Source organism: Muntiacus reevesi, chromosome 3 (genome assembly GCF_963930625.1).
Source record: "Muntiacus reevesi chromosome 3, mMunRee1.1, whole genome shotgun sequence".
Taxonomy (NCBI): domain Eukaryota; kingdom Metazoa; phylum Chordata; class Mammalia; order Artiodactyla; family Cervidae; genus Muntiacus; species Muntiacus reevesi.
This window is the reverse complement of record NC_089251.1, coordinates 94435295-94506992: the sequence shown is the minus strand read 5'-3', so window position 1 is coordinate 94506992 and position 71698 is coordinate 94435295. Positions and strand designations below refer to the sequence as shown.

The window sequence follows — 71698 nt, the reverse complement described above, 5'->3', positions numbered from 1 at the left end:
TTCAATTCCTGGGTTGGGAAGATCCACTGGACAAGGACATGGCAGCCCACTCCAGTATCCTTGCCTGGAGAATCCCATGGACAGAGGAGCCGGGTGGGCTATGGTCCATGAGGTTGCAGAGAGTCGGACATGACCGAGCAACTAAACAACAAGAAGCCTACACATCAGATTTTCTCTCACAGTGTCACTGTGTGAGAGAATAGAGCACTTGCGTGAGATTCTGAGAAGCAGCGGCTGCTCCAGGAGACAGCACATCAGGATAAGAGCATTTCAGAGCAAGGCAAAGCTGCCTGCTCAAAGTCACGCCGCCCCCGCAGAGACCCAGACCCAGCTCCTGGCCTCGGCCTCCCGAGCCCTCGGCTGTCCTTCTGTCCTGCTCTCCTGCTGTCTGTGCGCTGTGCTCCTGGTACCCACATGCGGTCAGCCCTCTGTCCACAGAGACCCACCCCACGAGTCCTCTGAGATGCCACTGGGAGCAGTATGCCAGGGGCAGGATGTCTGTGATAAAGCAGATTTGTTTACTTCTGATGCCCACTCAATGATCTGGTGACATATAGAATGAGCACGTAGAACAGAAGGAGCTTTATCTGGTTAGATGAGGGGAAGGAGAGCTTTTAAGAAGAGTAGAACTAGACCGATCTCTAAGGTAGGAAGTTGCTTCTGATAAAGGACCTCCAAAGAGATACAACAGAGCAACTTCCTGACAACACAGATTTCAGAAGGTCTCTTAAATAGGACTAGAAGTTGAAATTTTTGTTGTAAACTTTTTATTTTGTATTGGGGGATAACCTATTAAAAAATGTTGTGATAGTTTCAGTTGGATAGCAAAGGAACTCAGCCGTACAGATACAGGTATCAATTCTTCCCCAAACTCCCCTCCCCTCCAGGCAGCCACACAATACTGGGCAGAGTTCCCTGTGCTATACAGTAGGTCCTTGTTGATTATCCATCTCAGATACAGCAGGTGTCCCTGTCCATCCTAAACTAGCAATTCCCTCGCCCTCCTCTCCCCCCCAGCAACTGTAAGAATGTTCTCTAAGTCTGTGAGTCTTTTTCTGTTTCATAAATAAGTTCATTTGTATCATTTCTTTTCAGATTCCACATATTAGGGATGCCATATGATATTTCACCTTCTCTGTCTGACTTCACTCAGGAGAAATTGAAATTTTAAATGACAGTCATTTCATACTAGCAAGGACCCCTGACTTCTACCTCCTTGTTGATAGATTTACAAGGAAAATAGTGATTGACACGTTATTGTCCACTGTAAGTTACCTATTTCTGTGTACCAAATGACTCTAAAATTGGGTAGCCTAAACAATACATATTTCTTGTCTCACGTACCTTTTGTGGGTCAGGGATCCGAGAGCGGCTGAGCTGGGTGGTCCTACTTCACAGTCGTCCATAAAGTAGTGGTCAGCCTGTGGACCAGAAGATTTGCTGCAGCTGGAAGACCTCCCTCCAGGCTCACTCATGTGGGCCATTGGCATGAAGCTCTGGTTCCTCTCCATGTGGAACACGCATGGGGAGGCTGCACATGTGGTTTCTCTGAGACACAGTGAGTCCAGAGAGAAGCAAGATGGTAGCCACGTGCTCTTCATGACCTAATCTTGGAGATGCATGTGATGGCTTACCCCTGTTTTATTGGTCGCAGTGACAGCATGAGAGGACCCTGCAAGGGTGTGAACAATAGGAGGAAGGGGTCGTTGGGGACCCTCCTGGAGCCTGGCTGTTACACTGACTAAAGGGACTCTTTTATTGGGACCTCACAATTTATAGCTACTCAGCTGCTCATCCTTCAGTTTAAATGTCTCAAGTGTGGCAGGGGACACATGAACACTGAACCTTGTTAAAACGTGGAGGGAGACGAACATCTTTTATAAAAGCCATTGGGTAAACATTTTCAATCCTTTTGTTGTTGTTTGGTTTTTGGAGAAGAAGAATATATGAGTATATCTGTGTCTGTCTGTGCGTGGTGGGGAGGAGGGGAGAGAGACGTGGGGAGAGACAGAGAGAAGGAGAGGGAGAGAGAGAAAGAATGTAAAAAAATGTAATTTTTCAGATCAAATATTTCTCCCAGCTGGTGTATATGCATGTGTGCTGAGTCATTCAGTCATGAGGATGTCAGTAGTTGCAGCATGTAGGTTCAGTAGTTGTGGCTTCCCGGCTCCAGAGCACAGGCTTAATAGTCGTGGCACACAGGCTTCATTGCTCTGTGGCGTGTGGGGTCTTCCCAGACCAGGGATCGAACCTGTGTCTCCTGCAATGTCAGCCAGGTCATTTACCGCTGAGCCATCAGGGAAGCTCTGATTTTTGACATTTAAAAGCTCCTTTTGGTTTGGGTAAAGTGCTAAGATGTCATGTCCATGTGGACAAAATCCACATGCAAACATAAATAAACTCTTGCACATGTGTGTGTGCGCGCACACACACACACACAACAAACACTTTTCGGCTCTTCTGGCCGCACCAGTCTTTTCTCATTTCAAATGAAAACTTGGCCAATTTCCCTTCACGTCATTGAATGGTGAATCATCAAGATGCCTTGTGCCCCCTTAGAGAAGCACAACCTTCCATCAGTTCTGGGGCACTTTTGTTTAGGAGACTCACCTCCAGGGGATGCAGTCATTTTTAGAGGCTGTGGCCTGCAGTGCCAAGTCAGGTCTCCAGGTCTGGGGGGTGGGATCCTCAAGGGAGCGGTCTGTGGCCCCTCCCAGGCTCACCCAGTCTCTCCCTGCCAGTTGGGTACATGAGCAAGTGTCTCTGGATTCTACATTCTGCAGAGACCTTGCAGATAGAGAAAAAGAAACCTCCTGAAGCCACTCACAGCTGCTGAGGCCCCTCTATCTTCCATCAAATGTTTCCTTCCTTCTTACAAAACCTGATGGACCTTGATAGATGTTGGCCCCCCTGAACTTCACAAAATGTCTTGAGCTGGCAATGGAAACATTGAAGATGCCGTTAATCATCCTGATAGCAGTCAAGTACGTCAGCGCCAGTGCTGAGAAGTTCTTTGAAAGACATTCCACAGCAGAGTTGGCCACTGTTTCGAGACCCTGTTCTGCTATCTTAACATTCATATGATGATAAGGGATATAGAGAGATCCAGATTTCAGGTAAACCATAACTTCACTATGCCAGAAAGGTTTTTTGAAGCTCCGCTCTTGAACAAAGACCATGTCATAGTTTCTCAGTGTATTGCACTGTGCTTAGTCACTCAGTCGTGTCTGACTCCAGGGACTGTAGCTTGCCAGGCTCCTCTGTCTATGACCTGCTCTAATTTTTAAAAACATCCAAACTGTTGAAAATTTCTAATTTAAAATCAAATTTTTTCGGGTTTGTAAAATGCTGCCTTCCCCTCAGATGGTGCTAGAGGTAAAGAAACTGCCTGCCAAAGCAGGAAACATAAGAGACTCGGGTTCTACCCTTGGGTCAGGAAGATCCCCTGGAGGAGGGCATGGCAACCCACTCCAGTATTCTTGCCTGGAGAATCCCATGGACAGAGGAGCCCGGTGGGCTGCAGTCTATGGGGCTGCAAAGAGTCAGACACGACTGAAGCGACTTAGCATGCATGTATGCACCTTCCCCTCATCCTCCTGTTTGGGATAAAGGTTAACTTCCTTGAGATGAGGAATGAGTTTCATCCTGACCTCAAATCTCTCACAATGCCACACACAACGCTGGGCACATCAATAAATACTGCTTGGTTTCTTGCTTAAATGCCTTTTCCCTAAATCTCTAGCTGTGAAGAAGTGATAATTGACTCTGTGTAAAAGTAGATTTCTCTGTGCCATTTTTCTAAACCCCGTATATGTGTATATACATACATTAATACGCTATACTTGTTTTTGTCTTTCTGACTCCCTTCACTCTGTATGACGCAGTCATAGAGAACAAATGCATGGACACCTGGGAGGAAAGGAGGGTGGGATGAATTGGGAGGTTGGAATTGACAGAAATACACTGCTGATAGCATGTGTAAAATAGGCAACTCATGAGAATCTACTGTGCAGCAGAGGGAACTCTATTCAGGGCTCTGTAGTGACCTAAATGATTTGGAAGGAAATCCCAAAAAGAATGGATGTATGTGTATATGTATAGCTGATTCACTTTGTTATACAGTAGAAACTATGCAAGATTATAAAGCAGCTATACTCCAATAAAAAGTCTTTAAAAAGTGGGCTCCACGTAAAGACTGTGCAGTAAATAACTGGATTCTGTGATAGATTTTCATCTTTTATGTATGGTGATCATAGGGAAGAAGAAAAGAAGATGTGATTCCTTTGGTGAGACTGGGGTCTTGAAGGAAACTTGAAAAAAAACTGAAGTTTTTTTTAACAAAATTTTAGTGGGTTAATTATATGGAAGAAAGCCCCCAGTGTTCATTAATATGGCTGACCCCTTACATAGATTATTCATTTACTATTGGCACTAGTCAATCCTAAAGGTAATTAGCTTTGAATATTCATTGCAAGGACTGATGCTGAAGCTGAAGCTCCAATACTTTGTCACCTGATATGAAGAGCCAACTCATTAGAAAAGATCCTGATGTTGGAAAAGATTGAGGGCAGGAGAAGGGGGCTGCAGAGGATAAGATGGTTAGACAACATCACCGACTGAATAGACATGAATTTGAGCACACTCTGGGAAGTGAAGTGAAGGCCAGGAAAGCCTGGAGGGCTGCAGTCCATGGGACCACAGAGGCAGATACAACTTAGTGACTAGACAACAACTGATAACAACACCCACTTGCACCGAGACTTAGGATGGGAAATTTGCCCAAAGTGACGCAGGCAGTGAGAGAAAAACCCTCTGGATCTAAAGCTCCTGCTCTTTCTACTGTATTAGAGAGTCCTTGGCAGATGGAACATCCTGATCTTTTGCAAGTCACCAACAGTTTGAATGGAGAAGGGAAAGGCTACCCACTCCAGTATTCTGGCCTGGAGAATTCCACGGGCTGTAAGAAAAAGAATCACACTGGGGCTTCCCTGGTATCTAGAGGTTAGGGGCCCACGTTGCGATGACGGGACACTGGTATGATTCCTGGCCTGGGAAGATGCCACATTCTCCAGAGCAACTAAGCTCCTGGGCCACAAATGTCGAACCTGTGCTCTAGAGCCTGGGAGCTGAAACTACTGAAGCCCATGTGTCCTAGAGCCCGCGCTCCACAGCTAGAGAAGCCGCCGCGATGAGAAGCCTGAGCACCGCAACTAGGGAGGAGCCCCTGCTCACCACAACTAGAGAAATGCGCAAGTAGCAATAAAGACCCAGCACAGCCAAATATATAAAATAGTAATAATAATAAAATCACATAGATGATTAAGGTCAATTTATTCGGAATTCTCATGGAAAGAGTCCAGTTACAGAGGCTTTTGATTTTGGCTGTTGCCCTAAGTAGGGTAACTGATCAGCCCCTCTGAGCATCCACTAAGCCTCTGAGGAGTGCAGGGGTCAGTGTGTGCAGAGATGCCTGGGCACAGAGCCTGATTCATGCCTAGGCACCCAATCGTATCAGAGTTTTCAAAACATAGACATCGTGGCATCAACAGTAGAACCTCCTGCAGAGATGTACACTGTTGTTCTCAGCCATAGTTTCAGCTGCCAACTCACTGTAAGGGCACTGAGTGACCTGCCACCTAGATGATGTCAGGAGGCTTTGCTGAAAAAGTCAGCCACAAGGAAGGCAAAACAGAGCTAAGAGGAAACGTGACCAACTGCAGAGCTACCGTTAACAGTGGAAAGTGCAGCTTCATCAGAGATCTTTCAAATAGAGAACATGGTACAAACTGAAGTCAGTATTTGTTAACAGAGCAGCTCATCAGCAGCCTGGTTCCTGTCTCTTAGCTGATAAGGACAATGGAAGGCTTCAAAAGAAACGTGGCTGTCACATGAAGCACAGAGCTGTTAGAGGACTGGTCTTTCGAGTTAGCAAACTCTGCTGGTAGGAAGCTGAGGGAGAAAGAGCTCACCAACCGGAGGGTAAGTGTCTTTCCTTGGGGCGTTTTTCAAAAATGCTTTGATCTCAAAGGGAATGGAATTTGAACACAAAAATTTAGGTTGAAAATAATCATTGCCCTTGATTTTCTGTCTTTGAAAAAGGTAGTCTTACCAATGGGAAAACCAAGGTACAGAGTGATGAAGTCCCTTAAAGTCTTGTTTGTATTACATGGAACTTTGGCCTCAGGTGTGTGCTAAGTCGCTTCAGTCATGTCTGACTCTTCGTGAGGTTTTACGGACTGTAGCCCGCCAGGCTCCTCTGTCCATGGGATTCTCCAGGAAAGAATACAGGATTGAGTTGCTATGCCCTCCTCCAGAGGATCTTCCTGACCCAGGGATCGAGCCCATGTCTCTTACATTGCCTGCATTGGCAGGCGGGTTCTTTACTGCTAGTACCAAATGGGAAGCCCGTTGACCTGCTGTACTAGAAAAGAAATGGAGGGGGGTGGGCTTGGGAGGGGGTCTTGTGGTATATAGTACGTGCAGAGTGCTCATATTCCAGAATTGTTGTTGCTGGAATCTGCTGAAATTCAAAAATGGAATCTGCTCAGATGGTGGAGAAGGAAAAAAAAGCTTGGGAAGAAAGGAGCTCCTGGGTGGCGGGGGTTGGGGGGGTGGAGAGGAATGTGGTGTGTGGAAGGGGAGAAGGAAATAGGATGACAAAAGAGAGTGATGTGTTTCAGGAGGAGGGCTGCTGGGGGCCCATCTTTTGAGGGGAGTGGTGGGTAGGGAGGAATAACCGACTCAAATCCATGTCTGGCATGGGCACCTCTGGTTGACGGCTCCATTCCTCTCCTCTCTGAAGGCTCTCAACAAAGCGTTTAGGGTCAAATGTGGCAGAGCTGGCCCCTAAAGCTGTACCCACAGGAGTAGAGGGTGGTATGCATATTCATGTGCCATATTCAATGACATATTCATGTGTCATTGCCTTCAAAGTCTCAATGTGGACCTTGTCATGCCACTCCTGCTAGTCTTTGAGAGATAGCTCCAACACCCACAGAACCACATTTAATCCCTGCTCTTACTCTTACTGATGACTCTAACCTCTACTCTAACCTCTTACTGATTCATCTAACCTCTTTAATTCTTGTACTGTTGACGTATAAAGCCAGCATATTAGTACTAACGTTAGGCTCAGAGGGTGGTGTCTAAAGATGAAATGAGATCTGCCTGCAATGCAGGAGAGCCAGGTTTGACCCCTGGGTCAGGAGGATCCCCTGGAGAAGGAAATGATAACCCATTTCTGTATTCTTGCCTGGAAAATCCCAAGGACAGAGGAGCCTGGAGGTCTACAGTCCATAGTGTCGCAAGAGTTAGACATGACTTAGTGATTAAACCACCACCTAGCTAACATCAAATGCTTAATAATGTCAGCCCTCATCATCATCATTATTTTTTTACTTTTCCTACTTTGGGAACCTTCACCTCTGTGCCCTACTGGCTGCTGATTTGAATCACAGAATCCCCAACAGGAAGGAGAGTTCTCTCTGCTCTTGAACAGCATGTGTAGGTGAGGAGCTTGATCCTTCTATATTTGGATATGTGGGCCAGTAGCTCAAAAAGTTCGGGGAAGTCTTTGGTTTTCAGATTCCTGCTTTTCCAGTAGGAGAACTCTTCATCTACGTCCTTCAAAATATTTGTCCTATGATTATGAGGGTCTATATTTCTCTGCTTGCCCTTCCACACTTTCCAGTTTTTTATGAGTATGGAGAAAGATGGGGCTTCCCAAGTGGCTCAGTGGTAAAGAATCCACCTGCCAATGCAGGAAACTGGGTTCAATCCCAGTGTCAGGAAGATCCCCGGGAGAAGGAAATGGCAAACCGCTCCAGTATTCTTGCCTGGAGAAACTCACGGACAGAGGAGCCTGGCGGGCTACAGTCCATGGGGTCTCAAAGAGACAGACATGACTCAGTGACTAACAACAGAAGCAAAATTCTCAGTACTTCTGCAGTGATTAACACCCAGAGGTTCAAACTGATCTGTGAAGGAAAGATGAATACCTCTCTCCAGGGAAACTTTCCAGGGAAGGTGAGCAGCTTTTCTATTGTGTAGCTTCAAGGTCTATCCGCTTGCACTCTGGAAGATCTCCTCCAGTCTAGTGGGTTTAATTTCACCTATACACTCATGTATCCCAAATTTATATATATCTGGATGTAGGTCTCTAACCTACATGTGTCTCCTGAACTTCAGCAGCAAATAGCTCATTGATGCCTAGACATCTCCAGCTGTATGTCCAAGAGGTATACCTGGTTGTACACGTCCCATGCTGAGGGACTCTCACTCCAAACACTGTCCCATGTCCAGACTCCATCTTAGTAATAGGCAGAAAAAACATATGGCCAAATTTTGTGCAAAGTCGTTTCAGTCATGTCCGACTCTTTGTGACACTATGGACCATAGCCCGCCAGGCTCCTCTGTCCATGGGATTCTCCAGGCAAGAATACTAGCTTGGTTGCCAAACCCTCCTCTAGGGGATCTTCCTTGACCCAGGGATAGAACCCGAGACCCTTGCATTGGCAGGCAGGTTCTTTACCGCTAGCATCACCTGGGAAGCACCCTATGGCCAAATTAGATTAATTCTGGAAATCCTAAAGGAGATCAGTCCTGGATGTTCATTGGAAGGACTGAGGCTGAAGCTGAAACTCCAATACTTTGGCCACCTTATGCAAAGAGCTGACTCATTGGGAAAGACCCTGATGCTGGGAGGGATTGGGGGCAGGAGGAGAAGGGGACGACAGAGGATGAGATGGCTGGATGGCATCACCGACTCGATGGGCATGAGTTTGAGTAAACTCCGGGAGTTGGTGATGGATGGGGGGCCTGGCGTGCTGTGATTCATGGGGTCGCAAAAAGTCGGGCACGACTGAGTGACTGAACTGAACTGAACTGAATTCTGAAAATGAACAGTAATTCTGAGAATTCTTAAAAAGAGGATAATCTGCACTTGCAGTCAGCAGGCATTGGAAGATTTCTGCTTAACTTGGCAGAATTCATGGCTGCTCAATATCTTGGATTTAGTTATTTATTGGAAGCTCTTGCCTTTCATGTTTTGTCTTGCTGAGTTATTATAAACTACTATACTTTTACACTGGATGGTATCATAGTAGTTAGAGGCCAAAATGGCTTAGTTCTCTATAGAAAATGGGCTTAAAGGAAATTAGGGCTATTTATTTTATTTCATCTCCCTGTCTCAATCATAAGAAGGAAAGATTTACCACTGTAATCTCTCTTTTTAGTTGAGATTAGGTGCAAAAAAAGATGTGTCTTTGAGGTTCAGCAAGTCTGATTTCAACCCCAGCCGCAACTGTGTGAGCTTGGTCAAATTATTTAACCAGTCTCATCCTTGGGTTTTTATTTTAATCTGTAAAATTTGAATGCTGCTGATGATAAGTACTATGCAATATTGTACTTTCAATGCAAGGGCTTAATTGTTGAATAATTGAATTATTTTATAGTGATAGCTTTCATTTATCACAATAGCTAGACTTTATTAAATGCTTCTGCAAGATATCATGCATATGCTATTAAAACTCTAACTGAAGCCTTATTGAAAACTAGGAAACCAAGATAACAATGGCCTAGTCTGAAGGAATAAATGCCTAAACTTAATTTAAAAATTTTAAGATGTTTTAGAATACAAAATGTAAGTTTGTATTCAAATGTAAGCATGTTTAAGGTAGTATTATTTTGTTTGTCAAAATGATACCTAGAGGTTACAGTGTCCTGGGCGCTGTTCCAAGCTTGCCTGCTCCTGATTCTGTGGAGCAGATTCTCATGCCAAAACCCATATGATCTTAACAGCTAAGTCAAGAAGAGTGGCAAGCAAATCTAATTCCTTGAAGTGATGCCAGCATCTTGTGGTGAATCTCCCAGCAGTGACAAGACTTTTCATCTCTCCCTCTGAGACCACATGACTGATAATGGTGCAGAAGGAGACGCCTGCCTCAGAAACACTGCCAGCCACAGGGGAGCAGGGCGGGAAGTGGTGGTGTTGTCAACAGGCTCCAAAAATCCACTGAAACTTTTCTTGGGCAGCACCTCCTCTTTTAACCTTCATCATATCGTAGCAAAATAGTACAGAAACTAAAATAGTTAGGAGTCTAGCCTTTGGAGCCAACCCGCTTGGGTTCAAATTCTGGCTCCATCTCTTAGCATAACGCAACTGGTACCATTTGCTTACCCTCTTGGTGTCTCAAGGCTTCCCTGGTGGATCAGACAGTAAAGAATCTGCCTGTGATGTCGGAGACCCAGCTTTGGTCCCTGGGTTGGGAAGATCCCCTGGATAAGGGAATAGCAACCCACTCCAGTATGCTTGCCTGGATAATCCCATGGACAGAGAAGCCTGGTGGGCTACAGTCTATGAGGTTACAAAGAGTAGGACACGACTGAGCAACTAACACTTGCTGTCTCAGTGTCCTTGTCTGTAAAGCAGCTGTAACAATAATAGTGCCTGCTTCACGGGGTGGTTGTGAGAATGAAGGGGCTAACACATGGAAGTCATTGAGAACTGTATGTGACACGCAGTGAATTCTAGAGAAGCCTTAGCTTTGGTTATTATATTACAGTGCTGGTCTGGAATCAGTCCCAGAATCCTTCTGGGATATGGTGAGTTTTGAAAGTAAGTCAAATTTACTCATGACTGAGTCACACCAGCTCTGTGGAGCTAAAGGCAAATGTGCAGCTAACATTTGTTTGACATGGAACCCAAGAGTTGAGGTTTACAGTTTTCCATGTCATTCCCTGTAAAGCAGTCTTACAACGTCCCTCTGTTTCTATGAATTCCTTAGAAAAACCTGCCTTTCCCGTCTAAGAGCCTGTAGGGACTTGAATCTGAGAATCTGGAATCCGTGTTTGGATGAGACTATGTTAGTTCTGGACCTTAAATAGTACATTTGCAAAATTCCTTAGTCTGTTTACTTCTCATCTCTTGCCCCCATTTGCTTTTGAAACTCTCTCTGCACCAAAGCTATTATAACTGGCTGAGCCTTCCTCGATAGAGTCTGCCAAATGAAGTATCAAGAAGTGTTTGGATGGGCAGTTGTAGCATTCCCAGATTTCCAGATCATTTGGAATTCAAAGTGTAATAATATCGGAGCCACAAACACCAAGCATTACCTTGAGTAACTGATGCTAAAACAGATAAGATCTGATTACTTCTTCCAAGGATTATTCACTGTTGTCCTTAAATATTTGCATACCAGGGTCAAGAGTTCTTGGCATACAGTGAACCAGCACTTTTGAACGAGTCATGGATTTTGGCTCAAGGTGAAATTTTAGGGTGGGTGGAGTGGGTATGTGGAAGGATGTCTCTTATCTCCCCTTTAAAATAAAAGAGGGAATTTGTGTGTGTGAGGAGTCCGTAAGGAAGAAGCCGAAAGAACTGGCTCAGTCACTGACTTGAAGTTCTTTGCTTCTGCTCTTCACTTTGGGTAAGCATCCCTTACTTAACTAAATTTCATAGTAAAAACGTTTCCACACAAGTAATGAGAAAAGTACCAGCAATTAATGCTTAGAGGAAATGTGCTATCCTGAAATATATTAAGGGTTATTGTAGTCATCCTATATTTGTCAGTTTCTTTATTGGTTCCATCCTTCCTCTGACTTTTTAAGAAAAAAATATATAGCTGTTATCCTTTTGTTGAAAGAAAAAAAAGTAATTGTTTTTCGTAGACCTTCAACTCATCTTAGAGCCTTTGGTGGATCTTGGGGACAAACAGGGTGAGAGACATATTTTTCAGGGTTTGGTATAATGTCTAGGGCAATAATTTGATGGCCATTTTACCCATCTCTTTCTTATTATCCTTAGGAAATATGGGATGACAGCTTCCCTGTGTTCTTGGGGGAAGAAGGGGATCATGTGGCCGCACAACCAGTTACCAGCCTGTGTGGATGTTTGTGGTTTTATGTCAGCATTTATAATACTGTGTTATCTAGGGTCTCTTAATTTTATGATTTTCTTTTTTTTCTCCCCAAAGTAGAAACTTATTTTCTTTCCTCTTAATTTAGCTTCATTCATGACACAGTGAAACAACACGGCCATCATAAGGTCTGCATGGCCCCAGGTCCAGTATTCAATAATGTGTGTCTGAAGTCAGCTTGTATACTAAAGATCTGCTAAGGATGAATGCTCCTTGCAGGGGGCAGGGGTATTAAGCAAGTCAAAATCATGACTGTAAATATTTTGCTTGTGATTTTTAAAAATTATTTTTAATTGGAGAATAATTGGTTTTTAAATTAATTTATTTTTAATTGGAGGATAATTGCTTGCTTGTGATTTCACATGATTTATTTTTTTTGGTAGAGATACTGACAGTTCTTTGCAACTATCTGTCTTAGGGAATATCATCAATCTCCTAGGTGGGAGCTTTGTCATTGGATGTCACAAACTCAACCTGAATCAGCTTGAGAATCGGTTCTCAACACCTGCTCTCACTTGAGAAACTGAGAATGAGACTCTGGGTCTCAGTAATTCTAACAGCTCTGATATCTTCCACATCAGGTAAGTTTAGTAAGTATTGCTTTCAAACTGAGATTTAAAACAATTTTAATTAAGTAATTCCAAGAACATGTGCCTTGCTATCCAATTGCTCTAGCTGAATGGCAATGTGGAGAGTTCATTTATGTTCTACAGTTATTCTTTTTTAAAAATTCTTTTATTATTTATTTTTGCTTGCTCTGGGTCCTTGTTGCTTCTGTAGTTGCGGGGACCAGGGGCTGCTCTTCACTGTGGGGCATGGGCTCAGGTGCCCTGTGGCATGTGGGATATTACCAGACCAGGGATCGAACGTGCGTCCTCTGCATTAGCAGGGGGATCCTTATCCACTGCACCACCAGGGAAGTCCCTAGAGTTATTCTTCATCAGCAGTTCTTCATTTGTCCCCTTTATGGGGACAAGTTTTTTGTAACAAATACAACATCATTTTGATTTAATGCATTCAAATATATCAAAATGTAACATGGTGCCTGCACATGGAAGGTATGGTCAGCGTTTGTTGACTCGACAACTTGCTTTGTGTAGGTGAACTTGGCTGCTTTTCTTTGGAGCAATGTGGAGAATCAAGGTCCAAGTTAAACCACTAAATTATGTACCCATTGTTAGTCGCTCAGTTGTGTCCAACTCTGCAATCCCATGGACTGTAGCCTGTCAGGTTCCTCTGTCCATGGAATTTTCCAGGCAAGAATACTGGAATGGGTTGCCATTTCCTTCTCCAGTGTACCCATTAGAATATTTCATAAAAGAGCTTAGATGATTTACTTATTCTTTCTCAAAGTATCACAAAGTATGACAGCTTTCTCAATTTAATCTTGCTGTTGTTTAATCATTAAGTCATGTCCAACTCTGTGCAACCCCATAGATTGTAGCCTGCCAGGCTCCTCTGTCCAAGAGATTTCCCAGTCAAGAATATTGGAGCAAGTTGCCATTTCCTACTGCAGGGGATCTTCCTGATCCAGGGATTGAACCTAAGCCTCCTGCATTGGCAGGCAGGTTCTTTACCACCAAGCCACCGGGGAAGCTTAGAAAGGGGATATTTAGAATACCAAAATTGTAATCTTTTCATATGATCACTTCAAGAAATTTATGTGTGTGTTTGTTTTTTTAATGCAGGCAGATCATTTTTGGGCCTGGAAAATGAGGCTTTAATTGTGAAATGTCCCAGACAAGAAAAATCTCCATACTCTGTGGACTGGTATTACTCAAAAACCAACAAAAGTATTACTACCCAGAGAGGAAATCGGATAGTTGCCTCAGGGAAGTGTCTCAAGTTCCTCCCTGCCAAAGTCAACGACTCCGGATTTTACACCTGCATTGTCAGACGGTATTATCCAGGCCTGCTCCTTTGTCTTTAACAGCTAATATTCTGAGCCGCCTCACTTCTCTCCCCTTTCTAGACCTCTCTGGAACAGTCAAACTTATGAAGAAATCTGAATAAAAGAGCACTTCTAGGAATGTCCTCGTGGTGAAGTTCAGGTGGTGGTAAACTATTTGTTATTATTACTTGGAGGCACTTCAAAGTATGCAGTATTTTAGTTCCCCGAACAGAGATTGAGCTCTGTTTGGGATGTGCCCCCTGAAGCGGACTCATAGAGTCTTAACCACTGAACCAGCAGGGAAGCCCCTGGTGAGCTATTTGGATGTATAATTGCAGGGCTTAACTTGTAGCCCAGTTAGAAACAGACCAGGTTTTTCTAGTGACTGTGAAGCTGAGAGCACTCGCTCACTCTGAGTTCCAAATAAGAACAACCCAGTATACAAAGCAGTGACCAAGATGCATGACATCCAGGTTAGGCTTGTGATGAATGTAAAAGGGTGGGCTCCTGGGCCTTCCACCTGAGGGGCAAGCCTGAGTCCATTACTCTACAAGTAAATTGTCACAAATGTTGTGATTTTGTGCCCGTTTGGTAAATATAAGCGAGGAGACCAACTATGTCAAAAGGCAAGTTGCTCTAGCTCGGCACCTGGGCTCTGAGGTCAGATGGTGTTAGTTTTGAGTCCACGGTCCTCACCACTTATCTCTGTGTTGTTGTTCAGTCACTGCTCCTTCTCTGTTCCCTCATCTGTCAAATGCATGTGATAACAGAACCCACATCAGAGCCCGTTATGAGCATAAAACGAGGTAATGTTACCACCATAAATGGTACATAGGAAACTCTTAAGAGATGCTAATTATTTTCATTATTATAGCAGGTGGTGTGACGGCACATATAGTATATAGAGAAATGGTGAGGGAGTCATTTTTAAGGCTACAGTAGGGGTTATGTTTTAAGCTTCCCTGGTGGCTCAGTGGTAAAGAATCTGCCTGCCAATACAGGAGATGTGTGTTCATCCAGGAAGATCTGCTGGAGAAGGAAATGGCAACCTGCTCCAGTATTATTGCCTGGACGACCCCATGGATAGAGGAACCTGGTGGGCTATAGTCCCTGGGGTTGCAAACAGTTGGACACGACTGAGCAACTGAACCGCAACTGCAAGGGGTTATGTTTTATTTAAAATGTAACCAAAAAACCAATTAAAACTTCAGATTTTAATGATTATTTTAAAATAAGAACTACTCTATATCAATTGTTTTAGGAAGAAAAATTAGAGTTGCATTATTTCATAGTGTTAGTATTAAGTAAAAGTTAGAGTCAGATTAAGTCATTTCATAATGCTAATATTAAGTAAAAATTAGAGTCAGATTAGGCTTCCCTGGTGGGTCAGTGGTAAACAACCTGCCTGCCGATGCAAGAGACGCAGTTTTGATCCCTGGGTTGAGAAGATCCTCTAGAGAAGGAAATGGCAATCCACTGCAGTATTCTTGCCGAATTAAGAGTTGGATTAAGTCATTTCATAATGCTAAATAATATCAAGTAAAAGTTAGAGTTGGATTAAATTATTGCATAATGCTAAGTAACTTTTTAAAAATTGCTTTATTTTAATAGTCCTACCTCCAATAAGACTGGGTATGTGAACGTCACCATTTTTGAAAAGCAATCAGATTGCAACATTCCAGATTATCTGATATACTCAACGACGTTTGGATCAGAAAAAAAGTCCCTAATATTTTGTCCTACAATTGACCGCTACAATTGGACACAGCCTGTTGAGTGGTTTAAGGTAAAAAGAAGCTTGCAGGGAAATAGATGAAAATACACAACCAAAATAGATATGAAAGAATTAATAAAAGTGGACTGGAACCTTTCATTTCAGAACTGTGAAGTTCTCCAAGGACGAAGGTACCTGGCACACAAGACGTTTTTGCTGATTCGTGATGCAACCAACAAGGACACTGGTGATTATACATGTAAATTTATGCACAATGAATATGGAGTCAAATATATGGTAACAGCAACCAGATCATTCATAGTTACTGGTAAGCTACTAAATGTAACAAAGGGCAATACTGAAAAAAGATAAATAAATTGTGTCCTTCTTGTTGATTTGCCTGTATTTTATCCTCCTCCTTGAACTTCCTCCTGGCTCATCTTTGCTTACACATCCTCTAATATGATGCAAGGAGATTTTCTATATTATATACCATCAAGTTTTAAGACATTTGGGGGCAGGGGGCGAAATTACACTACTAATCCAAAGCCACATCTGCTCTCTCCTCTATATTTTAATTTTTCAAAGGTAATGCAATCACCTAACATTTTTTTGAACAGCAGCTCAACTATTTGAAGAGCAGGATTAGCTCTCTTTCTCCCAATGTCTTGTCAGACTTTCTGTAAATAGAGCAAGACCTATTTACTCTCTGATATAACTAACTGGATTAGAAGTATAATGGGAAGCTTTATAAAGAGATACATAGATATTATTGGGTGGTTTTCAATCTTGATTTGCAAGGCTTTCATCATCATCTACAACCTTAGGTGGGTCATTTAATTCTAATTTTTATTTCAAGTTCACTTTACATTCTATAAAAATCCATCAGGGGAAAGGCTTCACAGTCAAACCTGAAAGATCAACAAAGAGTTGGGGTCTCCTCAACATAGCTTGATTTGGGAGTATAGATGAAACCTATATGCCTGGCACATTTCCTCGGGCAGAACAATAGTGGACAAGAATTTTGTCTGGAGTTTTCCGGTGCTCCACCCCTGTAAAATTAACACCACTGGACCACATTTGTGTTAGTATCTCTCAGTGATCAGCATCAAATCCCACAGAGGTCCTTAATCACAGCATTCTGAAATAAGTGAGAATCAAGGGGTACAGAAATGCATCCGTGCTCCATTAGAACTAATTTCTAATTCAGTTAGTTATACTAGAGATTAAATAGGTTTCTCTCTATTTTCAAAACCTCTGAGAATACTTTTACCATGTCTAGGCGACAATGCTACAGGAATTTGAACTTTCTGATACGGTGAGCCACACAGGTGGAAGGCTGTGAGTACAAGTGTAGACTTATGTGTTTATCACTTTCATGGACCTTTGAAAATTTTCCCTGTAGTGTTCTGCCTATTCTATAGGATTGAGGTTTTCTGGCAATTGCTACATTATGCAACTCATTTAATGGTTTGCATAGTATTTGTTTTAACAATAAAAAAAGAGAAGAGAAAATATCAAAAAAAAACAACATAGCTAGTAGCAGAAAGGTGTTGTTTGACTGGTTTTTGTTTTATTTGTGTGTGCGGGTGTATGTGTATACATGTGTACTTGTTGCCATGGGTCACTTTCGAAAGATGTGAGAAACGACGCTATGAAATAGGACAGAAATATGAAAATACAAGCTTTGTATTGACGGCTACTCAATGCTCTCCAAATACTGAAATTCTTTGTCTTTAATTTCAGAGGAGCGGGGCTTTTCTTTGCCTCCTGAAATTAAAGCACCTGCACAAAATGAAATAAAGGAAGTGGAAATTGGTAAGAAAACGTTAAGAGTACTGTAAAATTTTTGCCTGGAAGATCCTTCCATGTGACCCCGGGGTCAGGCTGTCTCCATAGCAGGTCTTGAGGATTGAATGAGATACACTTGCAAACCCCCGTCTCGGGCACGTTCTGGTATCAGGGGTGTGTGCTCACAGCGCACACAGCGCTTACATCGTACCGGGCTCTGCTTTGCCTTTTGTGTTCTGGTGCTTTTGCCCATGCTGCCTCTCTTTCCTCTTGCCTCTGTCCACGAGGTAGATATTGTCCCACTTTATGCTTGTGGATGGTTAGGCTTAGACAGATCAATGTGTGCTGTGCTCAGTCACATCAGTCATGTCCCACTCTCTGGGACCCCATGGACTGCAGCCCGCCAGGCTCCTCTGTCCCTGGGATTCTCCAGGCAAGAATACTCCAGGGTGTCTTCCCAACCCAGGGATCCAACTCGCAACCCACATCTCTTACATCTCCTTGCACCGGCAGGCGGGTTCTTTGCCACTAGCGCCACCTGGGAAGCCCCATCTTTCTATAAGAACACTAGAGTACCTTGTGTTCCGATTATCACAGATTATACCGTTGTCACCTCCTGGGAGACTCTAAGCTCCTTTTCTCTCTTCAGATGCCTCTTGTTTGTTTTTTTAGTATTTTTAAAGTCTTTCCTGAATGTGTTACAGTATTGCTTCTCTTTTACGTTTTGGCTTTTTGGCCATGAGGCATACGGGATCTTTTAGCTCCCCAGCCAGGGATTGACCTCACACCCCCTGCGCTGGAAGGAGAATTCTTAACCACTGGACCACCAGGAAAGTCCCTGAATGCCTAATTCTTGACCCAGGAATGATGAACTCAGTAGGGGACAGCTGAATGCACTGTCCTAAGGCAGGAAACAGCCCTTAAGTCCTTCCTCTGAAGGAGAAAGTCTCAAATGAACAGGAGGGAGACTAGAGAGGCTCTTGTTAGAAGATAATAAATAGTGGAATAGTTAAAAATCATGGAATTGTAGCTGAGTCAGGTGAAATGGTTTTACCTACAAAGGTAATAACAGGGAAAGGAGGGGGATTTGGTAGGATGAGAAAGGAGTGGAAGATAGCCATTAAAAAGAAATTGCAAATGACCCAATTTCATTCCCATTTATGGTTGAGTAATATTCCCCACACAGTGAAAAAAGTCAGAAAGAGAAAAACAAATATTGTATATTAATGCATATATGTGGAATCTAGAGAAATGGGGCAGATGAACCTGTTTGCAGGGCAGGAACAGAGACGCAGATGTAGAGAATGGATGTGTGGAAACGGTGGGAGTGGTGGCATGAACCGGGAGATTGGGACTGCCGTACATACACTGCCGTGTGTGAATCAGAGGGCCAGTGGGAATCTGCTCTGTCGGGCAGGGAGCTGGGCTTGGCGCTCTGTGGCGATCTGGAAGGTTGGGATGGAGGAGGGGTAGGGTGGGGTGGGGAGGGTGTCCAAGAGGGAGGGGATATGTGTATACATACAGCTGATTCGTGATGCTGCACAGCAGGAACTAACAGAACATTGTAAAGCAAGTATGTGTGCTCAGGTGCTCACTCGTGTCCCACTCTTTTCAACCCCATTAACTGGAGCCCGCCAGGCTCCTGGGTTCGTGGGATCTCCTAGGCAAGAATGCTGGAGGGGGTTGCCCTTCCCTTCTCCAGGAGATCTTCCCAACCCAGAGATCGACCTGAGTCTCCTGCATTGACAGGAGGATTCTTTACCACTGAGCCACCTGGGAAACCCAAACAACTCTATCCCTTTTTTTTTTTTAAAGCAGCTATACCCCAATTAAAAAAGATAAATTTCAATGTATAGTAAAGGGAAATCTTAGATTACAATGGGGCATTGGTGAAGGCTCTTGAGTTTCTGCTGCAGAGCAGGGGAGAAAGGAGAAGGGAGAGGGGACTGAGCTTCACCCTGACCTGTGAGTGAAATGAAGATGCTGGGAGAGGAGAGGAGGAGGCAAAGGGGGGCAGAGAAGGAAGAAGGTGCTGACGATGAAGAAGGGAAATGGGGATCCATTTATGGCCACGTATCTGCCTGCAGTGCAGGAGATGAGGATTGGCTCCCTGGGTCAGGAAGATCCCTGAAGGAAGTGGCAGGCCACTCCAGTATTCTTGCCTGGAAAGTTCCATGGACAGAGGAGCCTGGCAGGCTGCAGTCCATGGGGTCAAAAAGAGATGTGAGTTAGTGACACTTTCACTTTTCTTTCATGGCACACAGAGGGTGTTCAGTGAATTTTTTTCACGTTAAATTAAATCCCATTTGAACAGAATTTTATTGGTGAGTTTCTTTCCTTCTCATCTAGGAAAACCAACAAACATAACATGCTTGGCTTGCTTTGGGAAAGGTCATCAGGTCATGGCTGAGGCCTTCTGGCGGGTGAACGGAAGTGAGGTTAAGAACTTCGGTGAAATGAGAATACAAGCGATGCAGGAGCACATGAAAAGGTATTCTTCAATGGCAGTTAAAGCAGCCCCCAGCTTCCCCCCTGGTTTGCAGCTGCACAGTAAGCACTGGAAGTAACAGCCTGCTGTTTAATCCTAGTGGTGAGCTGACTTGCCGAAAAGCTGTTTTAAAAATCGAGGATGTCAAAGAAGAGGATTTGACATGGAAGTATGACTGTCTGGCCATGAATTTCCATGGCTTCATCATGCACACTGTAACACTAAGGAGGAAAAATCCAAGTAAGGCATGTTTCTGAGACTGCACTCACTTGAGTTTGCTGTATCAACCATAAGCTGAAATCATATTCTCAGAGAACAGTGTGTTGGCCAGTGGTTGCCGGAAAATCCATCAAGACAACAGAATGCTCCATCTCACAAATTGAAGAAGGCAGGGGGAGAAAAGATTTGTCTTGGGTGTAGGCATTACACATATATACACTGTATAGAGAGATAGGTATATATTGTGTAGAGAGACAGAATTCAAGACAGAAAGGAAGCCCTTGAACTGTCACTGTGCTTTTTACGATCAGCACACTCAGACCCTGTTAAACCAGTCAGTAAGGACACACGCCTTCCCCCTGGGAGTGAGTGCATCTTTCTTCCACTCCCTCCATGTACAACTGTGCACAATGATGGCAGCAAAACATAGTTTCACAAACAAGCACTTCCTTCCTAAGCACCTGTCGATTTTCTCACTTGTTTGCACATGCAAGTAAAGGCACTCCGTTGGTTAGATGAAGCATTTATTCCAGTGTAACAAAGGGTGCAGGGAAATTTTTGATATCTTTTCTTGTCACTCCATGTGTGATGATGTAGAAATTATTTAATGTGTTTGTCATATAGTCACAGGGAGGGTTCAGCTCCCAGTTTATACCCATAAGTGGGGTATTGTGCTGTGCTTAGGTGCTCAGTCGTGTTGGACTCTTTGTGACCCCATGGACTGTAGCCCCGCCAGGCTCCTCTGTCCATGGGATCCTCCAGGCAAGAACACTGGAGTGGGTTGCCATGCCCTCCTCCAGAGGATCTTCCCAACCCAGGGATTGAACCCAGGTCCCCCGCATTGCAGGTGGATTCTTTACCAGCTGAGCCATCAGGGAAGCCCAAGTTGGGTACAGTCCAGATTAATTTGGATAAACCCACAGAGGCACCACTTGATTGGGAGAGATGGGAAAGTTTAACTAACTTGATAGGGTTATTTAGTCTTTGCCTGAGGTGGTCTTTTGCATTTTTCTTGTTTAAGTTCAACACAAACCACTGATTTGTAAGTTTTTATAAAACAACAGAACCATGACTACTGTAGATGATTTTAAATATTATAATCATGCTTCATGGGTTGTCAGGATTCTGCTAGTTATATATACATATATATATCCATGTCATCTCAGGATGTGTTGACCCTGATGCGATGTCATTTTATGGTGACATTTGTGGTGCTGGTGGGCACGGAAGACCCTGCAGGAAAGGGGAAGTCACCTGACCCAAGTCTGCCATGGTGTCCTTAATCCCACTGCTATCTGCGCTCACATTGTCATTTTATGAATGTTCCCTAGGTCCCTGTGCATTGGAATTGTCTTCTTTCTTTCTTTTTTTTTTTTTTTTATCGGAATCTAATTGCTTTTGTTGTGTTCGTTTCTGCTGTTCAACCAAGCGAATCAGCTATGCATATACATATATCTCCCACCTTGGATCTCTCTCCCATCCCTGCCCCCATCCCACCCCTCTAGGTCATCACAGAGCTCCCAGCTGGAATTGTTCTCATGTTATGCATACATGTGTAAATCATCTTTATATGCTAACTTTATATGCTAACTTTCACCTGCTCTTCTTCAAATCAACACAATTATACTCTATCTCAATAACTGTGTAAATTAAACAAAAATTGTTGCAACTGTTTTTAATGATCACAATAAGTTTCTTTGTTTCTAATAATATAGTAAAATAAATTATACACTGTCCTGAATTTTAAAAATGAAAACTTAAAAAGCCTATGTCCCCATATGATTAAATATTCAACATTTGATACTACTACTATTAATAATAGTAATGTGTGTGTTCAGTCCATGTTCAACTCTTTGTGACCCCAAGGACTGTAGCCCGCCAGGCTCCTTTGTCCATGGGATTCTCCAGGCAAGAACACTGCAGTGGGTTGCCACCCCCTTCTCCAGGGGATCCCCCAATTCAGGGATTGACCCAGGTTTCCTACATTGCAAGCAGATTTTTTACTGTCTGAGCCATCAGGGAATAATAATAATGATAGTAGTAATAAACATTTATTCATTGTTCTCTAAATATGAGGACCAGTGACTATTTTTCATATAATTTTTCATTTGTTTTATAAAAAATCCATAATGAAGTTACTATTATTATTGTCTACTTTTATAGATTAGGAAACTGAAAGAGAGGTTGACTAATTGTGCAGTTTTATGAGCCAGGACTCAGACGCAGCTTTTCCTGTTTATAAACACTTATGGAAAATATTCAGTGTTAGGCATCACATATAAGGGTTATTTATATCATGGCATCTGGTCCCATCACTTCATGGGAAATAGATGGGGAAACAGTGGAAACAGTGTCAGACTTTAATTTTTTGGGCTCCGAAATCACTGCAGATGGAGATTGCAGCCATGAAATTAAAAGATGCTTAATCCTTGGAAGGAAAGTTATGACTAACCTAGATAGCATATTAAAAAGCAGAGACATTACTTTGCCAACAAAGGTCTGTCTGGTCAAGGCTATGGTTTTTCCAGTAGTCATGTATAGATGTGAGAGTTGGACTGTGAAGAAAGCTGAGCACCGAAAAATTGGTGCTTTTGAACTGTGGTGTTGGAGAAGGCTCTTGAGAGTCCCTTGGACTGCAAGGAGATCCAACCAGTCCATCCTAAAGGAAATGGGTCCTGGGTGTTCATTGGAAGGACTGATGCTGAAGCTGAAACTCCAGTATTTTGACCACCTGATGCGAAGAGTTGACTCATTGGAAAAGACCCCGATGCTGGGAGGGACTGGGGACAGGAGGAGAAGGGGACGACAGAGGATGAGATGGTTGGATGGCATCACCGACTCGATGGACATGTGTTTGAGTAAACTCCGGGAGTTGGTGATGGACAGGGAGGCCTGGCGTGCTGTGATTCTTGGGGTCGCAAAGAGTTGGACACGACTGAGCGACTGAACTGAACTGACTGATGCATTTGTTAAGTAACATTTAGGAAGATACTGAACTTCAAATTCTCTTAATGTCTTGAATTAACTTCTTTCTGCTTGTAAACCAGTCACATGCATATTGTGCAAGAAATTGGGATTCCCAGCGCATGTCCAAATATTATTTTTAGAAAAAGTGACCTGGAGAGAAATCGAGTTGAAATAATTTACGTAGGGAATATTTATCATTTAAACTGATGACAAGACAGATACTAGGCTCACTGCAAATTTTCAGTTTTTAATCAGCTTACTTTAGTCATTCTTTGTACATTTTTTTTATTAAAAAGAATTTTTTTTTGGTCATGCCATTAGGCATGTGGGATCTTAATTCCCTGACCAGGAATCATACCTGTGCCCCCTGCAGATGAAGTGCAGAGTCCTAACCACTGGACTGTCAGGGAATTCCCCACCTTGGTAATTCTTGATTTCATAGTGCGAGATAGTCAGGGAGCTGATGAATTAATGAAGGAATTTGCAAATCTGGACCAGTGATTTTCTTTGGCAAAACTGGGAGCCTATGTTTTGAGATCAGATGGAAATGAAAAGGGTATTATACAGCCAAATCTCATTTGAGTCTCCTCACATTTATCATTAAGTAGGACTATTTGTAAGATAGGATGGTTAACAATTTTAAAGAGGGAAGTAAACTTACAACAGCCAAAATTACTATTGATGAGCACAGTCCTTACATTCAGTTTGTATATATCTGATACAGTCCGGATGGGGAGCATCTTGCATATATATGTTGTGAAGCTATGAGTAAAGGTAAAGGTGAAGCGGTGGCTAAAAAAATGTTCAACAGAAGGGAAATAATGGTGTATTTAGGACCAGAAACCCAGTAATTTGACTTCATCACACACTCATTGGAGACTTACAAAGTTCTTGTTTTTCCCTTTGCTTTCCTGTGCCACCAACCCCAGATGTGACAAGTCTCTAAAGACCTGTTGATTACTTCTCCCTGATGCCACCAATGCCAAGCTTGTCCATTCCTTTCTCCTTATTACACGAATCTGACCCCTCCCATACTGCAGGAACTTCTCATCTCATTCTACTCCGAGGATCTATTGACCACGGAAACAAAACTTCTATACCATCAGACTAATCTTGCTTGAAAACCACCTTGGTTGTTAAGGAACCACTCAACACTCTTCAGTGGCTCCCACAACCAGGACAGAGACAAAATGCTTTAGTTGGACCCTCCAGTCTGATCAGAACCTAGGCCTAGATCCAGCTTTCCAATCATGTATTCCAGCAATTCCCCAAATTAGAGTATCTGTCTTCCTCAGAAAACACACTCCCATCTCTGCCCATGGGATCACAGCATCCTTGTGTGCCAGAAGTGCATTTCTTCTTTTGAAACTCTCCAAATCTCACTCATCTTCCAGGGACCTCATTCCGCAGGAAGTCTCCAATTGCTAGTCCAGCACACAGTGGGTACACCTCCCTAAAACCTCTTTTAGCTAAAACTGATGCTTTCACTTCCTTTCTTAGCTAAGTTTTCATGTGTCTCTTTATCTTTTATATTGAAAAGACCCTGATGCTGGGAAAGACTGAAGGCAGGAGGAGAAGGGAACAACAGAGGATGCGATGGTTGGGTAGGATCACTGATTCAATGGACATGAGTTTGAGCAAACTCCAGGAGATGGTGAAGGACAGACAAGCCTGGCGTGCTGCAGTCCATGGGGGCGCAAAGAGTCAGACCTGACTGAGCGAGAACAATTGTATGTCTTATGCTTTGAAAATCCCCTACAATGCCTAACCCGGTGCCTTGCACAGAATAGAGGCTCAATAACCATTAATTTACTGATTCTTGAAACAGCCATGAGAATTCCACATAGGCAGTCCTTGTGCGAATCTCTTGTCCTCCCAATGGAGCCCAGCACCCATGTGTTTTTTAATTTTCTCCTGTTTCAGAAATAATAATGATCATGTTTCTCCTCCCCCATCTTTTGAATAGTGGATCAACAAAGTACCTACTACATGCTTGCAGGATTTAGCCTGTTATTATTACTAATCAATGGCTTGGTGATAATTCTAAAAGTGTTCTGGATTGAGATTATTCTGTTCTGGAGAGACATGGCTAGACATTCCAAAACTAGGAACGGTAAGTGGCAAGTTTCAAATTTTCTTTAATAGAAAAGGTTCTATAATGGCTGTTGTTTGCTTCTAATAATCTCTTAATAGTTATGCTACTAAACCTAGATTTTCTCTTGCTTATTATTAGTGTATTATCAATAAATCTTTTTGAGTGCTCAGAGGACACTCTTCATCCTGTCTGGTCATTCCTTGTGGTTCTGAAATTCACCTAAATGGCTCCAATTTTCTCCCCAGTAGAATTGCTGTTCTTACTAATTCCTCAATAACAGAATCTGCTCCCAGCCCAGAAAGGGCATTTGGGGAAATTTGTACTGGTAAAACTTTACAGAAGTCAAACATTTACAAAATTGTTCCTCTTTTCCAGAGGTGAACATGTTAGAAAGGTCCATCAGATTGTAGGTGTATTTTTACCAGAAACCCTGTTCCATAAAGAGTCTTACCTCCCTACGTATGTATACACATGAAAGGAAGCAGTTATACCTGCTAAATATGAACACGATTCAATTTATTATAAAATTTAGATTTTCCATATGAGTCACTCAACTAGAGCTAATTGTTTGTTTTTTGAGAAATTCAGACCCCTTAAACATTTCTCCTCCCTTGCCACCAAGAACTACCTTTTAGCATTTTTACTTCCCCATGGGGAAAACAAAAACTAAAATTTAGATTTGCCTGGCACAGCGAAAAAATCCCTTATATGTGACTTTTTAATATATTATTAATCAAACAGGACAATATGGTTTGAACTAAACTGGTCAGGGACTTGTCTGAGTTGAGTCTGAACAACTTGAACTCTGTTCAAGTCTGAGACAGTAAAAAGGAGAATGTTTGGACTAAGACTAGTTTGTACTGTACTGTGTGTGTGCTGTACTGTGTGTGTGCTCAGTCCTGTCTGACTTCTTTGTGACCTCATGGACTGTAGCCCGCCAGGCCCCACCGTCCATGGGATTTCCCAGGGAAAAATACCGCAGTGAATTGTCACTTCCTGCTCCAGGGGGGTCTTCCCAACCCAGGGACCAAACCCAAGTCTCTTGCATCTCCTCTATTGGCAGGTTGATCCTGTATCACTGTGCCACCTGGAAAGTCACTTCCTGATGACATTTTGGGGACAGTAGATTGTTATCATCCTCTCCAGATTCTAGAATATTTGAGGGGATGTGGCATATTCACCAATAACCCTAAAACTCCAAGAGAAACGTCTATCAAGAGTAAAATGAGAATTTTTTAAGGACCAGTTAATAACATTGCATTCCTTGCTCTCATGTTCAGATGGGAAGATCTATGATGCTTATGTGATCTATCCACGAAGCTGCAAAAACAGTCCAGAGGGGGCCAGCTCTGTGGAGTACTTTGTTCACCAGATTTTGCCTGATGTTCTTGAAAATAAATGTGGTTACAACTTATGCATCTATGGGAGAGACCTGCTCCCTGGACAAGGTAAACTTATCCAGAGCCATCAGGGCCAGAAACTCTCATTCTTCAGAAAGCTAAGTGATGAGCTCTTGGGTCAGGAGTTGCGATCGTTATTCCAGGTCTTAGGACCAGAACTTATAAATATTTCTCCAGAAGAAGGAAGTACTTCTTTTCTTCTCCTGTCCCCATCACCACTCTGAACCTGAGGTCTTCACAGGAGTGGCAGGGTAAGACATCCTTGCTTGTGAATCTGGCAGGGCCCAGTCCCTACTTCGGGCTTCCCTGGTGGTGCAGTGGTTAGAATGCACCTGCCAATGCAGGAGATTCAGGAGATACTAGTTCGATCTGAGTCGGGAAGATCCCCTGAAAAGGGGAATGGCAGCCCACTCCAGTATTCTTGCCTGGGAAATCCCATGGACAGAGGAGCCTGGCGGGCTACAGTTCTTGGGGTCACAAAGAATTGGACGTGGCTGAGCAAATGAGCACATCCACCAGCCCCTGCTTCACTTCCCGTGTCCACCACGAGGAGAACTGACATCTCTGAAGTTTGTCTAGATCTGAAAGACTTAACATCCAAAGAATTACATTCTCCTATCCAGAGGCACTGGCTAACATATTTGAAAGGACTCAAAGTTTTTATAACTCTCCTGACACTGAAGAAACATTTGAAAATTTATGTCCTCACAAGAACAGATAGAATTGTGTCTTCTGTTTCTTAATACTCCTAGTCAGTTTCACGTGCTTTTGACAGTTGGGTCACAATTCTAGCATTTCAGTAGTGTTTCTTCTTTCCCTAACTAACGTCTCAAAATAATCAACTTGTTGGGCTCTGGATGCCAGGTTCTTTTATAGAACAGAGACGGGTGGGGGAGGTGAGAAAGCCAAATAAAAAGCCCATTCATCTTTCAAATATCTCCTAGAATGGCCAGCCTCAGGGAGGGACTGTGTTAATTTCCTCCTTCCTGTAGCTACCCCCAGATGGACAGGGTCCTGAACAAAGGAACTTTGGAAACCCTCCTTCTAATGCTACTCGAATTCCTCAGGGACCAGGAAGCATTTGGAACAGGAATGAGGGAGGGTTCATTTCATAGACTGTGAGTTTAAACTGGCATTCCTACCACAAAGAGGGATTCAGATGCCTACATGCGAGACAGCAAAAGAGACACAGATATAAAGAAGACTTTTGGACTCTGTGGGAGAAGCCGAGGGTGGGACGACTTGAGAGAACAGCTTTGAAACATGTCTGTTACCATATGTGACATAGATCACCAGTCCAAGTTTGATGCATGAAACAGGGCACTCAAAGCCGGTGCACTGGGACAACGCTGAGGGATGGGATGGGGAGGGAGGGGGGAGGGGGCTTCAGGATGGGGACACATGTTCACCCATGGCTGATTCATGTCAATGTATAGCAAAACCCACTACAATATTGTAAAGTAATTAGCCTCCAATTAAAATAAATAAATTAATTTTTTAAAAAAGAAGTAAATGAACACATCACAGGTGAATCTGATTTATCCTGAAATATTTAGGTAATGTTAATGGCCTAGTACCAACTTGGGAGAACTGTAGAGCATACAATTCAGGAAGATGCAACCCACATCTCACCCGAGGCGCCCTTCTTCCTCCAGCTCTCCCCATTGGCTATTTGTGGACCCCATGGACTGTAGCCCTCCAGGCTCCTCTGTCCATGGAATTCTCCAGCCAAGAATACTGGAGTGGGTTGATATTTCCTTCTCCAGGGGATCTTCGTGACCAGGGATGGAACCGCATCACTAATGCGTCCTGCATTGGCAGGCGGATTCTTTACCACTAGCGCCACCTGGGAAGCCCCTGTCCTCTGATTTCACCTCAACCAAAATAAATAAAAACCAACACCAAAGTCACTTTTCCCTTAGAAAAAGTTCATAACTGGCCCCTGTGGTGCATTTCTTCTCATGACGGTTACCCGCCATCTGCCCTTAAAAGCCCACTCCACAACCCCCGCTCCGTCCAGTGGCCTGGTGACTGATCTTTATGGAAGGCATCATCTGCTTCACACTGGGCGTGGCCAGCGGGAGGCGCAGGCAGGCGCTCAGAGGGCAGGGTGTATCCCTGGTCCCCTCCGGGTGGGGGTAGCCCAGGTGGCCGTGCTTCTCCCTGGCTGGTCCTCTAGCTACACACCTCGGGCTCCATAACCGTTCCCACTTTCACACCTGGAGGGTGACTGTCACTCTCTGATGTCACCAGTTGTGGAGGTCTGAGCATCTCTCATTGATTTCCCTTGGCTCTGCCCACATCTTTTATAAGCTATCCTTTCATTAAACTCTCTCTACTCAGTGCTTTCAAGTATTCTGAGATTTCTGTTAGGATCTACTGACACAAGGTCTCTGGCTGGCACTATTGACATTTATTTCCTGTTTCCAACCCTGTGGACTGGCAGTCTTTGGCCCCTGCTCTCTAAGAATGTCTGGACTTGTTTTTTTTTTTTTCATGGTTGTTCCTCCATCACAGTTCCCTCCTTGCTCTGACAGCTGCGTGTTTTACATGTTTTCACTCTAGCCAGAAGTTAAGGGAAATCACCGTAGAGCTGATGGCCCACAAACAGTGGCTTGACAAAGGATCTCATCTTCCTCAAGATTTTCCTAGTTTGAATCAAAGTAGCTTCTACAACAGAGATTACTGGGGGCTGGGGGTGGGGAGCAATGTGGATCCAAGACTTCCTGAGACTTGAGTCAGTTCAGAGAAGCAAAGGTTCCTGAGTTTGCGCTCTTTAATAAGAGAGTTAAAATTCTAAGTCAGAGGGAGAGTAGCATGGAAGTATAAACATTACAATGGATATTGTAGCTATACTGCACAGGGAACTCAGTTGGGAGCCCTCTGATGACCTAGAGGGTGGGATGAAGCGGGGTTGGGAGGGAGGCTCAAGACGGATGGGATTGTGTATACTTATGGCTGATTCATGTTGTACAGCAGAAAGGAACACATTATTAAGCAATTATCCTCCAATTAAAAATCAAAACATTTTAATAATTCTAAGTCTCTTTGCAACACGTAAACTAATATTCTAGGAAGATAATGTGTAGAGAATTCCTCTGTCCATGGACTTCTCCAGGCAAGAATACTAGAGTGGGTAGTTGTTCCCTTCTCCAGGGGATCTTCCCGAACCAGGGATCGAACCCAGGTCTCCAGCATTGCAGAGGGGTTCTTCACCAGTTGGGCTACCAGGGAAGCCACAACGTGTAGACAATGAGCCTGAATTCCAAGTCTCCCGCTATGTAACTGTCGGTTCCCTCTGAACTGAAGAACTCTGGGCTGCTCTGCCTGGGAGAGAAGAGGGCTTGACTGGCGCGGTGACAGCGGTGTGCGGGTCCTTACCTCTCCCGCTGTGTCTTTTATCACTAGATGTAGCCAGCACAGTGGAAACCAGCATCCGGATGAGCAGGCGGCACCTCTTCATCCTCACTCCCGAGATCGTGCACAGCAAGGAGTTCACCTACGAGCGGGAGATCGCCCTGCACAGCGCCCTCATTCAGCAGGACTCCAAGGCCATCCTCATTGAAATGGAGCCTCTGTGCCCGCCTGGCGGCCTGCAGCTTGAGGAGCTTCAGGACTCCCTGAAGCATCTCATCAAAGTTCAGGGGACCATCAAGTGGAGGGAGGACGACGTGGCCAACAGGCGGTCCCTGAATTCCAAGTTCTGGAAACACGTGAGGTACCACATGCCCCCGGCGCCAAACCGACTCCCCAGGAAAGCTCCAAGCTTGGCATCCCTGAGTGCCCAGGGGTAACTGTGCTCGCCGTGACGGCGAATGCATCCTGTGTTGTGCACCCGAATTTCTCCTAACGGGGTCAAGCTGCTGTAGCAGACACTGAACTCCAGAAATAGGACTAGAGCGGAGGGATTTCAGACCTCAGGCGTCATACTCTAGCTTACTTGGGTTTCCCTGATTCCGGGGGCATGCAAAATGCCGAGGGATTTTCAGCCTCAAGCTCCCGGACTCCTGACCTCACGTTCCACCTCCCTTGGCTAGTCCTTGTCCACTGTGGTCCAGCATCTTCTAGCTACTCTTCCTCTCTCTCACTCTCTCATCCTCTCTCTCCTTATTCCTTGTCTATATTACACATTTTGAACATAGTTTGAAAGTTTTAGAATTAAATTTTCTTGTAATCTTAAAGGACACTCAGATCATCTCTACCGGAACACCGGTATTAAATCTTCCTCACTCTGCCAGAGCATGTTAGAGTTTGTTCAACCAGATGCTTAATTTTTATCATCTCAATATTGCCAATTTTGTTGGCGTACTTTATTCAATTACCCAATTGTCATTATATTTGTTATTTTTGATTCTAAAATTTATCTCGTATGAGAGAAATGAGAATAATCATACCAAACTCCTTTTATTTCTGTGCTAATCAAGTGAGAAATAAAAGTATTTAGACCAGAGTAAGAATTCATTAAATAGTGACAACTTGTTAAGACATTTCTTGTAATGTGGATTTCGTTCTATGTTCTGTTAAGCAGAGGTCCCCAACCTCTGGGATCTAATGCCTGATGCTCTGAGGTGGAGCTGATGTAATAATAATAGAAATAAAGTGCACAAGAAATGTAATGTGCTTGAATCATCCTAAATCATCCCCCCTCCCCCCTCTTCGCGCCCCCCCCCCCCCACCTCCCGGCCTTGGAAAAATTGTTTTTCGTGAAACCGGTTCTTGGTGCCAACAAAGTTGGGGACCACTGCTATAAAGAGTAAATTCTCTCCAGATTCACTACCACCTAGAATGACAGAGGCTTTTCTGATTTATGAACACAGGATATTTTGGAACTGATTTTATTTCCTTCTTTGCATTAACTACTTGAAAGCATAAAACCAAATATGAAATCTTTCTATAGCAAATACATGGGATATCATAACAGGGAATTGAAAATAATCTCTTCCCTAGCTCCATAATAAAAGAAACTGAAAAATTAGGATGGGGAACACATGTACACCCAAGGCGGAGTCATGTCAATGTATGGCAAAACCAATACAATATTGTAAATAAAATAAATAAATAAAACTGAAAAAAAAATTCAAATGTCTGCTGATAATTCTCACCTTACTAGTCTCTTTGGGAGGGGCAGTTCCTTTTCAGAAAGAAGTAAGGTAAGAATTTTTCCAGGTTTGTCTATTCAGTTTTTAAATCACCGATTGATTAGCAGACATTTAAAATTTTGATTATGCCCAACTTATCAATTTTTGTTACATGGATAGTGTTTTCTGTGTTCTAATATATATATATATATATTTTTTTTTTTTTTTTTTGCTTATCCCAAGGTCATGGAGAATTTGTCTTATGTACGTACTCTTATGAACTGTGCATGATTCCAGCTTTTTTGTTTAAGTCTATGGTCTATTGTAAATTAACATTTGTATATAGAAATATCCCCCTATCAGTTCAGTTCAGTCGCTCAGTTGTGTCCGACTCTTTGCGATCCCATGAATCGCAGCACGCCAGGCCTCCCTGTCCATCACCAACTCCCGGAGTTTACTCAAACACATGTCCATCGAGTCGGTGATGCTATCCAGCCATCTCATCCTCTGTCATCCCCTTCTCCTCCTGCCCCCAATCCCTCCCAGCATCAGGGTCTTTTCCAATGAGTCAACTCTTCACATAAGGTGGCCAAAGTATGGGATTTTCAGCTTCAACATCAGTCCTTCCAATGAACACTCAGGACCAATCTCCTTTAGGATGGACTGGTTGGATCTCCTTGCAGTCCAAGGGACTCTCAAGAGTCTTCTCCCAACACCACAGTTCAAAAGCATCAATTTTTCGGCACTCAGCTTTCTTCATAGTCCAACTCTCACATCCATACATGACCCCTGGAAAAACCATAGCCTTGACCAGATGGACTTTTGTTGGCGAAGTAATGTCTCTGCTTTTTAATATGCTATCCAGGTTGGTCATAACTTTCCTTCCAAGGAGTTAGTGTCTTTTAATTTCATGGCTGCAATCACCATCTGCAGTGATTTTGGACCCCCCCCCAAAATAAAGTCTGACACTGTTTCCACTGTTTCCCCATCTATTTCCCATGAAGTGATGGGACCAGATGCCATGATCTTAGTTTTCTTAATGTTGAGCTTTAAGCCAATTTTTTCACTCTCCTCTTTCACCTTCATCAAGAGACTTTTTAGTTCCTCTTCACTTTCTGCCATAAGAGTGGTGTCATCTGCATATCTGAGATTATATTTCTTCCGGTAATCTTGATTCCAGCTTGTGCCTCATCTAGCCCAGCGTTTCTCATGATGTACTCCGCATATAAGTTAGATAAGCAGAGTGACAATATACAGCCTTGACGTACTCCTTTTCCTATTTGGAATCAGTATGTTGTTCCATGTCCAGTTCTAACGGTTGCTTCCTGACTTGCATATACGTTTCTCAAGAGGGAGGCCAGATGGTCTGGTATGCTCATCTCTTTCAGAATTTTCCACAGTTTATTGTGATCCACACAGTCAAAGGCTTTGGCATAGTCAACAAAGCAGAAATAGATGCTTTTCTGGAACTTTCTTGCTTTTTCAATGATCCAGAGAATGTTGGCAATTTGATCTCTGGTTCCTCTGCCTTTTCTAAAACCAGCTTGAACATCTGGAAGTTCACGGTTCACATATTGCTGAAGCTTGTCTTGGAGAATTTTGAACATTACTTTACTAGCATGTGAGATGAGTGCCATTGTGTAGTAGTTTGAGCATTCTTTGGGATTGCCTTTCTTTGGGGTTGGAATGAAAACTGACCTTTTCCAGTCCTGTGGCCACTGCTGAGGTTTCCAAATTTGCTGGCACATTGCATGCAGCACTTTCACAGCATCATCCTTTAGGATTTGAAATAGCTCAACTGGAATTTCATCACCTCCACTAGCTTTGTTCATAGTGATGCTTTCTAAGGCCCACTTGACTTCACATTCCAGGATGTCTGGCTCTAGGTGAGTGCTCACACCATCGTGATTATCTGGATCATGAAGATCTTTTTTGTACAGTTCTGTGTATTCTTGCCATAGGGATACCCAATTACTTCAGCAACATTTGTAAAATACTTTTCATTCCCTATTGAACTGACATGGTATTTTGGTTAAATAGCTGTAGACTATATATGTGAAAGTGAAAATTGCTCAGTCATGTCTGGCTGTTTGTGACCCCATGGACTATACAAATCCATCAAACTCTCCAGGCCAGAATACTGGAGCCTTTCCCTTCTCCAGGGGATCTTCCCAACCCAGGGATCAAACCCAGATCTCCCACATTGCAGGCAGATTCTTTACCAGCTGAACCACAAGGGAAGCCCAGACTACATAAATATGGATCTGTTCTTTTATTTTACGCGTATATGCTTATGCTAATATCACACTACCAAGATTACCATTGCCTTGTTGTAAACCTTCAAGTTGGTTTGATTCCTCTTTGTTCTTTCAGATTGTTCTGACTATTCTAGATGGTTTGCATTTTCATATGATTTTTAGAAAGTGTTTCAGCTTTTTTGAAAACTCCTCCTGTGACTGAATATACAGACTCTATAAATTCTGTAGTTTGTGGAGAGTAGATACCTTAACAATGAGTCTCCCATTCATAGACATGGTCTAGCCCCCCCATTCACTGAGGTCTTTCCTGTCTCCTAGTGGTATTTTGTAGATATCATAGTAGATATCTTGCATATCTTTGAAAAAAAATTATCCTTTAGTATTTGATTTTTTTATGTTTTTGTAAGTGGTATCTTTCTAAAAAGTTCATTTTCCAAATTTCTATTATTAGTGTATAGAATTGCAATCTGTTGCACTAATGGTCTGGTAGCGAGCGAGGAGAATGAAGACAACATGAAATCTGGTGCAATGGGTCAGCGGATCTGCAGCCTCTATGGACTCAGGTGCAGAGTCCATTCTGAGTTCAGCTTTTATTCCTAATTGCAGACTACAAGACTTTCTCAGGTCTTATCTTTCTCAAGACACATACTCCTAAATGTCATGGACTACACTGACAAAGTCCAGATCTCCTTGTGTTTACCCCAGGCCTTTCCCTGCTGGGCTAGTCTTGGGAATGATTAGCAAATGCGCCAGCAGTGTTAGTGCCTGACACTGACCAGCATTGCAAGGCCCATGCTTTTATGATCCCAGCCATACTCCCTTCTGGGTTTGGACTTGGGGTTTGTAACAGGGAGATTATTCGTAAGGAAAACATGAAAGATAATCATTAACATAGTTTCTTAATATATGCTATTTTTCCAGGTGCTATTTCTGTGAAATTTCTCAAAGCTGTGAAAGTACATTATTAGGAATTCCCACTACACAATAGATTTCTATATATTCACCTTGTATTTTGTCATTTTGATAAATTCATTAATTTTTTCCAACAGGCTTTTTTTGTAGATTTCAAAGGGAGGTCAACATAAAATTATACCCTCTGCCAACACCAGTAGTTTTATTTCTTCCTTTCCAATCTTTATGCCTTTTATTTTTATTTCTTTACTAATTACAAAATGATTGTCCTAGGTGAGAGCTGACATCTTTATATGATTCCCCATCTTAGAAAAATCCCAAGGGTTTCACTATTAATTATGTAGTTACATGTAGCTTTCTTATAGGTGTTCTTCATCAGAGTAAGAATGGTCCCTTCTGTTCCTAATTTCCCTAGTGTTATTAATCAAGAAACAGTATTAAATATTGCCAGTTGCTTTTTAATTGCATTTATTGAGAAATCCTATGGTTTTTCTCTTTTATTAGATGAACGACTTTGATTGGATAAAAAGAATGAAAATCACTCTCTTTAAACCCTTTACCTGTCTGCCATGGGTTTCATTTCTCGTTTTTGTTTGAAAGATACAATCACAGCCCAGTCTAAAAATACATCCTGAGTTCCATCTGCTGATTTTTTTTAAAAAATGCACAATGTGGGAGTTGAGAGTTAAAGTTGTATTTGGGGCAAAATAAGGTCTGCACCCCTGAGATAGTGTTTCTGATAGTTCTGAGAAACTGCTGTGAGGAAGTGAGGTGGGGAGCTAGGATATTTAGGAGTTTTGCGACCAAGGGCAGGCAGTTGGGAAGATCAAATGATTACTGTTGATGAAAGAAACCAGATGCTTCAGGTTAAGGAATTTAGCTCTTCTTTGTGTGTGGGAAGATGGAAGAGTCTGGGCTCATTGAAATTATTCCTTTGATGTGCATCTCAGCTGTCTGGGGGTCATATCCTATGTTTGCACGTCCTGAAGTGCCTCAACGTTCACCTTAGGGAACGGCTACATTCTGATGACAGCTTGGCAGGTATTCTTTCCTTCCAGAGTGTCCTTAGGGCTCATATTGGAGGGCTGAAATCGTGGATGTCTGTGACATCCTTATTTACTGATATGGCAGGAAATGTTCCATTTCTCACAGCACACCATAAAAACTTACAAACACACCTTCTCCTCTGGCCTCCTTTTCTTCTAACCCTATTAAAATTTCAATTTAACACTTCTGTGCTTCTTTTACTTCCCAAGAAGGAACGCCCATCCATCAGGCTTAGCAGAAAGCCTTAGGACCCAGCCAGGACCCCAGGGCTTAAAACACCGAGTCCTCCGCACCTTTGGTTAGCCTCGGGGAAGCCGGGCCCCCAGGGTTAGGACTTCTCTTCTGCCTCCTTGGGGTCGCCTGCCGGTCCAGCCCCTTCCCCTAAAGCGCAAACGCTCTCAGTCCAAAGACTGACTCCGGGGCTCTGGTGCAAGCTGCCCGCTGCGCCCAGGATGCGTAGGAGCTGCCCAGGCGCGCCCTCTCCTGGCCCCGGGGGCCCCTCGCCAGCTTCGGGGACCTAGGCGTGCCGCCCCTCGCCGCAGCCTCCACGGCCCCCTCGGCCACCGGCTCCAGCGAGCCGCTCCCCGGAACCCAAGGGCGGGGCGCCCAGAGACAGGAGCCTGTACCCCGAGCGCGACGAGGAGCGCGCATTCCGCTCTCGGTGCGCCGCGGACCGGGACACCCAGGACCCAGAACGGGCCGAACCTGGCACATCCGGGACTCTAAGCGCCCCCATCCTAGGAGCATCCCCAAACTGGGAGAACCCTAGATCCGGAGCGCCCCCACGGAGGAGAAGCCAGACTCAGAAGAATCTTGACCGGAGCAACCCCGGACCGGGAGCATCCCAGACCCAGGACACGTCCCCCGGCCGCGGAACTGGAGCAGCGAGCACTCCACTCGCAGCTGAGTTCTGCCAGACTCTCTCTGTCTTCGCGTTCCTTTTCTTTTTTCTTTTCTTTTTCAGCCTTTCCTGTTTAATTACACTTGCGGCTCCTCCTTTCTTCTTTCACGGTGGGAGAAAGACAGCAGGTATTGTTTCTCGCCTGCCTCCGTTCGTCCGAACCGTGTGGAGGAAGCCCCGGCTCCAGCCTCGGGACCCCTTCTGAAGGTAAGAAAGACCTGACTTTTTCACCTTCACATTCATCCACTGCCCTCTGCTGCCAAGGAGGCGGCCAGCCTCTGGGGCAGCATTTCTGAAAGATCAGTTAAATATGTGTGCATATACATATGAGGATGTATGAAAGTGTTAGTCGCTCAGTGGTGTCTGACGCTTTGCAACCACATAGACTGTAGACGGCCAGGCTCCTCTGTCCATGGAATTCCCCAGGCAAGAATAGATTAACGGAGTCTCCTCTATGTGTCTCCTGCATTGCAGGTGGATTCTTTACCGCTGAGCCACCAGGGAACCCCATTATATATGTTACGCATATAATTTTAAATATTAAGTATATGTGCATACTTACATGAATAATTGGTGATTCAGCATCATAAACTTTCCCTGATGGTATAATTTTAGAGGCTAAAACCGTCCCAATTTTTTTTTTCTAGAAAGGTGAGAACAGGGAAAGGAAGTGAGAGTTTTCATTTACCAAGCAGTTACTTGTGTCTGACACTGACTTTTAGATGCTTCGTTTTCGATTTAGCCTCCTACAGGCCAAATGAAGTATACTTCCCATTCTCTTTTTTTGGCGGGGTGGGTGTAATTGCTTTAGGATGCTGTGTTGGCTCTGCTGTACAGTAAAGTGAATTGGCTACCTGTGTACATATATCCCCTCCCTCCTGAGCCTCTCTGCCTGGTCCCCCCAGGTCATCACAGAGCACCGAGCTGAGCTCCCTCCGCTGTCCGGCAGGTTTCCACTGGTTATCTATTTAATACATGATAATACATATGTCAGTCCTAATCTCAATTCGTCCCACCCCCCTTACCCTCCCTCTGTCCACACGCCAGTTCTCTATCTATGTCTATGTTCCTGCCTTGGAAACCGGTTCATCAGTACCATTTTTTCACATATATACGTTAACATATCATACTTGTTTTTCTCTTCCTGACTTACTTCACTCTATATGACACACTCTAGGTCCATCCACGTCTCTACAAATGACCCTATTTCGTTCCTTTTAGTGGCTGAGTACTATTCCATGCAACCCACTCCAGTACTCTTGCCTGGAAAATTCCATGGACAGAGGAGCCTGGTAGGCTACAGTCCATGGGGTCGAAAATAGTTGGACATGACTGAGTGACTTCACTTCACTTCGCTGTTCCATGTAGTACCACATCTTCTTTATCCATTCATCCATCACTGGATGGATTTAGGTTGTTTCCATGTCCTGGCTACTGTAAATAGTGGTGAAGTTTGCTTCTGAAAAGGAGGGGGACCTGAGCACAGGGAGGTTCAGTAGTTTACCCAAGGGGATCCAGCTACTAAGTAACAGATTCCCAGGTTCATTCCTAAATTTTCCTAATTTCAAAACCTTTGCCTTTCTCTGAGGTGCCTCCAAGGGTTTTAGAACCCCAGCGCCTGTACGCAGTTATCAAATAGATGTCTGGGCTGTGCCTTCAGATGCAGGTACCTGAGCTCAGTGTATTATTGACACACCACACCCATTTGGTGCTGTTGTCCTGGGATCTGGAACCCCAATTCCCAATGCAAGGGCCTTAGATGGGCTGGGAGGGAGCACAGGTTCGATCCCTGGCCAGGGAACTATTGATAAGATCCCATGTGCTGCATAGCTCAACCAAAAAAAAAAAAAAAAAAAAAAATTACAAAGCGAAAGAATGATAGATTTGAATGCATAAACATAACATTGTCCATATGTTAAGACATCAAAACAGGGATTAAAAAGGAAAACAATGCAACAAATTGAAATTTTGCAACAAATTTCTTAAAAATTTAAGAACTGGATAAAAAAAAGCATGAAGACATGAATATAAAATAGCTGAAAATACATGATTGGTATTTTGCCTCATTTATATCAATAGAAATGCAGGTTAATAAGCCATGAGATACTATTTTACCAATTTAAATGCCCAATCAGATTTAAAGAAGGGGAGAACTCAATGCTAATGTGGGTGTAGTAGAGGAATATTGTTTTGTGCTGGTGTGTTAGCCACTCAGTCATGTCAGACTCATTTGTGACCCCACAGACTGTAGCCCACCAGGCTCGTCTGTTTTTCCAGACAAGAATACTGGAGTGGGTTGCTATTCCCTTCTCCAGGGGCTCTTCCTGACCAAGGGCTCGAATCTAGGTCTCCTGCATTGCAGGCAGATTCTTTACCATCTGAGCCACGAGGGAGGGTGCAGGTCTTGCGTTGGTGAGGGGTATGAATTATTACATTTCTGAGTACAATTTGGTGGTATGCATTTATCATGTTTAGAAATATATTCTTTGACTCATAGCTATATTGCCATATAGTAGTGCCAAGGAAAAAATAAGAAATACAGAAAAATATTTGGTTGGCCAAAAAGTTTCTCCTAGTTTTCCACACAATGTTACAGGAAAACCTGAATGAACTTTTTGGCCAACCAGTAATAATAGCTCAGTGATATTTATCACTCACCAGGCACTTTGCAGCAGTAACTCATGCAACCTTCACATTTCCGGGAGGTAGTATTGTTATTCCCTTTTATGGATAAAGTGATTGAGGAACAGAGATGATAAGTGACCAGCCCAATGTTATTCAGCTGCTAAAGAGTAGAATGAGTTATCTATTTTATACATACTATCGATAGTGTATATGGGTCAGTTCCAACCTCCTGATTCATCCCACACGCCCCCTTTTCCCGTTGTTATCCATATGTTTGTTCTCCACGTCTGTCACTTTCTGCTCTGCAAATAAGATCGCCTGTACCAGTTTTTTTCAGATTCCACATATGTGGATTCGTATATGACATTTGTTTTTCTCTTTCTGACTTACCTCACTCTGTATGGCTGTCTGTATAAAAATAGATAACTAATGAGAACCTACTGTAGCCCACAGGGAACTCCACTCAGGGCTCTGTCATGACCTAAATGGGAAGGAAATTTAAAAAAACACCACGTAGGGGATATATGCGTGCGTACAGCCGATTCCCTTTGCGGTTCAGTGGGAACTGACACGCTGGAAACAACTATGTGTGTGTGCGGTTGCTTCAGGCACGTCCAGCTCTTTGTGACCCTGTGGACTGCAGCCCGCCAGGCTCTTTAGTCCGTGGAGTTTTCCAGGCTAGGATACTGAAGTGGGTTGCCGTTTCTTACTCCAGGGGAAGCAACTATACTCCAATAAAAATTATTTGTTTAAAAAGGGTAGAATGAGGGTTCAAATCCATCCAGTCTTGTACCAGAGGCTGTACCCCAAAAACTGATCTATGCTGCCTTACACAGGAAGATGGCCACAGAGTCATTTTATAATAAAATATATCTTGTAAATTATAAAATACCCATAAGAAGGAATATCATGTGGTAGTTAAATTCATAACAAAGAGTATTTTTTTACACAGGAAAAGGATATTTCATTAAGTAGTAACTGCAGGATATGAGATGATTTTAAATCTTAATTATTTGAAAATATACAGAAAGAAGTATGAACCAATGCTAAAGTATGATGCACATTGAAATTATTTTCTTCTTTTCAATCTTTATTTTATAAATGTTCCATAATAGGAATACATTACTTTAGAAATCAGAAAAATTTTTTCAAAGAAAGAAATAAAAAGAAAAAATTTTAAATTATGAAAAGGCAAAAAAAAAATTAGTATCAACATCAAACATAACACTAAAAATACCCACCAAACTTCCTGCATGTAAGAAATGTAATACTTCTATCCTACTAAAGGATATATAAGGATTGATAAGTACCAGGGTGTCTATGACATTTATCAAAATAGCTTTTATTTTGGAAATGACTTTCGTAATTTAATATCTTAATGTTTTAAATCCATAATAAGTACATTAAAAATTTTATATATACACATACAGAAAGCAGTGCAAATACCAGCTAATCTGTATACTAGGATCTTCACATGTTGCATATTGAAACTCAGAGTTAAATCATCAGAATGCTGAATAATCTTGTAATAACTTCATCTCTTAGCAGACCTTGAAAATTTTAAAAATAAAACAAACAAACAAACAAAAAAAACCCAGCAGTGTCCTTTACAAGGCTGTATTGACCTCAACCAGAGGAAATGAATCTTTTCATTCTACCTGAGATAAGAGGATACCGTTAATAATAAAATTGTGTGTGTGTGTGTGGTCAAGGGATTGATTTCAAACCATAGATGTATTCTAATTTGGTTATGATCAGTTGGTACTTTCCACTCATACTATATTCCTTTGTCTTTACATTATTGAGTATTCTCTCTCAGAAATTACATCAAAGCCTTGGTGATGTTATTCCTAAGGCTTAATATGAATGGTTTGGCAGGTTAGCCATTAATCTTCATTGAGGATTCAGGCATTAACAATATTCTAAGAGCCTCTTGATGAAAGTGAAAGAGGAGACTGAAAAAGTTGGCTTAAAACTCAACATTCAGAAAACTAAAATCATGGCATCTGGTCCCATCACTTCATGGCAAATAGATGGGAAAACAGTGACAGATTTTATTTTGGGGGGCTCCAAAATCACTGCAGATGGTGACTGTAGCCATGAAATTAAAAGATGCTTACTTCTTAGAAGAAAAGTTATGACCAGCCTAGACAGCATATTAAAAAGCAAAGACATTACTTTGCCAACAAAGGTCCATCTAGTCAAGGCTATGGTTTTTCCAGTAGTCATGTATGAGAGTTGGACTGTGAAGAAAGTTGAGCACCAAAGAATTGATGCTTTTGAACTGTGGTGTTTGAGAAGACTCTTGAGAGTTGCTTGGACAGCTAGGAGATCCAACCAGTCCATCCTAAAGGAAATCAGTCCTGAATATTCATTGGAAGTATTGATGCTGAAGCTGAAACTGCAATACTTTGGCCACCTGATGTGAAGAACTGACTCATTTGAAAAGACCCTGATGCTGGGAAAGAGTGAAGGCGGGAGGAGAAGGGGATGACAGAGGATGAGATGGTTGGATGGCATCACCGACTCAATGGACATGAGTTTGAGTAAACTCAGGGAGTTGCTGATGGACAGGGAGGCCTGGTGTGCTGCAGTCCATGGGGTCACAAAGAGTGGGACACGACTGAGTGAGTGAACTGAGCTGAACTGAGTGGCAATTAGTGAAAGCATTATTTGGGGCAGAGAGACTCACATCTCTAGGAATCCTTCATAAAGATTTGCTCATTTAATCACTCAATACTTTTTGGAGATAGGCCTTGTTATCAACACTGTTTTGGTAATGAGCAAACAAGCCTTGTGACTTCTAAGTAACTTGCTAAAGGTTGCACAGCCTGTGAGGGCTCAGGCAGGAATGCCAGCCCAGTTTTGTATGTCTCAAACCCCAGGCTCTTTCCACTGTGTTTCACTTCCTTTACAGGTGTGTGTTACATAAGGAACACGGGTATCCTTTATGAGATATTCAGTCTTGATCTATGAACCCCAATGTACCCATTTTTGTATTCTCTCTCAATTTGTATTATAATTAGTCAAACAAAAGATGGGTTGGATTAGCATCAAAATTCAACACAGATTTGAGTTCACTGAGTCCATTTAGCTTAGGCATCTGGATTGTATAAAACTCTGAAATTTGGGAGTTTTTCTATGGTCATGTGAGTATAGACACACTTCTTCCTTTTTAACAAGTATTAATGAGTACTTACTATGTGGGAGGCATTGACTTTAGTGATATAGTGATGAGCAAGATTAACGTAACTCCTAACTTGTGAAAAACTTAGTTCTAAAAAGAGAAAGGTCAATATTTAAAAATTCAACCCATATGAAGACAGTAATGAATACTTTGGTGTAGTGGGAGGGAAAAAAAGAAGCTTCAATGCACATACACACACACTTCCACATGGGCAGACTGTTCATTTGCAGGATGGTGGATTTTCTAGAAATACTGTTGTCCTCAGCTTTGACCTTTGAGGTCAGATTTAGTGGACCAGACCTAAAATAGAGCAGGCTGTCTTAGAAATTTGCATTTTTAGGTATTCCCCCTGAATTGCCTTGAAATTTTATTAATTCTACATGGCTGAAAGTTCTAAGAAACACTGGTGACTGTACGAAGGGATATGAAAATTTGTTGAGCTAATTTTTTAGCCTGTATGCCAGAAGACTTTTAAAACCTCTTTCATGAAACAGGTATGCTTTTGTTTGAAAGTCTTGGCTGAATCTGTTTTATTCTGTTTTCCAGAGAAACCGTTTGAAGCAGAATCCTAACATGTATTGTAGAGAAATACCCCTGACAGTTTGGGTACTTATGTTTATAAGCGCCTCAGGTGAGTAGTTATAATCAATCACAAGCTTGCTTCATTGGTGTTCTAGAGAGAATATCAACGATTACTTATTCATGTGGAGCTGGTTACTAAAGATGTTGAACTTATTAAAATTTGTGATTTAAAATTTTACTTTAGAAAATTACCAACCCTTTGGTATCCCTGGCATAGAAAATGAGAGATTCATAGGAATGGAATCAAGTAAAAACTCATGTGAGGTTACTGATAAAGATTGAACCCTGAGTTTATGTAGAGAGCAGGAAGTGAAAACTTTTACTCTGAAATACATTTGTCTGAGATTGAAATTGGCTTCATGTTATTTGAAACCAAAGAGATCACAACCATCCTTGTCACTGATTTTTACAATTTTTCACATGTGATTTCCATCCCAGGGGGAGGTTTTGTCATGGCTCCCCAGGGTTTCCCTGGTGGCTCAACAGTAAAGAATCTGCCTTCCAAGCAGAAGCCCTGGGTTTGATCCCTGGGTGAGGAAGATCCCCTGGAGGAGGGAATGGCTGCCCACGCCAGTGTTCTTGCCTGGGAAATCCCATGCACACCGGAGTCTGACGGGCTACATTTCATAGGGTCACAGAGAGTCGGACATGGCTGAAGCTACTTAACGTGCACGCGTATGTAGGTTATATCTCTTAAACTGGAAGATATATCAAGCTTTTACTGACCTACCATCCTTTCAGGTGTCAGTTAAAACTAACACCCTCATTAACACATGTATCACACCTTCTAAGTTGAGGTCCTGAGCTGTAAGTGAAAGATTTTGTAACAACCACCAGAAACAAGGTTGATGTTCATTAAGTGCTGTGTTTTGAGGTCGTTTTGACAGCCAGGTTTTCAAAGAATGCTTCTGCCATTGGAGCCACTTCCTCTCTACCTTGTGGTTAACAACACTGAGTTAAAACCAGACAGTTGCTTTGAAAAATAAACCCTGATTATAGAGAAGGCACATACTTTGTATCCCTCCAGAGAACTGCTTTGTTCAACATAAGGGTTCTGATGTTCAAAATGCAGCCAGAGGAAACTTTCAGAAGACAGGATAGGGAAAAAGTCCATTCCTGCCTACTTTGAACCATTGGAAGTGAAGAAGGAGGGGAGAGGTGACTCAGGATGACCCAAAGGATCCGATAAATCCCTAAAGCCATGGTGTCTGGGTTAGTTGAGAAAGAGGGAAGGAGAGAGAAATCTCTGAAAGGAGAAGTGACCCAGATTTGAGTAAGTCAATATGAATTAATCATCAGTATGAATTATATGAGTCAATTATTGATTATCCACATGATAACCTAGAGAAGTAATGGATTTACACATACATAGGCATACTTTTAACCATCCTCACCCTTGCCCGGGGAATGGTTAGGTAGACTGGTTGAGAACAAGACCTGTGAGACTTCTGATGGTTTAGGTGGGAAACTGAGGTTTCTAGGTTTCTTTTTCTCCCCATGGTGATGCCTCAACTGGGGTGTTTCAGGGTAAGTGTGGCAACATTGTGACCTTGCTGACTGTCATGTGTAACCTTTTCTTTCAAGAGACTATGTGCATTTATTTGCCTTCCAGCTTCTGTAGGTTAAGTTCCAGTATCTTCCTGTTTGGGAGACGGTGTTGGAAATTTTGTCTTCATTTACCTTCTGCAAGTGCCTTATGGTTAGAGAGATTGACCTCCTGTTTCTTAATGTTGGAAAGGTTGACCCTAAAATAAGAACCCACAGAAATGAGGCATCGAGTTTTCTCAGGATGTTCTTCCCAACCCAGCTTCTTCATCTGAAGCAAACTTATGTTGTCATTCTGTTTTGCTTTTTTTTTTTCTTTTACTTTGCTAATCTATAGAAGAAACTTGTACCTCACGTCTTCATATTACTGCAGTCGAAGGGGAACCTTTCTATCTGAAATATTGCTTGTCTTCACCGGAGCATGAGAAAAAAACAACCACCATAAAATGGTACAAAAATGAATCACATGGACCTGTTGACCTGAACTTGAGCAGTTCACCCAGAATTCTTTTGCGTGGTTATGTTTTGGAGTTTTGGCCAGTGGAGTTGACTGACAGTGGATCTTACTCCTTCCAAATGGGGTGAGTACACCTTCTCTTTGTGGTAGTATATTTCACAGAACTCTTGGACTTGGTTTGACAAATCAAATAAACAATAATAGGAGAAGTCTGATTATCCATACGTTTTCTTCTTCCTGTTCTTCCTACAACATGAAGTAATATGTCATTGTTGAAAAATTGAATTAAATACTGCTCTATATTTATGTTCTTAGTAATGTTAATGAAAGGGGATTGCCTCAGTGTGACTTACTTTTAGGTGACCCTTGCCAAAGATAAATGAGGCTTCAGTGAAATTCATTTTTTAATTCAGCTGTTCCTGTTGCCCAAAGTCACCAGTCAAAAGAATTAAGTGGTACAGGCTTCATGCTGTTTCTAAGCATGAAGTGAAGCAGAACAGATTCCTGGGTGATGGCCTCAGACTGGGGAGATGGGCTGGCATTGGGTAGACACTCTAATCCTGGTGGCCATGATTCTTTGGTGGCTCGGTGGTAAAGGATCTCTTTGCCAGTGCAGGAGACACAAGAGACACGGATTTGATCCCTGGGTTGGGAAGATCCCCTGGAGAAGGGTATGGCAACCCACTCTAGTATTCTTGCCTGGGAAACACCATAGGCAGAAGAGCATGGTGGGCTACAGTCCCCAGGGTTGCCAAGAGTCAGACACGATTGAGCGATGAACGTACACACCCTAGTCCAGTTTCAGGGTTGATTGAGAGCCAGGTGGCAGTGCTGGTGGAAGATGTGTGGGTCAGACAGTCACAAACCTACCTCCCAGGGCAGTGAGAGGGGAGCATCCAATGGACTTTGCACAGCCTTCTCAGGACTAAGCCTAGGTAGAGTCTTCCAGGATACCTGTATTCAAGAATCCTGATTTCCATGAAGTGACGGCCACTCACTGAACGTGTCAGTGATTATGACTGAACTTAAATCTCTTTATACTTTATTTGGTGAGATGGGGAAGGAGTAACTGGGACAAGAAATATTCTATGTGATGAACCGTTAGTGAGAACATGGGTGATGGTAGTGTTAATCTGGTACGTTTGTGATGTTGTGTATGTACTTATGTATACATGATATATGTGTGGTTTTCTTTTAAATTAATTTATTTTTGTTTTTGGTTGAACTGGGTCTTCACTTCCTCTAGTTGCAGTTAGCAGGGGCTACTCTCTAGTTGCAGGGAGCAGGCCTCTCATTGCATTGGCTTCTCTTGTCACAGAGAACGGGTTCTAGGGTGTGCGGACTTCAGTAGTGGTGGCACGTGGGGCATAGGTGCCCCATGGCATGTGGAATCTTCCCAGACTAGGGATTGAACCCATGTCCCCTGCATTGCAATGCGAATTTGTAACCACTTGACCATCAGGGAAGTTCCATGTGTAGATTTTTATAGAGATTTGAGACTGACCTGTAGAAAATAGCTGAGGGCCAGGTACATGGTGATGCAGCACTGCTAGACATAGTAGATTTCTTTCATGAGCATCTCTGGAGTGAGTCCTGATTTATCATCAGAGCTCTTGAGAGCTGAGTGAGACACCGCAGTGAAACCTTAATTGCACTCCTGTGGTTTTGCACAGAGTGAGGTCATTTGGGTTTGTTTTTACATATAGGAACTCTCAGGAGTCAGAAAGAAATTCAGAATCTCTTATTAACCTGTGAATGTTATGTGACCTTTTAGCAGGGGTGATTACAGAAGTGGGTTACAGTTGGGTGTTTCCACACTAAGGTAGACTATATAACTCACAGTTGGTGCAGAAGAACAGGATTTGGGCATCCATGAGCAAGTCTCTTTTTACAAAAATAAGGGAACATTTTTTCACTGGATTGATTACTGAAAAGTGGTATTTGAAAAGTCTCTGTCCCAATGATAAAATATCTCTAAACCTTTATTTTCTAGAAATGATACTCATGACTGGAAATTAAATGTCATCCCAAGAAGTAAACACAGCTGTTTTACTGAGAAACTGGTAAAGAGTAAAGCTGTGGAAGTTAAGAAATCTTTGCAGATAGCCTGTGAGCACAATTACTATCAACAACTGGTCAATAGAACGGTATTGTATAAGGTAGTGCTTTTAAAATATTTTAACTGAAGACAATAGAAAAGACAAAATCCCAGGAGGGTCTGATGGCTCCGCAGCATTCTGGTCTCATAACATGTAACATACAAGCTGCGGGTCTGCACAGCTCAGCTGACTTGGCTGAGCTCCTACATCCATGTAGGACACTCCAGGTTAGGCATTCGGTACACACGTTGAATCTGCATTGGCAGTCAGATTCTTAACAACTGGGTCACCAGTGAAGCCCCTGTTTATGCCTTTCTAATCAGCCCACTGTCTTCTGGTGAGGGACTTCAGCGGGGCTGGGTGGTCTGCTAGGAACACGATTCTCTGAGTAATTCTGCTCCCCCCTCCACTACCCACCCCTAGGATGGGTAGTCCTGAGTGGAATTAGGCTAAAAGCATTAAGAAATAGTTGTGTGGAAAGTTTTGACCCAAACAGGGATATTTTTGTGGTAGTGTTTTTTTTTTCCCTCTCTCTCTCTCCCCTTCCTCCTCCTCCTCCGTCTCTTTGTATGTGTAAGAGAGAGATTAAAAGGAAATGATGAAAGCATTTACAATATCCCCATACACTATTTCCCAGAGAATATTAATAATGCTAATGATAATACCAGAAATAGGATTGTATTTCTTTTTTTTTCTTTTTTTATTGTTCACATATACCCTTTATTCATCTAATCCTTGTTAACAATATACATATATAACCATATAATACAACAGTCATAACCAGGAACTTAGCGCTGATACAATATGCTTTTGAACTGTGGTGTTGGAGAAGACTCTTGAGAGTCCCTTGGACTGCAAGGAGATCCAACCAGTCCATCCTAAAGGAGATCAGTCCTGGGTGTTCATTGGAAGGACTGATGTTGAAGCTGAAACTCCAATACTTTGGCCACCTGATGCGAAGAGTTGACTCATTGGAAAGGACCCTGATGCTGGGAGGGATTGGGGGCAGGAGGAGAAGGGGATGACAGAGGATGAGATGGCTGGATGGCATCACCAACTCGATGGACATGGGTTTGGGTGGACTCTGGGAGTTGGTGATGGACAGGGAGGCCTGGCGTGCTGTGGTTCATGGGGTTGCAAAGAATCAGACACGACTGAGCAACTGAACTGAACTAAACTTTATTAACTAAACTACAGACCTCATTCTAATTCTACTAGTTTATCTTTTTTGTTTCAGGGTCCAATTCACTGATGGGACTATATTTCATTGTTCCAGTAGAGGCAGTACCAAATCACTGAGACATTTGTTCAGAAATTGCTAGTTTTCATTCTCTTTCCCTCTTTTTCTAAAGATCTTAGCATTTTAAATTCTTGTCATAGGATACCATTTTTACTCAAGGTATTTTAACTTGGTTTTTCTAAAACAGAACTGCACAAAGATGGAGAACAATCAAAACCCATTTTTAAAGAATGCAGAGTTTAAAGATCAGGGATATTATACCTGTGTGTTTTTCCTACATCATAATGGAAAACTATTCAACGTCACCAAAACCTTCAATATTACAATAGTTGGAGGTAAGATAAATTTTAGAATCAGGAAGAAACAAATGTGTCTTCATAAAATCGACTGTTTTCTTTCTTCTAAAGTCATACAGGAAGGCGGAGGCAACTTAGTTGGACTTGTGACCACATCATTGGTTCACATATAAGGGTCAAAATCATTTTGGCATCATCTTCCACTCTGAATAATTTTGCACTGATGGAGTGAGGGTGGGTAATGAAAGTTGATATAAGGGAACCTCTGATGTTCCCTCATTTGGTATTTCAGTACATTGTGAAATCTTTTATTAAGCATCCGCTTTCACTCAATATTGCTTATTTAGCATCTATATTCAATAAACTGAGTATTCGGAGGTAAGAAAAGCAGGGAAATAGGAAATTAAGTGAATAATGCACTGTTTTCAGGAATTTGATTGTATATAGTCAGGAGAGGTTAAAAGCAAATCTGAACTCTGGACCCTGACACTGAATTAAATCTTGGAGACAGATTTTTAGGTGAAGTAGAAAGAAACAGCTTTATTACTTTGCCAGACAAAGGGAGTCATGGTGGGCTAATACTCTCCAGATTGTGTGTCTCCACCTGGAGTGGGTAGTGAGGAGTCAGAGTCATGGTTCAAAGAGGGCATTCTTCTGATTGGTTGGTGGTGAGTGAGCATCAGCATGATCAACCCAGTTGTAACCAGTCTGAGGTCTACATTCTTGTGGGCAGCATACCATTGTCAACTTAAAAATTATTCTCAACCTAAAAGTTGAGAGTGTTGAAGCTCAGAAGGCAGCATCTCAAGTAACCCTGAGAGAACTGCCCCAAGGAGGTGAATGGGGAGCCAGGTTAGAAGTTTTGCAACAAAGGGCAGGTAATCTGAACCTCAAGAGTATTGTTAATTAAAGAAAACTAGATATCACAAGTTAAGGAATATAGCACTTTTCTGTGTATGGGAAGATACAAGAATCTGGGCTCCCTGAAGTCATTACTTTGCTATGCACCTTTGCTTCCATGATGGCTCAGCTGGTAAGGAATCTGCAGTGTGGGAGACCTGGGTTTGATCCCTGGGTTGTGAAGATCCCCTGGAGAAGGGAAAGGCTACCCACTCCAGTGTTCTGGCCTGGAGAATTCCATGGATTGTATAGTCCATGGGATTGTAAAGAGTGGGACACAACTACAACTTTCACTTCGCTTCACTTCAGCTATCTGGGGCCAGTATCCTGTGTTTGCACATCTGGAGGTTCCTAAGGGCTCACCCTAGGGAGTGGCTGTAGCCTGATGACTGAGATGGCAGGTATGCTACTTCCTGAATTCCCTCAGGGCTCACAAGCTTACATTAGTGCTCTGCTCATTTGCCTAGTTGTGTCTGACTCTGTGCAACCGCATGGACTGTAGCCTGTCAGGCTATTCAGTCCATGGGATCTCCCAGGCAAGAATACAGGAGTGGGTTGCTGTTTCTTAATTCAGGGATTAGGAATCCCTAATTCTCAACCCAGGGATTGAATCTGGAGTGGGTTGCCATTTACTCCTCCAGGAGATCTTCTTGACCCAGGGACTGAATCTGTGTCTTTTGTGACTCCTGCATCAGCAGGTGGATTCTTTACCGCTAACACCATCTGGGAAGCCCTAGCTCACATTGGAGGGCTGCAATCTCTGATGAGGATAAGATGGTTGGATAGTATGACAGACTCAATGGTCATGAGTTTGAGCAAACTCCAGGAGATAGTGAAGGGCGGGGAAGCCTGACGTGCTGCAACCCATGGGGTTGCAAAGAGTTGAACATGGCTGAGCAATGGAACAACAGCAGCAGCAATCTCTGATGACTGTGACATCCTTTGTTAACTGATGTGGCAGAAGTATTCCATTTATCACTGCTAACTTCTCCCACCTGGTGGGGGTTTCAGTATTTGCGAAACAGCTCAAAGATACTGTTCTGTGTATCACTTGAGGGGGAACCAGGACTCTGCCCCAAGGCTGCACTATTGTTTCTGGACTGTTCCTCCCTTGTTGCTGCATCCTGGAAACTCAGGGAAGGTCCTGGAGACTGAGTGAAGTCAATTTCCAGTATTCAATAAATGGAGGACACAGAAAGGCTTTTGTGCCCAGGAGCCCCACTGGATCCTGCTCTGTATCAAGATGATAAGCCACATAGAAGCACCATGGAATATGAAATTGGAGTCATCTGTGAGTTTCTAAGGGTTCAGAAAGAGTCCAGAGGTAGAAGAGATGCTGGAGGCTATTTGAGCTGGTTTTTAGAGACAGAGCATCCTGAAGGACAGATAGGAGGACATGCTAGGGACAGTCCACCCAGGTGAGAACATGTAAGGAGCACAGGTGTGGCTGCGGAAGAAGCTTTACATCCTGGGATGATGACTTTTATTCTGGTTTACCATGAACCCAGACCCTATGTAATGGAAACACTGAAGCCTGGACTTGTAGGGTATTGGAGAGCTTGCTTGATTGCTTGAAAAGTCTCTTCAGTCATGTCTAACTCTTTGCGATCACATGGACTGTAGCCTTCCAGGCTCCTCTATCTTTGGGGACTCTCCAGGCAAGAATACTGGAGTAGATAGTCATTTCCTTCTCCAGGGTATCTTCCCAACCCAGGGATCTAACCCAGGTCTCCTGCATTGTAGGCAGATGCTTTACCATCTAAGCCACCAGAGCACCAGAGCTGGAGACCGTAGAAGTAATTATTTAGTTAAATCCCACCCAGTGAAGATATCCTTCATATGGTTCAGCCAGTAATAGATCATTCAGTCTCTTCTTGGGAACTGCCATGGAAATGACCAAATCACTCAGCAGCTGGGTTGAGATTTTAATTTGATTGTCAATGAGTCTTTTTTCCCCATTGAGTCCAGTTATGCCTTCACAATGAACTGTGGGAAATTCTTAAAGAGACTGGAATACCAGACCACCTGACCTGCCTCCTGAGAAATCTGTATGCAGATCAAGAAACAAAAGTTAGAACTGGACATGGACTGGTTCCAAATCAGGAAAGGAGTACATCAAGGCTGTATATTGTCACCCTGCTTATTTAACTTATATATCATGAGAAATGCTGGGCTGGATAAAACACAAGCTGGAATCAAGATTGCTGAGAGAAGTATCAGTAACCTCAGATATGCAGATGAGACCACCCTTATGGCAGAAACCGAAGAAGAACTAAAGAGTCTCTTGATGAAAGTGAAAGAGGAGAGTAAAATAGTTGGCTTAAAGCTCAACATTCAGACAACTAAGATCATGGCATCTGGTCCCATCACTTCATGGCATAGATGGGGAAACAATAGAAACAGTGTCAGACTTTATTTTGGGGGCTCCAAAATCACTGCAGATGGTGACTACAGCCATGAAATTAAAAGACACTTACTCCTTGGAAGGAAAGTTATGACCAACCTAGACAGCATATTAAAAAGCAGAGACATTACTTTGCCAGAAAGGTCCATCTAGTCAAGGCTATGGTTTTTCCAGGGGTCATGTATGGATGTGAGTGTTGGACTGTAAAGAAAGCTGAGCGCCGAAGAATTGATGCTTTTGAACTGTGGTGTTGGAGAAGACTCTTGACAGTCCCTTGGACAGCTAGGAAATCCAACCAGTCCATCCTAAAGGAGATCAGTCTGGAATATTCGTTGGAAGGACTGATGTTGAAGCTGAAACTCCAGTACTTTGGCCACCTGATGTGAAGAACTGACTCATTTAAAGACCCTGATGCTGGGAAAGATTGAAGGTGGGAGGAGAAGGGGACGACAGAGGATGAGATGGCTGGATGGCATCACCGACTGAATGGACATGAGTTTGAGTAAATTCCAGGAGTTGGTGATGGACAGGGAGGCCTGGTGTGCTGCAGTCCATGGGGTCACAAAGAGTTGGACACGACTGAGCAACTGAACTGAACTGACGCCTTCCTGTAGTTTCCACTTGTGACTGTGGCTGCCTTCAATAACTCCACAAATTAAATCTGGTCCCTTCTGCAAATGACAGCTCCTTCAAGTGTCTGAAGACAGGTGGCTTATCCACCCTTCTTCTTCTTTCCCAGGAAGCTGTAAACTCCTAGGTTGATCCATCCAACAAGGTCATGGGCTCAGTTTCTAGAGCTCATTTACTTTAGCAGCATCTTCCCTCTTCTCTCCAACTGTCCACTTACATAGCTGTATTCCACGTATGCATTGTGAATGTACAAATTACCACAAACTTCCTGTCTTCAAACAACATAAATTTATTGTATAGTTTTGGAGGTCAAAAGTCTAAAATGGTTTCCCTGGGCTAAATTCCAGGTTTTGGTAGGACTGTGTTCATTCTAGAGGCTCTGCAGGAGAATCAATACCTTGCCTTCTCCAGCTTCTAGAGGCGCCTGCATCCTTGGCACACGCCACTTAGTCAGTGCCTTGCATCCAGTAAGTCTATTTTGAGGCGTTGAGGGCAGAGAGAAGGGAGAACCCAAAGACAATTCCCAGTGAGCCTGCATCTTCTGGGTCTGGAGGTGTCATTGTCTTCTCGCGTCTTCTGGCTTTTAACTGTGCTGGGCAGAAGTCATAGGTGGAACTGAGGGGAGACCAAGTTCAGTAAGCTCTCTCCAGTTAGGTGAGATTTGAGTTGATGGAAAGTGAAAGGACAACCAGTGTTCCCTGTCTCCCTTATCTAATGAAAATACAATAAAGTAATAAATGTAAAGTGATGATTGTTAGAATGTTTGTTACCTGGAATAAGTATGTTACAACAGATGTTGTAATACGTCTGTCTTAACAAAGCTCCATGCAACACTAATGCATTTTTCTCTTCTTTATTCACTTTCAGACCACAGTAATATAATTCCAGCTCTTCTTGGACCAAAGATCCATGAAGTTAAAGTGAAATTAGGTATATTTTGACATATGTGTATTTTGGATTTATGAACGGGGGGCATGATTGAGTCTTTGAAGGCCAAATCTGGTTTTTTATTGATCAACATTGTGTTTGTAACACATACTGTGTCTACTGAAAAATATTACAAAAGCAGGAAAACCTTGTCATTGTTTGACTGTTGCCCTTTTTAGTGATCGTTAAAATTAACAATGTGTTCAGATGATTATGGAAGTGCCTATGGTTTGCAGACCCGTGGTTTTAGTCACTTTCTATGTGGCTTTTCTCTAATAGTAACTGTTGTTTAGTCACTAAGTCATGTCCAACTCTTTGCAACCCCCTGGACGTGTAGACATCTAGGCTCCTCTGTCCATGGGATTTTCCAGGCCAGAATACTAGAGTGGGTTGCCATTTCCTTCTCCGAATAATAACTGTGGTCACTTTTAAATATGAAGACTCAATGAGAATTCTCTAGAGAAATTATTCAAACTTACTGTATGGTTTGAATATTTGATTAAGGGATTCACTTTGAATCAGTGGACTGACTTGACTGTTGTTTTTGCTATTCAAAAATTGCTGAGTTGTGTTGGATTCTTTTGTGACCCTATGGACTGTAGTCTGCCAGGTGCCTCTGTCCATGTACCTCTCCAGGCAAGAAGACTAGAGTGGGTAGCCATTCCCTCACCAGGGGATCTTCTGACCCAGGGATTGAACCTGTATCTCCTGCATTGGCAGGTGGATTCTTTACCCCTAAGCCACCAGAGAAGCCCCAGTTCATCCTGGAAGAACTTTATTCCTCACTGTGCTTTCTGTCCAACTGTTGCTCTTGGTTTGCCCTGCACTTTGACATCTTTAATTTTTAGCTCATTTAATTTTTTGTTTTTTATTCATTTTGTTTTTCTAGAAGTTACAGTGGGTGTTTTGGCCTGACACTACTTATTAGACTGTTGGTTGAAAAGAAAGTCCACTGGCCTTCCTAAGTTTTAATAATTGATTTCAACATAAATATTTGAATAGAGGCCAATTCATAGTTTGGTGATGACTTGTAATCACAACTGAATTTCTCTGCTTTATGAGTTTTTTTTTTAAATGAAAACAAGGCATATTTTTCTTAGATGCAGCACTATATTAGCATTATATGTTACATTAATATACATTGGCTTTATTAATTTTAGCCTTTGGGAAACTTGAGTTTCTAAAATCAGAAAGTTGGTTGTCAACTTTTACCTAGGAAAAGACATACAGCTCAACTGCTCTGCTTTGCTGAACGAAAAGGATGTGATTTACTGGAACACCTGGAGAAAAAATGAAAAGGATCCTAATGTACATGAAGGGGAAGTGACGAGAACTAGGTATGGATGTGTGATATATTGTTGTTGTTCAGTTACTAAGTTGTGTCTGAGTGTTTTGCAACCCCATGGGCTGTAGCCTGCCAGACTCCTCTGTCCATGGGATTTCCCAGGCAAGAATACTGGAGTGGGATGCCATTTCCTAATTTAGGAGATCTTCCCAGACCAAGAATCAAACCCACATCTCCTGCATTGGCAGGGGGATCTTTACCACTGAGCCACCAGGGAAGCCCCTGTATCATATATATATATGAGATCAAAACACCAGACTCCTGAAAGACTGATAGGATGCTTGAGATGAATTTAGCTTATAATTATAACTTACATATTTCATAATTACAATTCTCATATCTAAGCTGATAAATGATGCAGAAATTTATTGCTGAGATCTAAATTAGAAAGAGAAGGTTGGGACTTCCCTGGCAGTCCAGTGGTCAAGTCTGCATGCTTCCAATGCAGGGGGTGCGGGTTTGTTCCCTGGTCAGGGAGCTAAGATCCTGCATGCCACGTGGTGTAGTCAATAAAGAAAAAGAACGTCAATGAGGCTTATTAGCACCGCCTTACAGAAGTAGCTTTTGGTGAGTCAGGATCTGATGGGGGTGAAGACTTTACCTTAAGCATCTTATAGAAGAGTGATTAACTAGGTCACTGTCATATGAACTTTGAACATTGTATTAAAGGCTTTGATTTTACAAATATGCCAGAAAAAAGACCAGGTCAGGAAACTGGGACATGTGCAAGTGAGTCTGGGCCCCTTGAGTGCGCTCCGGACCCTTATTGCATGCCTGGCTGTGTTGCCTTTGTGTCACTGTGGAGTCAGCTGGGTGTCCACAGATGACGCAGCGCGTCACCAGCACCTCTCTGAGAGTCCTGGAACGCCCCTGGCCACAGGCAGGCCATCTATTAATACCACTTCCTCTCCAGATCTGCCCCCTGGACTTCCCCCTGTACACACTTTTCTTTGTTCTGTTACTGGAAATTATGGAAACCCGAGGAGAAGTGAAAATCACAAAGATGGAGAGAGCCCTTTGAAGACAGTTTTGTGTGTGTTTAGGGATATCTTCACTGGGCATGACCTATGCTGACATAGACACTGCCTCCTGCTCTTTAGGGATAGTTCAAAGCTTCTTTGTATAACGTTCCTTATAGTGATTATCTATTTTTTTTTTTTTAGAGTAGTCCAACTAATCAATTATATTTGCTTTTTAAAGTTTTTTCTTGGAATGTGGTTGCTTTATAGTGTCATGTTAGTTTCTACTGTACAGCAAGCCAAGCCAGCTATATATATATATAAAATATGTATTATATATATATTATATCTTTATATATACTGTACAGCAAGCCAAGCCAGCTATATATATATACATATATATGTATATATATATATGTATATATATATATGTATATATAAAATTATCTTTCTTAAAGGTGAGAATCAAGGAATTTCCTCAAGTCCAGGAGGGTCTCCAAAGATTGTCAGGTGTAGATGATCACTCAAGAAAACACTGATTTAAATGACCAATCACCTACCCCACGACATTTGTTTTTGGTCGATTGACATTGTTCCTAGTAATTATGGCAGCCTTTTCCTGTCAGTGTCCATCAGTGGAAATAAGAAACACAATAGGAGCAGGTAGAAACACCCAGCAGGGCGGTGGTTACGTATAAATAAATATCCAGGAGGCAGAGTTAGTGCCAAAAGTTCCAAATGGCATATAGTTTACTACTTAAGTATCCTACATTAAAGAACATGAGTTTGAGTAAACGCTGGGAGATAGTGGAGGACAGGGAAGCCTGGTGTGCTGCTGTGCTGCTGTTCCTGGGGTTGCCAAAGAGTCGGACATGACTGAGTGACTGATCAACAGCAACAAAGGAATGGTTATACTTTATTAAAACAAAACGCCCTGAACCTATGACCATTTATTCATTTTTGCCTGCACCTGCCTTTGTGGGATCATAGTTTTCTGAACTGGAATTGAACCAGCACCTCCAAAGTGCTAAATCTTAACCACTGAACCACCTGGGAAGTCCCTCTCTGGCCATTTAAATGGTTCTGAATGGTTTGGAGTCATTAATGTCATTATTAAAGAAATTGTACACTCAGGTTTTAGTGAGTTGTGGTCCTGAGGTGTCTGTCATCTTAGCTGCATTTTTGAGATAGTTCTGCTTTTTTATACGCACCATATATATATACGTTATATATATATTCTCTGACATCTTGCTGGCAGCCCTCAATTCTTGCTGACACATGTCTACAAGCTTCTTACAGTGCAAGGTCTATGCCCTCACCCAGAATCAGGTGTGAGATTGGTGCTCATGAAATGTTGGCTCAGCTGGACTGTGTGGCCCCCCGGCTGCTGTATCCATCTTGTCCTCAGCATCTATTCCCCCACTGGATTCCTGCATTTCCCCCTTCCCATGGTCTATCGCTCATCTCTGGAGGCACAGAAAACCAACTCACCAAACTTACAGAAATGGAGCTTAAACTCAGCTAAGAGCCTAAGTGAAGCTGAATCTTTCTTTATAGTGGGTGCATGAACTTATGTCTTCTATTCTGGCTTCTCAGTAGTTTTTTTGTGTCTTGTTTGTGGATTTTACATTGATGTTGAAAGAAAGATGAAAGTGTTAGTCGCTCAGTTGTGTTTGACTCTTTGTGACCCCATGGACTCTTTATCCCAGGCTCCTCTGTCCATGGAATTCTCCAGGCAAGAATACTGAAGTGAGTTGCCATTTCCTTCTCCAGGGGATCTTAGCAACCCAGAGATCAAACCAAGGTCCTCCTGCATTGCAGGCAAATTCTTTACCGTATGAGCCACCAGGGAAGCTATTTCTGGTTTGGTGACTTCTGCAGAGAATTGGTTCTAAAATGAAACTGAGAGAGTTGGAGGCTGCAGTGGGTCCCACGTCCAGCTGCTGGAGGCCTGACAGGTGAATGACTATACTTGGGAGTGCTGGTTGACCCTAAGCCTATAGAGCCTGCCACTGGCAAGAGGAAGATATCAAGAGCATTTGCCTTGTATCAAAGACAGGACATCTTGAGTCCTTTCAGAAGAGAAAGGCAGCTGGCTGCACTGGTGGTCTCTGCTCATTTTCTGACACTCTCTGAGCAGCTTAACTGGTATTTCTCATGTGCTCGGAGGATGTCTGAAGATAGTGTTGTGTTTTAATTTAAATGCTGAACAAAATAGGAGTTATCATTAGGATTGTGAGGACAAGCTTGATATGCATCTGCATCTGTACTAATGATTCGCAGCCTTGTCACTGCTGGCAGAGACTTCACAGTGGGAGGGACACTGGATAGTCGGGACAGGAGGAATAGATGAAACACAGGCACACCTTGGAGCTATTGCGGGTTTGGCTCCAGACCACCACCATAAAGCAAATACCGCAATAAAGTGAGTCCCATGAATTTTTTGGTTTCCCAATGCACAGGAAATTATTTACACTATATTGTGGGTTTTCCCAATGATTCAGTGGTAAAGAATCTAGGAGATGCAGGAGATGCAGGTTTGATCCCTAGATTGGGAAGATCCCCTGGAGAAGGAAATGGCAACCCACTCCAGTCTTCTTACCTGGGAAATCGCATGGACAGAGGAGCCTGGCGGGCTACAGTCCATGGGATCGCAAAAGAGTCAGACACAACTGAGCGACGGGGCATATACTGTACTCCATTAAGTGTGCAGTGGCATTAAATATAAAAAACAATGTCCATACCTTGTTTTAAAATATGTGATGGCTAAAATAGATGCCCAAACCATTACGAGAGTAGCATCAAAGATCCTGGATCACAGATCCCCTAACAAATATAATGATAATGAAAAAATGTGAATTTCTGAGAATTACCAAAATGCGACACAGAGACATAAAGTGAGCAAATGCTGTTGGGAAAATGGCAGCCAGAGACTTGCTTGATTTTGTAAAAAGTGCAATATCTCCAAAGTGCAATAAAGCAAAGTTCAGTAAAATGCAGTATGCCTTCATTTGAGAGAATATTTTCTTGTATTTTCAACTGACCATCATCATCTTCCAGGCATTTTAGTTCTAGGCAGCACCTGCTCCAGATGGTCTCAGGAGGACTGACATTCCCAGGGAGCAGGCAGCTCACACTTGAACAGAACTCAGCAGAAAGCGAAGAAGATCTCTGAAGTCCACAGAGCATTGCTTTTTACAGACGTATTTGCGAGTACAGATTCCTCTCTCATGGGTCATGTTGCTGGTAAGGGCACACAGCCTTTTGCTAAACCATGTTCCTGTCTTACAGGACTTCAGAAGGCAAATGGCTTGCTTCTACAATACTGAGGATTGAGAATATAAATACAAGAAATCTAAACTTTGCATACAATTGCACTGCGGTCAACCAGGGAGGCATCGACACCAAAAGCTTCGTCTTGCTGGTAGAAGGTGTGAGAAATTTTATTTTTGGAAGTCGGTGCAAACCTAGAATGCTGCAACTGAGAGGCCCGTCATAGCTCATCACTTCCTCACCTTGCAAACCAGGAACTGAGCTCCTGAGAGGGGAAGGGTCTGACTTATCACAGGTGTTCAGTGGCAGAGCTGGTGCTCAGCCTTCGCTGCTGTCCTTTGTGAGGAATGAAAGCCTCAGGTCTATCTTTGCTCTCAGTCATGTTCCAATCCTATGCAGCAGCCAGGAGCCCGGAGCAGGGAAGTAGGTGGAGGTCAGGATTGAAGATGCTGGTGGGCAAGGATCGTGGGGGAGGTAGTCTGAACAGCTCCGCCACACTCTCGATAACCAGAGGGAAGTTTGCAGCTGGGTGGAGGATGCAGCCAGTGGTCCTGCCTCCATCCTAACTCAGCGGGGCCATGGGCACAGGAGCCCTGGGCTGGTTCTTCATTCAACAAAGGCGAACTTAGGTTTCCCTCCTTTGGGCCAGTCCCTGGTCTTGGCAAGTGGACAGTTATTTGATGACTGATCACTGGACTCTTCAGGTGTTTCAGTACCTATCTGATGGAGTATTCCAGAATTACCCACCTTCATGTTGGGTATCCCTGGTGGCTCGGTTGGTAAGGAATCCACCTGCAATGCAGGAGACCTGCATTCGATCCCTGGGTTAGGAAGATCCCCTGAAGAAGGAAATGGCAATGTACTCCAATATTCTTGCCTAGTAAATCCATGGGCAGAGGAACTGGCAAGCTACAGTCCATGGAGTCACAAAGAGTGAGACCTGAGTTAGCAACTAAACAACCACCACCACCAACTCCAACCTCCACCAAAACAGTCCAGCCCCAGGACATGAACTCAGGAGATGCTCAGAAGTGGCTGCTCAGACAGCGGTGCACTGTCCTAGGTCCGCACAAGGCTGTGCTATCTCTGCCGTAAAAGTTTCTACTCTGACCTTATCTTCTTCTCCTGGGCTCACAGATATTACCTAGGGAGTTTGGTCTTTGACGCCATCATTTTCCCTGGAAGAGTGTTTGGGCCAGCATGAAAGTGTGTGCATTGTGTGATACAGTTACATCCTTCCTTTCAGAGATGCAGGAGCCTCAGGGCCTATGTTTATCCAGAGTTAACTTATTAAGCAACAGCATTTGCTTTTGTTGTTTAGTCACTTAGTCGTGTCCGACTGTGACCCCATGGACTGTAGCCCGTCAGGCTCCTCTGTCCGTGGGATTCACTGAGCAGGAATACTGGAGAGGTTGCCATTTCCTCCTCCAGGGAATCTTCCTGACCCAGGGATCAAATTCACGTCTTCTGCACTGGCAGATGGGTTCTTTACCACTGAGCCACCAGGAAAGCCCGGTGTTTGCTTACTTACATCCTAATAGTTATTTTTACTGGAAAGATAATCCCTAAAATTGTGTCAAGATGACAAGAGCTTTGTGTATGTTTATACTCTTTGACCCAGAAATCAATCCCACCACCATTAGAATGTACTCGAGGAAAATATTCAGAAACATAGGTAAGGGTTTATACATATATTCATTGCAACATTATGTATATTTATGAAAAATTGGAGTTGATCTAAATATTGGGATGGCATGAATTATAATTGTAAGATGTAGAGAAATGCTCATAATATAATGTTAAGCAATAAAGAGTGATCACCATGTGGTTCCAATTAAATAAATGTTTTCAGAGAAAAAAGAAAATCTAGAAGGAAATGTACTAGTGTGTTGGTAGTGGCCATGGTCACACTGTGGAATGGTTATTAAAAATTATTCTATTGGGATTTCCCTTCTGGTCTAGTGATTGGGACTCCAAACTTCCAATGCTGGGGTGTGGGTTCAGTCCCTGCTTGGAGAACTAAGATTCCTCATGCTGTATGGCCAAAAAATTAAAATAAAAAAAAATAAAATGTGCAACTTTAAAAGTTTTGAACAGATTTATTAAAAAATTTATTCTGTCCTTTATACCTTTATGTGTTATGTTGTCCGTAATGAGCATAAATCTAGGAAAGGTGATGTTTTTTTCTCAAAGGACATTTTCATATAAAAATATGCAAAAATTCTCAGAGCTGAGTGCCAGGTATTGTGTTCACTACTTATTTGTAATATTTAACCCACCTTCAAAATAGCAGCCCTGTAAGTGAAAGAGAAAATATTCCTAGCTTCCTTGCTGTCCTGTGTGTACAGATAAAATGCTAAGAGTTTAGGGCATCAGTGACTTTCTCTGGGACACAGAATAGGTGATGGGTCCAGGCTGGAGCCCACGTGATGTCACCTGGGCACTCCGTCTGTCAAGGTGACCGGAGAGTAAGGGGTGCGGGAGGGGTGAATTGGAAGGTTGGGATTGACGTATACATACTGCTGGGTATCAGATAGATAACAAATAAGGATCTGCTGTATACCACAGGGCGCGCTGCTCAGCGTTCTGTGATGGTCTGTGTGAGGAAAGAACCTGAAGAAGAGTGCATTTATGTGTACACAGAGCAGACTCACTTTGCTGTGCACCTGGGCCTAGCATAACAGTGTCAATCAGCTGTGCTTCAGTTAAAATATAGTGAGCGCCCTTTGCAGAGACACAGGTGGGCCTAGACAGTCATACACGGTGAAGTCAGAAAGAGGAAAACCAACACCGTACATTCATATATGTGTGCAATGTAGAAAAATGGTATGGATGATCCTGCCTGCAGAGCGGAAATAGAGACGCAAACGTAGAGAACACGTGTGTGGGTGCCAAGGGGGAAGTGGGGCCTTGGGGTTGACACATGTAGACCCATAAGACAGATCACTAATGAGAACATACTGCATAGCACAGAGGACTCTGCTGAATGCTTTGCCGTGAGCCGACAAGAAGGAAGTCCATACGGGATGGAGGGTATGTATATGTGTGGCCGATTCATTTTGCTGTATAGTAGAAACTAGCACCACACTGTAAATCAGCAAAAATTAATTAAAAAATAAAATAAAAATTAATCTTCAACGATCCCACACCTTCACAATATGTTCCCAGCCCACGAACTGAAGTTTACATGTGGGTCCTTCTGCATTTCACCCTGGTGTCTCAGCGCCCTAGAAATCTGACTTCCTCGGGTAGGAACAGACTTTCAGTTCACATCTCTGAATAATACCCTTGTACACATTTCTGTGGAGCAGAAGGATCATCACAGGAGACTAAAGGCAGGAGTTCAGAGTAACTGGATAGACAAGTTGACTTGTGTTAAAAGTTAAAAAAACTGACCACGGTAATGTGACAGTGAAAGACTCTAATGAAATTTCCCTGACTTATTTTTCCCATTTTCTTTTTCTTTCTAGAAGACATGGTTGACATCCCCGGCCACGTCTTCACTAGAGGAATGATCGTAGCTGTCGTGATCTCAGTGGTGGCTGTCTGCCTTGTGACCGTGGGTGTCATTTATAGAGTTGACTTGGTTCTATTTTATAGACATTTCATGGGAAGAGACGAAACCTTAACAGGTAACGAATTTCTTAATGCTGGGATCTTTTATCATTACAGTTTCATTAAGAAGCTATGTAAATACATATTAATCTTCACCTTATGTTGATTATATTGTTGAGTTAATGGCAGTAGAGGTTTTCCATAAGAAAAATTGACCTGATGAATCATCTGCTGTGGATGTTGTCTGTGCCACTTTTTCTTGTGCTTACTTACCTATTGCCAAAAATTATCCTCTAATCATTCATGCATGTATGCTGTGTCCTTCTAAATGTCCTGTGAGGTGTTCTTGCCCAAGGACTGTGTGTCTGAACGTCATTGCTCACACACCACCTGGTGCCTTACACAAAGTGCACACTCAATTAAAGTCATTTAAATTGAGTTGAGTTGTATCATGGTTCATTATTTAAACCTGGCAAAGGAGGCTGCATGATGGACTTGCCAGAACCTTGAACTCCATACCACATGACCTGAGTTCCAGTCCCCTAGATCTGCTATTTTTTTGTCTGCTCCTCCTATCCGGGGACTGTGGTTTCTCAGTTTTCCTGATTTTTAAGGTGACTAGAAGTCCTCAGGGTCTTCCGGCTCACCCGCCACAGCGTGTTGCGTCCCGAGCCCCCCCCACTCCAGGCATACCCGGCTCCTCGTGCTCGCTCTCCCCTGGAGAAGGAAATGGCAACCCACTCCAGTATCCTTGCCTGGAAAATCTCATGGACAGAGAAGCCTTGTGGGCTGTAGTCCATGGGGTCGCAGAGAGTTGGGCATGACTGAGCGACTAACACCTACACTAACAGAAGTCCTCAAGATTCAAAATACAGGGGCTTCCCTGGTGATCCAGTGGCTAAGACTCCAAGTTCCCAATGCAGGGGCCCCAGGTTTGATCCCGGGTCTGGGAACTATATTCCACATGCTGCAGCTAAAAAAAGAGATTCTGAATGTCACTACTAAAAAAAAATCCCACATGTCACAGTTAAGATTCCAAGGGCTGCAAATAAGGCCAGGGCAACCAAATAAAGAGATAAATAATTTTTTAAATTCAAAATAGTTACCAAATTAGAAAGATATGTGAATAATCTATTGCACTTGCTTTTGTATCTGTGTGTGTGTGTGTAGCACATACATAGCTCAAAACACCAAAACTCTTAGAGATGATGCGTACATGTTCATCCAATGCCTGTTTCCCACCTCACTCCTATTGGTAGTATATTCAAATGAATATTAATCATATAGAATCATATTTCACTCCTATTTGAAAGACAGATCTTGCCATGCTCAACACCCTATTCTGAACTTTGTTTTAGTGTATCTTGGATACCCTCCCATCTTAGTTTATAAAGCCTCTCATTTTTTCGGGTTGCACAATGTTTTATTTCTGTGGATTTGCCTTTGTTTATTGAGTCACCACTTGATGGACACTTGGGTTTCTTAGAACCTTCCGTTATTGCAGAAATTATGTAGTGGAGAAATTTGTATAGTTGTCATTTCGTTTGTATGCAGTGTACTGAAGGAAAACTCCCTAAAGTAGAATGACTAGAACTGTAGATGTGGATACAGTTGTTTTGATTACATGTGTGCGCTTAGTCACTCAATTGTGTCCAACTCTCTAGCCCCATGGACTGTAGCCCACCAGGCTCCTCTGTCCATGGAATTTTCCAGGCAAGAATACTGGAGCCAGCTGTCATTTCCTACTCTGGGGGATCTTCCCAGGCCAGGAGTCAAACCTATGTCTCTTGCGTCTCCTGCATTGGCAGGTAGATTCATTACTAAGTCACTAAGTCACCCGGGAAGCCCAATGGAATCACTGGCTCTTACTTATCCTGATAGATAGCTGTATTTCACAACAACCTAAGAGTTATTCAAGGGACCCACTTACTGATTAAATTCAGAAGTAGCTCTATTTCTGCCAACTTTTCTTACCTTTGATATGCATGTGAATTCTGCAATCTTTACCAAATGTTCAGTCTTTCATATGTGCTCTATTCTGCAAAGCAGTTGCTCTAAACCCAATGATAAGTTCTGATTTGAACTGCTGAACCAGGATGCAAGAGGCAGAACTGGAGAATCTTTTCCCAGAGACAGAAAGGGTTGTTTTGTGAGCTTGGATACTGCTGAAGATATTGGGCTGGGTCGTTGAGCATAAGTGATACTTAACATAAAGAACATGGACCGAGAATGCTTTTACCCTATTCTTTTGAAATAAAGAAGCTGATAATATTTAGCCTTCAACTCAGTAGCAGATTCATTCACCCCAATAATGTACCCAAGCATAAATCCAATTCCTCTAGCATCTAATCAAATGTCATGGGATAAGGTAGACTATTTTACAACTACTCCGCCTTCTTCCTCAACTGACCCCAACTAACCTCATATCCATGGAGATCTCTGCTTACTCTTTGACCAAGTTACTTTATTTGTTTGTTTGCTGTTTTGTTTACACTGACTCATAGCTGCTAATGTGTTATTTGTCAGCCTTTTCAAGTTGTTGCATGTGTCCACTCATGTGTCTTCTCAAATAGATTGGATGAAAGCAGAAGAGAGGAATGTGTATTATTTTTCAGTCACCCAGTTAGTAGAACAGTCTTTATTGTTTGCTAACACAGTCCCCTTGAACACTGCTTTCCTATCCAGAATTAAATAGAAGCAGATGTCATCAATGAAAACCTTTAATAGACCAGAAGCTTTTCTATTGCCATCTAAAGCATCATAGACCATGTAGCATGTGTTCCTATAGCATATGATTTCAATCATCTCCCATCACTTCTTTCTATTCTCCAGGGTAAATACTCAGCTTTCTTTTTATTCTCACCTTCAGGGGGTTGTTTTGAGGGTAGATTCAGATGGTGGTAAAATTAAATGATATTAATAGCAGTAGAATAAGCCAAGATAAGATTTGCTTCCTGATCCTGGAGAGAGGGCATCTTTGGGCTCCTTGACCTTCTATTTTCTTAAAATTCCCTTAGTGCCCTAACCTATAGTTTGCACTCCTTCCAGTTACAGCCTTTTGGGGACCTGGTCTAGGACTTGAACTCTTTATCTGTCTTCACAGTTCTCTGTGGCAAGAGACCTTTTTGGTGTCAAACAGCGGGACTCTTAATGTACATGTTTAGGAAACATTTGCCAGTTGACTACTTGATTCCCATACAAGGTCTGAGTAGGTTATTTTTTTGTTGGCCTATAATAATAATTGAGTGTATTCCTTGTTGTTGACAGCTTCAAAAGTCAGAGATAAAGAGTGATGCATGAAAACATGGAACCAAAGGATACTTGAGGGACCTTAGGCATTACCTAGTTTAAACCTTCTTGTTATATTTTTTAATTTGTTTTCTATCAAAAATATTTTATTCTTTTATTTCATAGCTTCATCGAGGTATAATCAATATATGAAAAACTGCACAGATTTTTTTTTATTGGAGTATAATTGCTCAACAGTGTGTTAGTTTTTGATGTACCACAAAGTGAATCAGCTATATGGATACATGTGTCCCGTCCCTCTTGGACCGCCCTCCACCAACGCGCCCCCCACCCCCCGACATCCCACCCCCTAGGTCATCACAGAGCACCAAGCTGAGCTCCCTGTGCTATACACAGCTTCCCACTAGCTCTCTATCTCACACATAGTAGAGAATGTAATTTAGTGTATGCACTGCATTGGATTGATGTGTTTGAATGTGCGGATGGTATACTTAACTTTTCTTTTTCAGTGATTCCATCCCCACCTTCCAGGACTTTCACTCCGTCTTTAGTTACATAAAGCCTTGTTTTCACACTAATGGAAAGGGTCAACCTTATCTCCTAGACGGAAAAACATATGACGCCTTTGTGTCCTACCTGAAAGAATGTCAGCCCGAGCACGGGGAGGAGCACGTGTTTGCTGTGGAGACTTTGCCCAGGGTGCTGGAGAAACATTTTGGGTATAAGTTATGCATATTTGAAAGAGATGTGGTTCCTGGAGGAGGTAAGAAGGGGAATACCAGATAGAAAACTAGTGGAAGGGGACTTCCCTGGCCGTCCAGTGGTTAAACCTCCTAGCTGCCAATACAGGAAGTGTGGGTTCAATCCCTGGGTGGGGAGCTAAGACCCCACATGCTGTGAGGTGCAGCCAAATAAGTAAATACACATTAATAATAAATAAACACAGTACATCCAATTTTAAAAGAAGTCATTTTAAAAAAATAAGGAACATTAGTAGAGATGGTTTTTAAAAGATGAATAGCTTACCTTATGAAATGCTCTCCTGTTTGCTTAGAAATGAAAGGAAAGTGAAAGTCACTTAGTCATGTCCAACTCTGCGACTCCAGGGACAGTCCAGTCCATGGAATTCTCCAGGCCAGAATACTGGAGTGGGTAGCTGTTCCCCTGTAAACCAGAAATTATGAGCAACCTGCACTCCTTCCAAGTGTGGCCTCTCGGGGGCCTGGTCCAGGACTTGAACTCTTCATCTTGCTTCACAGTTCTCTGACTCTGGAGAAAGGGAGCAAGTGCTCTGTTTTCAAAACCAGGGCCAGAATTGCTATCACAAAGCATTTAATAGACCAGACTAAGGACTTCCCTGGTGGCTCAGTGGTAAAGAATCTGCCGCCTGCCAGTCAGAAGATGTGGGTTCTATCTCTGGGTGGGGAGATCCCCTTTAGGAGAAAATGGCAACCCACTCCAATATTCTTGCCTGGAGAATCCCATGGACAGAGGAGCCTGGTGGGTTACAGTCCATGGAGTCACAAATCTTTGAACATGACTGAGCACAGGATGAATCCCTCTTTTGATGGTATTTTGTGTATAGCAAAACCAGTCCCTAATTTAATACATGATTCTTTGGACTATAAACATAGGTTAATTCTTAGCAAAAAACATTTCTTCTTTATCATGTTGACATTGTGAGAAAATTGAAGTAGAAATTAGGAGTAATGGTAAAGGTTAAATAAAATGAGATTGACGGTTCGTGCTATATTTTGATTGTGAAAATCAATTTTTAAATTAATATATGAATACAAATGGCTATAACATGATACTGAAGTATATTACAGCTAAACTCAAAGAGATTTAGTAATACTTCCACACTTTCTCTGAAAGTCTTTCAGAGATTTGGAATCTGGTGTCAAATTATTCTAGATGCTAGTGCCTCACAAATGATGCAACACAAATGTCTTGATAGTTACCATCACTCATTCATTCATTCAGCATTCGCTGAGCACCATCCTTGTGCCCAACTCTAAGTTTGGGCATTTAGGATAGGGCAGTAAATAAGAAAGAGTTGTGGGGACTTCCCTGGTGGTCCAGTGGTTAAGACTTCACCTTCCAATGCAGGGAGTGAAGATTCCATCCCTGGTTTGGGAGCTAAGATCCCATGCAGCCAAAATGCAAAGCATAAAACAGAACAATGTTACAAGAAGTTCAAAAAGACTTTAAAAATGGTCCACATCAAAAAAAAAAAAAAGTCTTAAAAAAAAGTGTTTTTTCCCTCCTAGGTTACAAATGAAGAAGGGAAAATGTTACGCATTAGAAAGAGAAAATATTTTTAAATAACAAATAACCTCTCTCAGGAATAATATACCAAATTGTCAGATGCATTCAGCACTGTGATACTTTTGCGTGTCACTCCTTTGTATCCAAGAAGACGTACGCTGTCACAAAGTATTTCTTCTTGACTTTGCATCCATTTTATTATTAATATATTTCCATTATTTTTTTGGAATCATTTAAAGAACAGGTTTCTTCTTCATTCTTAAATAAAAATAGGAGTGTTTGTATTGTTGTTCAGTTACTTAGTCATGTCCATCTCTTTGGGACCCCATGAACTGCAGCATGCCAGCCTTCCCTGTCCTACACTTCTCCCAGAGTTTGCTCAAACTCATGTCCAAACTCATGCCATCCAACCATCTCATCCCTGTTGCCCCCTTCTCCTCTTGCCCTCAATCTTTCCCAGCATCAGGGTCTTTTCCAATGAATCAACTGAGTGGCCAAAGTATTTGGAGCTTCAGCTTCAGCATCAGTTCTTCCAGTGAATATTCAGGGTTGATTTCCTTCAGAATTGACTGGTTTGATCTCCTTGCTGTCCAGGGGACTCCCAAGAGTCTTCTCCAGCACCACAGTGTGAAAGCATCAGCTCTTAATTAGTTTGGATTAGAAACTCAGTCTGAGAAGGGCTAGATCTAGAGCAGAGGTTGTCAGTCTGTCAACCACAGGGCCGGTCCAATCTTTGAAACAGCCACACACATGTGCTCCAGTGCTGTCTGTGACTGCTTTTGAGCTACATCAGCAGAGCTGAGTAGCTGTGACGACGACAGTATGACCTGCAAGGCTAAAATATTTACCATTTGGCCCTTTACAGAAAAGGTCTTTCAACCTGTGGTCTAGAATAATGGCAGTGTTGTGTGTGTGTGTGTTTTTTAAAATATCTCAATTAGAATTTTAGCATGTTCTTCCATGTGTGTAAAGAGGCAAGATGGTGTCATGGTTAGGAATAGACATTCTGGAACCAGACCACTTGGGTTCAGATTCCAGTTCTGCCATTTACCAGCTGTGTGACTCTGGGCAAGTTACTTAACCACTCTGTGCTTTGGTTTCCTCATCTGTAAAATGAGGGTGAGTACAGTGCTTTCCTCATAGGATCATTGTGCTGATTAAAGGAGTTCATATATGTAATGTGTTTAGAAGAAGGTATGGCACAGACTTGGAAAAAGAAATAACTGCATTGTTCTTGCCTGGGAAATCCCATGGACAGAGGAGCCTGGTGGGCTACATTCCATGGGGTCTCAGAGTCGGATGTTGCTGAGCACACACACATACCAGGCACAGAGGTAGGCTAAGTGGGTATTCATTATTACCTTTGTGTGCAGTTGATTGCTTCTTTTAATAGGCATATGGACTTCCCCGGCAGTCCAGTGGTTAAGATTCCTAGCTTCCAATGCAGGGGGTGTGATTTCTATCCCTGGGCTAACTAAGATACCACATGCCACACAGCCAAAAAAAAATTAGTTAAAAAAAATAGGCATATAAAACTGAGAATGACTTACCTTAAAATTTATTAGTGAAGTTGAGTTCAATAATGCAAAATAGGACTGTGCAACATGATTTTTATCTCATGTCCACCCTTTTGGTTTTCTTAAATTAACCTTCCATCTCTTGTATTTTCAGCTGTTGTTGATGAAATCCATTCATTGATAGAGAAAAGCCGAAGGCTGATCATCGTTCTCAGTAAAAGTTATATGTCTAGTGAAGTCAGGTATGAACTTGAAAGTGGACTCCATGAAGCACTGGTGGAAAGGAAAATTAAAATCATCTTAATTGAATTTACACCTATCGGAGACTTCAGATTTTTGCCTCAATCACTGAAGCTGTTGAAATCCCACAGAGTTCTGAAGTGGAAGGCAGAGAAGTCTCTGTCTTATAACTCAAGGTTCTGGAAGAATCTTCTTTATCTAATGCCTGCAAAAGCAGTCAAACCCTGCAGAGATGAGTCAGAAGTCTTGCCTGTTCTTTTGAAGTCCTAATCTTCAGAAAAGCTGAGCGGAAGAAAGAGCTCTTGGCAGTCTGAGGACTGAGTGTCTGAACCTGTGGATAACAGAGGGCATTATTCAAATATTTAACTCTAGTCTGGGAACGTCTTACTCACAGACTGAAGATGAACTTGGCATTTAGGTTGCCGGGGATAAGACTAAACATTCCTCCATGGCCGTGGACTTCCACTGTGTGTGTACTTAGTTGCTTAGTCTTGTCTGACTCTTTGTGACCCCATGGACTGTAGCCCACCAGGCTCCTCTGTCCATGGGGATTCTCCAGGCAAGAATATGGAGTAGGGTGCCATGTCCTCCTCCAGGGGATCTTCCCAACCCAGGGATCAAACCCAGGTCTCCCACATTGCTTGCATATTGTTTACTGTCCGAACCACTAGGGAAGCCCAAGAATACTGGAATGGGTATCCTATCCCTTCACCAGGGCAACTTCCCAACCCAGGAATCAAAGCAGGTTCTCCTTTATTGCAGGCGGATTCTTTACCAACTGAGCCACAGGGAAGTCCCTGAGCTCCCAGAAGACTGGGGAACTCAACAGAAATGTGTCTCCTGCTTCTCCTTCTGTAACTGGATGCAGGCAGTCTGCTCAGTCACATATTCAGCAACTGTGAGGTCGGTTGTTGTTCAGTTGCTCATTCGTGTCCGGTTCTTTGCAACCCCATGGACTGTAGCCCACTAGGCCTCCCTGTCTTTCACTATCTCCTGGAGTTTGCTCAAACTCATGTCCATTGGATCAATGATGCTATCCAACCATCTCATCTTCTGATGTGAGGCTGGACATGGTGCAAATAACTTATGCCTTAAAATAAGGGCATGTTTTAAGAGCTTTTTAATGCTAAGAGTTGAGCTAAAGGATTTTAAGTTTACCTTGTGGTATTGTCTATGAGCCAGTGAGTGACACAGGAACCGGAATGGTGTCTCAAAGCTCTTGCAAGAGCTCAGTTCAGTTCAGTCGCTCAGTCGTGTCCGACTCTTTGCGACCCCATGAACTGCAGCACGCCAGGCCTCCCTGTCCATCACCAGTTCCCAGAGTCTACCCAAACCCATGTCCATCGAGTCGGTGATGCCATCCAGCCACCTCATCCTCTGTCGTCCCCTTCTCCTCCTGCCCCCAATCCCTCCCAGCATCAGGGTCTTTTCCAATGAGTCAACTCTTCACATGAGGTGGCCAAAGTATTGGAGTTTCAGCTTCAGCATCAGTCCTTCCAATGAACTCCCAGGACTGATCTCCTTTAGGATGGACTGGTTGGATCTCTTTGCAGTCCAAGGGACTCTCAAGAGTCTTCTCCAACACCACAGTTCAAAAGCATCAATTCTTCGGTGCTCAGCTTTCTTCACAGTCCAGCTCTCACATCCATACATGACCACTGGAAAAACCATAGCCTCCCCTCTAAACACCTCAGTGCCTGGGATTTGGTGGGGGTGGGGCTGCA

At 42.8% G+C, this 71698-nt stretch overlaps 2 protein-coding genes across 4 annotated transcripts; both read left to right on the top strand.

Annotated features, from left to right (window-relative positions):
- The first annotated feature begins 5918 nt into the window (after window positions 1-5918).
- On the top strand, window positions 5919-30947 carry IL1RL1 (interleukin 1 receptor like 1). 2 transcript variants are annotated; one of them, XM_065927429.1, is made up of 11 exons: window positions 5919-5979; window positions 12334-12496; window positions 13604-13814; window positions 15418-15592; window positions 15686-15848; window positions 17267-17338; window positions 19661-19802; window positions 19900-20039; window positions 24952-25098; window positions 26361-26528; window positions 29889-30947. In XM_065927429.1, exons 2-11 carry the CDS (start codon window positions 12445-12447, stop codon window positions 30272-30274), a joined length of 1656 nt encoding a protein of 551 aa, XP_065783501.1. In that variant the 5' UTR covers window positions 5919-5979; window positions 12334-12444; the 3' UTR covers window positions 30275-30947. The 2 variants fall into 2 exon arrangements, with proteins under 2 accessions (XP_065783501.1, XP_065783502.1); XM_065927430.1 differs by having other exon boundaries at window positions 5921-5979; window positions 12355-12496.
- Window positions 30948-36442: 5495 nt separating this feature from the next.
- On the top strand, window positions 36443-71248 carry IL18R1 (interleukin 18 receptor 1). 2 transcript variants are annotated; one of them, XM_065929659.1, is made up of 11 exons: window positions 36443-36883; window positions 43035-43119; window positions 44953-45196; window positions 47066-47231; window positions 48599-48746; window positions 53509-53571; window positions 54785-54905; window positions 59164-59303; window positions 62616-62777; window positions 66554-66712; window positions 69889-71248. In XM_065929659.1, exons 2-11 carry the CDS (start codon window positions 43062-43064, stop codon window positions 70242-70244), a joined length of 1617 nt encoding a protein of 538 aa, XP_065785731.1. In that variant the 5' UTR covers window positions 36443-36883; window positions 43035-43061; the 3' UTR covers window positions 70245-71248. The 2 variants fall into 2 exon arrangements, with proteins under 2 accessions (XP_065785731.1, XP_065785732.1); XM_065929660.1 differs by lacking the exon at window positions 66554-66712.
- The last annotated feature ends 450 nt before the right edge of the window (window positions 71249-71698 follow it).

Bases quoted from the DNA above. Each gene is read 5' to 3' on its own strand.
- IL1RL1 (XM_065927429.1), top strand. From the start codon at position 12,445: ATGAGACTCTGGGTCTCAGTAATTCTAACAGCTCTGATATCTTCCACA. The intron at 12,497-13,603 runs GTAAGTTTAGTA...TTTTTAATGCAG, and splicing joins TCTGATATCTTCCACATCAG to GCAGATCATTTTTGGGCCTG. The intron at 15,593-15,685 runs GTAAAAAGAAGC...CTTTCATTTCAG, and splicing joins AGCCTGTTGAGTGGTTTAAG to AACTGTGAAGTTCTCCAAGG.
- IL18R1 (XM_065929659.1), top strand. From the start codon at position 43,062: ATGTATTGTAGAGAAATACCCCTGACAGTTTGGGTACTTATGTTTATA. The intron at 45,197-47,065 runs GTGAGTACACCT...TTTATTTTCTAG, and splicing joins TCTTACTCCTTCCAAATGGG to AAATGATACTCATGACTGGA. The intron at 54,906-59,163 runs GTATGGATGTGT...CCTGTCTTACAG, and splicing joins GGGGAAGTGACGAGAACTAG to GACTTCAGAAGGCAAATGGC.